The sequence below is a fragment of the Gopherus flavomarginatus genome, chromosome 2 (genome assembly GCF_025201925.1).
Source record: "Gopherus flavomarginatus isolate rGopFla2 chromosome 2, rGopFla2.mat.asm, whole genome shotgun sequence".
NCBI classification, from domain to species: Eukaryota; Metazoa; Chordata; order Testudines; family Testudinidae; genus Gopherus; species Gopherus flavomarginatus.
Window position 1 is genome coordinate 62494173 of NC_066618.1, and position 64733 is coordinate 62558905.

The following is a 64733-nucleotide window of genomic DNA, read 5'->3' on the forward strand; positions in this document are numbered from 1 at the left end:
AAATATTGACTGATACACATACACCTGTAAGAGGTGGGTGCCCCAAAGGAAGTATGACTGCCTCAAAATCAAGACGGCACAAACAAACTGAAGTTTATAAAGCACTAAACACCTGGGGAATTTAGGAAAAATGCATTTTATATAGAAATGAATCAGTGTGTGGGCAGCAAAGGGAAGCTGCAACTTTGAATGCAGTAGATCCAGTGAAAATGCTCACGAGTGAAATCACAGTGCTTAGAGGTGTCTGTGAATGCACATATTTCTAAGCTCTTTATGTTCTTTTTGATTTGAATAAGCTCTTTGGGGAAAGAGAGCTTGGCCTTTTGTAAAGTGCCACTCACATGTAAAGTGTTATATAAACTATACATAATAAAAAATACTAATTGTCTTCTCAATAAAAAATGCTTACTGTTCTGAGAACTTCTGTATCATCCGCATTTATGTTGATTGCCTTGCTTTGTTTTGCTTTCATATCAACATTTGCCCTCCCAACTTCTCTTTGTCACAAATTTTCAGAACACTTTACGTTTGCAAAGCAATCCCAAGAAGAAACTGAAAAGTTTCTCAAAGACAAGTGAAACTTGAAGTCAGAGTATTTTAAACGGAGTTGTTTCTTTGGAAACGATGGGCTTACTTCCTACAGAAACTAGACAAATCACAATTCATACGCAATTCTCAAAAAATGGGGCCTTTTGACAAACAAGCCCTATGACTCAGTGCCTGATCTTATAGTCATTATCAATAAGCCAAAAATATCAATACTGAATACTAGGGTATAAAGCAGATACCCAGATAGCAAATATAAAAGAGTTATAATAACACTGCATCGTAGAGGCAGGCATTTAAGAAGTGTGTTAATTTCATAATCTTGAAAAAGATTGACAGCCCTGGAGATTGCTATGCTGCTCAGCCAATGTGCACAAATATTATCCTGGAATGACCACCTGCATAGGTGGGGAGATTAAATTCTCTCTATTGCCCATCCCAATGTTAGCCTCTGTCAAGGTCACCAATTACTATTATACTTTGACTATGTGGATACCTATCACTAAGAATTAGACAGCAACCATTAACTCATTTTCATATCGTAAATCACTTAACAGCCATTGGATGTTATCAGCTTCTGTCAGTACTGACCTAGACTGAATTTGAACCAGTTACCTAATGAATGGAGCTATGCCTATCTGCATCAGCTAAGGCTCTGCCCATTGAATTTCTTCTGCCATCATGTTGCCTGATTGCTTAGTTTTCTCAGGTCTCTCTAGCGTTCTTCATAGATGCATGATGTGTAATTGTAACCATCAGGCCAAGTCTACCTTAAAAATTGTTGCTGGCTGTGGCAGGACAGGGGTAAAACCACCTTTAAAGCCCTGCCAAAATTCTGGCTGCGGTCTGCTCTCTGGCTAGGAGGCCAGGGTAGAGACACAGGTATTCAGCAAGGAGCCCAGCTGACTCAGAGGAACATGCTGAGCTGAGTGCTGACAGCTGGGCTGAGACACAGGAGGGCTATAAAACCCCTGAACGAACCTCAGAGAGAAGGCTAGATGGGGAGGAGACAGGAGGGTAGTATTGCTGTATCCTTACCAAAGGAGGAAGCCTCAAAGGCTGGAGATCCTGGGGAGGGTCTGTGGGACACTAGTTGTTGGGAGACTGGGGAACTGCACGAATGCTGTAAAAGACCCTTGGGTGATCCAGGAAAAGGTGTGGAAGTCTCTTTATTATACCAGCCTAAACACAGGGTGCAGGTGGAAAAGAAGCAGAGCCAGCACCGACCCTGTGACACTGGCATAGCTAGATCGGACAGGGGGTGCGAAGAGGTGTGAGCCTTGACCTTTGCTGGGCAAAGCCCTAGTGTAGATATAACTGTGCTGCCAAAACTTGCTCCCACTGTGCACCTAGCCTCCGTGACAAGTGGTTCAATAGTGAAAATGACTGTAACACACCGATTACCAGTTGATCAGCCTGGCACTAGAAAGCACTTTGTGGCCTGAGAGTCTACAGAAAGGTACCTATCATCCCTTACACACTCTCCTTCTCTGATTTTGTGATAACTTTGATTTGAGAGACATATCCATTACAAAGCTCCGTCTGTTTAAATTGCTGAGTATTCCAACATTCCTTGAGAGTTGCCTCTATGACCTTTTTTCATCTACAGCAGCCTACAAAACAAGATTGGCTCATGGGGAACATAGAGCTTGTCCAGAAGAGCGAGTGACATAAATTCTCCTCTTGAGTAAGCGGGCAAATCTGAAAAACCAATGCACAAACTTTAAGATGACCAAAGACTTCTCTCCCAAACTAAAGCCTTCTCTCATAACACCACCATTCAGACATAGACAAGCAAGGGAATCTGAGCTCTTTGCACATGGAGCTGGTTGAGGTGCTCAGAGAGTAAATTTCTGACTGCCTTTCACTGGGCCTGTGGTTTTAAAATGATGAGAATGTGTCACCAGGGCAGAAAACTGTTCTCTCCCCAGTGCTTTTCATGCAAAAATCCCAAATGTCTCTGCAGTTCCCCCGAGAGCTGGCAAATAACCAACAAGTAAATTGCAATGCAGCAAAATGACTTCTCTTAATGAAAAGGAATCCTTTGGTGTACATTTTCAAACGAAGAAATCCCTCTGGCTATGAACTGTGCTAATACAGGACAGTAAAGGACCTGTTTACTTCAGCTGTGTCACAAGGCACCTTGGTTTAATGCTGCCTCATTTAACAGCACCCAACAGAGCCAATGGAGATTTATTTGGAAATACTTGGGAGTGGAAATTCTCTCAGTTCTTGAAGCTCGGGTGTTTTTTGTTTTGTTTTGTAATGGAGGCAGATTCTGGCTGAGGTTATCATATTTAGCTTCCATGGATCCTCAGAAGAATGAGGAAGAGAATCCGCTCTGAGCACCAACAGGACCTGCAACTTCAGGGACTGTAAGCACAAAGGCTCCTCAATAGAAACAAGTTTGTCTTGTTGAGGGTGCAAGGACCCCCTAATTCAATATTCACAGGAGTCCTGTATAAATGCTGGGGAAACCATTGGAGAATATAAACCAAAACTATGTCCATGAAATTGGCTTAAATTCCTTCTCAAGAGACGGTCAGTCACGTAGATGCCATTTGCTCATTCTTTATTCTGATCCCAATTTTAATGGGTTACAAATGATGGAGGTTCTCTTCCACTCTCTGAACAGATTTCTGTATAGAAGCACAAAATTACATGCTTACTAGCATTCCTACTTTTATTAAAAGTACTATTGTATCATATAGTAATAGTCTCAAATACTGCAATAAGCACATCTCAAACTGTAGTGGTTTGGATCATTACTGTAGAATACTGGAGATTTTTAAAAACAAGAATGTAAATAAAGCAGAGCGGAATATATAGCAGCTCTAGCAGTAGTTATTCAAATCTTTATTTGAACATTTCTTTTCTATATAGAAATGCCAGTTATTTAACTCATTTAGCAGACCCCCTTCTTTTGCTGACATTAGCATTGTTTTCCTTCTCCACCCTTGTTTGAGCTTCTTCTATGCATGCATCTGACATGCTCTGATTCCTACACCTGACCATTCTTTAGAATTTTCCAGTGGTATTACCATTTTCTCTGAGGGTAGCAACCTTGGGAGTAACCCATACTTCCCCTCATCCTTATGAAAAAAACATTTGTATTTAGAGTTACCTTTGTGAACATCAATAGTTAAAAAGGGCAGGGGGATTAAGGTATGGTTTTTAAAAGCTTTTAGTATTGGCCTACCTCTGCAGCCATTTAAATTAATCATAGAACTCCCAGTGATTGCACCAGAGTTGAATAAGACCAACAATGAGTACTTTTGAAAATCCCACCCTTATGGAGTTTTTATCATATAAACATGTAGGTGCTATAGGTGTTATGTTCTACTGTACAGATAACAGATGGCCTCCATTTCACCTGGACTGGTCCCTTGAAATATGTGTTAACTATTTACACCAAACAATATTTTCCACCCTGTATTTAGCCGTGACATTCTGAGGCCATGTCTACACTACAGATCTATGCTGGTATAACTATGTCACTCAGGAGTATGAAAAATCCACACCCCTGAGCAATATAGTTATATCAACTTAATCCCCCATGTAAACAGCGCTATGTTGATGGGAGAAACTCTCCCGCCTCCTGGGGAGGTGTATTAACTATGCTGACATGAGAATTTCTCCCATCAGCGTAGTAGCTCTTCACTAAAGCACTGCAGTGGCACAGCTGCACTTCTGTAGCATAGTACATGAAGACAAACCCCAAGTTTCCTGGATCTAAAACTTGCCTCTCTCACCAAGAGAAGTTGGTCCAATAACAGATACTACCTCACCTATCCTGTCTCTCTTCAATAACCATGAGGTCTCTGGAACCGACATGGTTACAACAACACTGCAAACAATGATCATATTATACAAAATTAATCTGCGAAACTCCTTGCCGTAAGATAGTAATGAAGAAAAATGCTTAAAATAATTCTAAAAAAAATTAGATTTCTATATGAATAATAAGAATACCTGCAATTTCACTAGGTAGGACAAAATATATATATAAGAGATCTCAACTTCCAGGCTTCAGGTCAACCACTTACTGTCTCTTAGGCATAACTGTCCACACCTGTGGCTGTGTGTGTTTTATGCCTTCCTCTGATTTGGCCATTCTCAGAGGGAGAATACCAAACTAGATGGCCATTAGTCTGATCTGGTTCTAATGTTTTGATATATTAGATTAGATTATCTAATGTCAGTGTTACATTTAAATATATGCATTGATCATATGAAATTAATGCTCTGATATGCATAAAGGGGATATCGGAGGGCTTTGTGCTACAGAAGGTCATTGCTGTGGCTTCTCATCTACAGCGTTCAAATGGCTCCAATCAGATTTATGGTCAAGCAAAAATGGGTTTGGTGGTCTCTGCACTTTGTCACAAGAGGGTTGTTGACCACATTTCCACACTGTAGCAAATTACATACAATCACTACAATGCACTTTCCTATAAATTGCCAGTATAACACATTATTGTAGCACTTTTTGTAAGAACAGCTGAATGTGTTTGGAAGAAAAGGGAAGCATTGTCCCTCCTTAACACTCACTTCTCCCATGATACATATAGAAAGTAAATTAATATTTTATTAGGGCTGTCAAGCAATTATAAAAATCAGTCATGATTAATCTCATGATGAATCACACTGTTAAAGAATAATAGAATATCATTCATTTAAATATTTTTAGATATTTTCTACATTTTCAAATATATTGATTTCAGTTACAACACAGAATACAAAGTGTACAGTGCTCACTTTATATTATTTTTATTACAAATATTTGCACTGTAAGAAACAAAAGAAATAGTATTTTTCAATTCACTTTATATAAGTACTCCAGTGAAATATCTTTATAATGAAAGTTGAACTTACAAATGTAAAATTATGAACAAAAAATAACTGCACTCAAAAATAAAACAATGTAAAACTTTAGAGCCTACAAATTCATTCAGTCCATTCAGTCCTCCTCCTTGTTCAAATTGCTAAGACAAACAAGTTTGTTTACATTTACAGGAGATAATGCTGCCCTCTTCTTTACAATGTCTCCTGAAAGTGAGAACAGATGTTTGTATGGCATTGTTGTAGCCAACGTTACAAGATATTTACATGCCTGATGTGCTAAAGATTCATATGACTTCAACCACCATTCCAGAGGACATAAATCCATACTGATGACAGGTTCTGCTCATTAATGATCTAAAGCAGTGCACACTGATGCATGTTCACTTTCATTATCTGAGTCAGATGCCATCAGCAGAAGGTTGATTTTATTTTTTGGTGGTTCAGATTCTGAAGTTTCCGCATTGGAGTGTTGCTCTTTTAACTCTTCTGAAAGCATGTTCCACACCTCATCCCTCTCAGAATTTGGAAGACACTTCAGATTCTTAAACCTTGGGTCAAGTGCTATAGCTACCTTTAGAAATCTTCAGGGGTGAAAGTGAGCCAGTACAGGCCGGTACTCTGTACCAGTAAGAACCCGCACCAGGCCATACCCGGTTCACATTAAAGCTTAGCTGCAGCAGCACTTTAATGTACCTGCCCCTTGTGCTGCCCCTGTCGGGGGCCCTGACGGTAGGGTCCGTACCGGCAGGGCCGCCAATGGGAGGGTGAGGGGAAGGGGAAGCAATGTTAAAGCGCTGCTGCGGCAGTGCTTTAAGGACGGTCCTTTGCTGCGGCAGCACTTTAATGTTGCTTCCCCCCCCCATTGTGAGGCCACCAACATGGGGGACACAGCTGCTGCAGCAAAGGACCCTGCAGCTGGGGGGGAGCGGAAGGGAGCAGCTGCCCTGGGGCCAGCGATTTAAAAGGGCCTGGGGCTCTGGATACCACTACTGCTACTGCAGAAGTGGCATCCAGAGCTCCTGCCCCTTTAAATCAACATGGGAGCCCTGGGTAGCATGGGCCAAAGGCTGGCTGAGGAATGCTGACCCCTCAGCCCTGCCCCACCTCCCCGAGGCCCCAGTCCTTCCAAGGGCCAGAGCCGCCCCACCCTTCCCCGTACTGGTAAGTGTCCTCAGTTACTTTCACCCCTGGAAATCTCACAGTGGTACCTTCTTTGTCTTTTGTCAAATATGCATTGAAAGTGTTCTTAAAACGAAAAACATGTGCAGGAAGGGCCAGCTCCAGGAACCAGCTTAGCAAGCAAGTGCTTGGGGCGGCCACTCCGGAGAGTGGCGACACATCCAGGTATTCAGCGGCAATTCGGCGGAGGGTCCCTCACTCCTGGTCGGAGAGAAGGACCTCCCGCTGAATTGCAGCAGATCACGATCGCAATCACAGCTTTTTGTTGTTGTTGTTGTTGTTTTGGTTGCTTGGGGTGGCAGAACCCCTGGAGCCGGCCCTGTGTGCAGCATCATTATCTGAGACTGCTATAACATGAAATATATGGCAGAATGCAGGTAAAACAGCAGGAGACATGCAATTCTCCCCCAAGAGTTCAGTCACAAATTTAATTAACACATTTTTTTTTTTAACAAGCATCATCAGAATGGAAGTATGTCCTCTGGAATGGTGGCTGAAGCATGAAGGGACATACAAATGTTTAGCATATCTGGCACATAAATACATTGCAATACCGGCTGCAAAACTGCCATGCAAATGCCTGTTCTCACTTTCAGGTGACATTGTAAACAATAAACGGGCAGCATTATCTCCCACAAATGTAAACAAACTTGTTTTTCTGAGCGATTGGCTGAACAAGAAGTAGGACTCAGTGGATTTGTAGGCTCTAAAGATTTACATTGTTTTGTTTTTGAGTTCAGGTATGTAAAAAAAAATCTACATTTGTAAGTTACACTTTCATAATAAAAAGATTGCACTACAGTACTTGTATGAGGTAAATTGAAAAAATATTTTTGTTTATCAAAAATAATCATATAAAGTGAGCACTGTACACTTTGTATTCTATGTTGTAATAGAAATCAATATATTTGAAAATGTAGAAAAACATCCAAAGATATTTAATAAATTTAAATTGGTATTGTATTGTTTAACAGTGCGATTAAAAGTGTGATTAATTTAGATTAATTTTTTTAATCTCAATTAATTATTTTTAGTTAATCGCATGAATTAACTGTGATTAATCGACAGCCCTATATTTTACTAATAATATATTGATAATCTGCACAAGCTGTGCAGACATCCAAACTCATTAACCATGTAATCTTACTGCTGTCACCTTGCTCCTTCCTTACCACATACTCTTCTCCCCCGTTCTTCATCTTGTCATATCATGACTAGAATAAGAATGCAAGTCTTTAGTGAAGAAAAGGTGTTTTTATGGTCTTGTCCACATGAAAAAACCATATACTTTTCAACAAATCTATTTAGAAACTGATTTAGCTAAAATCAGTTTATTATAAGGCACTCTTTAACCCAAATAAGAGTATCCACACACTAAGCTGAACCAACTTAAATCAATTTATCAAGTCGTTTAGTTAAACTAGCACAATTTTCTCATTTATACAAGGCCTAACTGTACTTTGATGTGCCTACAACACTACTGGATTCTGTGAAAATAATTAACAATAACTGATACTCACTGATGTCCATCATCTACCATCCAATTCACCCTTTTGCCAATTAGTCTTTTTTTTTGTATATTTTTATGAGTTGTAATTTTTTCTGAATGGTCTACCAATTATTTAGGGAATTAAATTATGTTTCCTTTTCCTCATAAGGGCTCTCCTAATGACTGCTTCTGCTGCACATGACATAATAATTATTAAATGTCTGTTTTCTCTCAAGAACGTATTGGTTTCTTGGGATAGCTGCACCCTTGGTTTAATGCCAAGATGGTGTGAAAGGAATATCCGGGTGGCAACCTTCTGCTTGAGTCATTTACTGTAGTCCAGAACAAACTGCAGGGGGGGGTCTGTCCTATTACTATTTTTCCATCCTTAATTCGCTATTATAGTGAGCTCAGTTTCCTGAAGTGTTTCACAATAGTACCTCCCTTTCATTAGAAACCAAATAACACTTTTCATTACAACAAAAGACAAAAAAAAATGTTTCTAATACTGGATTTTCCCAGCGACCAGTGGCAATGAATATAAATATGCCCAAAATCAGGGATTCCTGCATCTCATTCTGCTCTCCAGCCCTCTGGCCAACAAGTATTTTGAGAGAGCAAAGAGGGGGGGAAAGAGAAGGAAATGAATTATCTTCGGGGAAGTAAGTAACACAAACGCTGAGCAGCGGGGTGCGCTAGTCTCTCCCGCTGTCTTTTTGACAGAGCGTGTGCAATGTAACTGGCAGGATTTCACTCCACTCCCTTGTCTGTTTCCTCTTCTCAGGCTTTCTCTTGGCAGCGGCAGCCCTGACATTGCTCCTCGGGACCAGAGCTGTCCCCCTCCCGGATTCCTCCGGGGAAGAGGAACTTCTTGATCCCCCGGACTCGCTTGCCAGAAGCCGCTTGCTGCCCGATTGCGAGTCTCTGGCGTGGCTGCTGCACAGCAAAGCGGCCAAGCTGAAGGACGAGGTGGGTAATACACCGAGGCAGCTGGGTCTGGGTTCCCAACCTGAGTTGGTCGGTTCTTTGCTGCACTTGGCAGGTTTTAACAGCAAACGGGACTATCTGGTGTTTTTTGCCTCCAGCTGTTTTATCTGGGCTCATGTTGTCATTTGTCTTGAGCTTGGCCATGGAATTGGCCACCTCTCTCTGTCTGATTGGGCTGCGGGGTGGCTTATGCTGGTTTCCCATGGGCAAGGCCTAATGTAGCATGGAAGTGAATTCCTTTTAGTCCTGAAAAACTCGTGGGGCCCTGAGAATATTTGTCAAAAGTGTAGTGAGTGTAGGAAGGCACAATCCACAGCCTCCCAGGGCATGTTTATTTACAGGACATGCAGCTTCTTGACCTTCTAAAGGAGCAAATATTTGAGACATGCATCTTAGAAAACATACCAATCTGTGTATCAGACAGACTAGAGCAAGTTGTTTCTGAGGGGAGATTATGAAAAGCATAGAAAATGTAACAAATAATGCCCAAATTATGCCCAAATAAATCTGTCTTTAAGTGCCACCGGACTCCTTGTTGTTTTTGTGGATACAAACACAGCTACCCCCTGATACTTGAGAAAATGTAACAGTGATTTCTAATTAGTTAGGACAACATATTCAACTAGGGTGACCAGATGTCCCGATTTTATAGGGACAGTCCCAATTTTTGGAGCTTTTTCTTATGTAAGTACCTATTACCCCCCACCCCCATCCCGATTTTTCACACTTGCTCTCTGGTCACCCTGTATTTGACTATTCTGCCAAATAATTTTTAAAAGCTGATTAAAAAAAACATGTTTGTGGAGATTTCAGTAATGCACAAGGACTTTCTACTGACATAGGTATACAGTGCCTTTTGCCTGGAAAACGGTAATGTGATAAAGGTGTAATAAAATCTCTTTGTGTCTATTTCCAGATGTGTGAGAAATTTACTGTGTGTGACAACAGTATGGAGATGCTTGCCCAAAACAATCTGAACCTCCCCAAGATCACAGAGGAAGATGGATGTCTACTCTCTGGATTCAATGAGGCAAGGAATCAATAACTTTTATAATACATTAATGGCCCAACACGTAGGGCCTTAGTTGAAGCTCACTGAAGCACTGTATAAACATAGCTAGTTAACTGATACATGGAAACAATAGTCATCAAATAATTTTTTCTGCAATAAGTAATTTCCTTACCCTTCTCTCATTTTAGGAAAAATGCTTGAGAGGAATCTCTAGTGGACTTTTTGCATTTCAGACATACCTGGAATATGTCCGAGAGACATTTATTAGTGAAAAGCAAAAAGTGGAATCCATATGTTATGGTACAAAGCATCTGGCAAATACTATGAGGCAGATGGTGAGTTATTTTTATGTTTACCCATACATAATTGTTTTGACTTTGATTTGAAAAGGAATCAGAAATATAATGCTCTGAAAAATAACATAAGACACACAGTGATCCCATTGGTTACAATGGAAGCAAACTGGCTCCACAAATCCATGCTCTCAATATTTATCAGAAAGGATATCAATGGTAAATTACAGATTTTACAAATATTTTCTGACAATTAGATTGTTAATTCTACAGCTTATTGTTATCTCTAATTTGCACACCAGCTCTAGCAAGTAAATGTGCCAAATTATTTTGCAAATTAAACAAAAAAGTAGATGCTGGGTTGGTGACAAAGAAAATCTGCTTTCTGGTATTTTTTTTCCTAGTAGTCGTAGAATTAGGACTCAATCATGCAGTCTTTTCACACCCAAAACTCCCACTGAAGTAAAAAACAAATACTCTGAAAGTGACTCAGAGAAAGACTAGAGAATACCTTTAATAAACAATATAAATATTTAAAATCTCATAAACGCAAGCTTTCATGCAGGATTGTATGTTATGATTAAACATTTTCAGTTTAAAATCAAATGTCCAAGTTATAGAATTGCTGATAAACACAACCTATAGGTTAATGATTTGGGCTGAATAACAAGTGCCACCTACAGAGAAACACTTGCTTTTTGCATCACAGTTGATAATGCCTTAACATTTTACAAAAGCCTGAATATTTTTGGACTCAGAAAATTAAATGCTATTCAGCTCTAATAGCTGTTCTGGATGTTTTGCAATACCTTGAAAGGATACACTAGCTGTGCTTGTATGTTTTGCAATTCTTTGAAATGGAACTCTTTAAAATTCACTCCATTCCTGCAATTCTTACTTGCACTAATAGCTCTTCCTGTGAATAGATTCTTTGTAGTCCATGGAACTACGGGGTGAAGAAGAACTACTTAGGTGAATGAGGGTTGCAGGATCAAGAATTATGGAAACTATAGGCCATTATTTCCTACAAGGTGTTTTTCAATGCCTTCAAAAGCCATTTGTATATATAAAATACATTTTGTATTATATTTATTTTCATCATTTTTAGATGAACAGGAGCTGAACTTTTTCCACACAGTGATAATCTAGAATAATAGTCCTGTTGTGAAAAGATAATGGACCATTGATTTCACCTGTATATATTGCAAACACTGATTTGTGGCAATTGTCTGTGTTGCTCTATAACTGGATGAACTCAGTGAGACTTTAGCCTTCATGAAAGTGAGAAACTGATTGAACTGGCTGGAACTAAACATAATGCGTAATAAAAAGCTCACAAGTAAAACTTGTGCCTGTGGGAACAATGAGAGATCCTGAGGAGTAGAAATAGAGTCTTCCTTCCCAGTTAGGAAGTGAGGCCTGGGACACCCATACAGCCAAACTGCCCTAGTTGCTACTGAGTATGGGGAGGACTTTGGGACATAACCTATTGCTCACCTGTTGTTAGTTTGTGGTCAAGTAGACCCACAGAATCATTGCCATATCAGCATGCTCATATTCCCTTGTGGTTCTGCAGAGATCCTCCACACAGAACTCTGCAGCAAGGAATCAGAGATGCACTCACAGAGGTGTGTGCTCAGAATCCACCCCTTCAAGTTATTTTAATGAAAAGGACATGCATTTTTTACATAATTCAAGTAAAATTTAAAAAGAGATGTTCCAGCTTACAGTACACTGCTTTCAGCATTTCTTAGATGGTAGCCTGGATCCTGAGAGAAGGCTGCAAGGATTTGTACTTTATTAACCACCTAGAACTCAGGTAAAACTTTCAAAAGCACCAGAGTCTCATTTTCATAAGTGTCTTAGGCACTTAAGAGCTTCATTCTCATTGAAAGTCAATAGGACTTAGGTTGTTAAGTGTCCAAGTACTTTTGAAAACAGGATTCAACCTATGTCTACACTACAGCTTATTATGCTGGCATAATTAATGTCCCTCTGACATGTGAATAAACCATCCCCGACTGACATAAGTTACATCGACATAAGTGCCGGTGAGGACAGCACTTTGTCAGTGGGATTGCTTCTCCAGCTGACATAGCTACTGCCACTCACGGGGGTTGGAGTAGTTAAGCTGACAGGAGAACGCTTTCCCATTGGCTTAGTGCAGCTACACAGTTTGCAGCTGCTCCACTGTAAAATCCAGAGCGTAGACATGCCCCTTTTGAAAATTTTACCCTATCTCTACTATAGAATTTGACTGTGAACAGCAAAGTTAGATGACGTGAGGCTTAGTGATCAGTATGGATCAGAACAAATCTTGTCAGCTAACCACACAGTTGGTGGATATATTGATTGTCCTTGGACCATTCAGCATCACATGTCTAACTCAACTGCCTACAATTACATTCAAACCCCATTTTATTTTTTGGTGTAGATGAGGCCATATAGTCAGATTCCAAAAAAGATTCCCTAGCACAAGTAGTATCAGCTACAAATGAAACTCAAGTACCATAGATTACAGTGGGGATAAATAATGCTTTCTTGTAAGCATCTTTTGCATATTTCACATGCATAAAGGCAGATCCTTTCCATCAACAGCATTTTATAGTATTGTAACCAATGTATTTTCATTTTCTTTGTCATAGATGAAAAATCCTGATGCAGTGATCGTGCCAGACCCAGCTACCCAGAGCACACTTTTTGAAAAACTGAAGTCAAATAAAAAATGGATAGAGAAAATCAGCACCCATCTCATCCTCCGGGACTTTACTTCATTCATGGAGAAAACTGTGAGAGCTGTTCGATATCTGAAAAACACCAGGAATCTCAGTGTTTGAATGTTTTAATTCAGGCACATTCCTTCATCACAAAATCTGTCATGTGGCAGATGACAATGTTGTTCTATTTTAAGAACCAGAAGTAATCAGAATAGTTTATATTTTATTAAGATTTCCTTTTACAAATGTATTTATTATTTTTTTAAATATTTATTTTTAAAAAATATTACCTATTTATTTTTACAGGATTTAGAGATAATTTAAACAGAGTCTAGTTTATTTACTACCACTACCAGTATTTATTACCAATATTTACAATACAAGCTGATTTCATTTAATATTAATGAAAAAATATTCACTTGAAATGGTTGTATGTAGAATGAAAAGACAGACTAATTTATGCTTTGAAAATGTGTGAGAAGTATTTAACATCTATTTATATTTAAAGAAAAATAAAAGCAGATTAAAAAACAGACTAGCTTGTATGTATTTAAATAAAAGTATGGAATTCTGATATCCCTAATCTTCACACCTAGAATTACTTATGTTCTACATTGCCTTCATTCAACAGCCATTCTGGAATAATATTATTTTTTGGGTAACTACATCAAAGTTTCTAAAAACAGCTATAGTAAGAGTCAATTATTAAAAAGAATGATAAAAACCAGCCTAACAGGAGCAAACTCTAATTCAGTGGTTCTCCACCTGCAACCCACGGGCCACTTGTGGCCCAATCAGCACACACCTGCAGCCCATGTGACATCCTCAGGGCCATACAGATAGCATACATATTCTGTAGATGTGGCCAGCATAACCATAGAGAGCTACTTATGTGGTCCACAATGGTAATTAGGTTGCGAACCACTACTGTAATCCCACATTGTTAGACTAAAGCTGAAAACCATTAACAAAAACACCTATGGCAACTTGCCTCAAATGATCCACATGCAGATATTAGAAAAATATATCCCCCTGCCAGCAAACAATCTACAGCAGCACATATAAAGGAAACAGGAGTCTTGACCCTTGCCCTAATGGAGGACACACACAGTCCAGGGTAACAGATCTGATGTATAAAGTTCTTTTCTGGAGTCTACATAAAACATTCTAATGAGCACTTCCAACGCTATACTTAAAACGTCTCTGGGCCGGGGGGAGAAGGAACAGATGGAAATTTCTTTGCTCTTCAAGGTAAGGGACTGCCTCTTCCCATGTTCTTATAGTATCTAACAAAGCATTTTACAATTTTATTTTTTATTTATTTTATAAGTAATATAAAAGATTTTCACTGTGTAAAATGCTCAGATACCACAGTAACAGCCTTAATCTACAACCTACAGGCTGATTATTAGATTTCTAGAAGGCGTTCAAAAGAGTTTCTTGAACTTCAGCAAAGCCCCTTTCAACAGACCGAATATTTTACAGGAGAAAGTATATGGATTTTTTCCTTGCACAGTGTTCATCTGTAATGAGTTGATCAATAGACTTTTTATTTTTATTGACTTGAGACGGTAGATGGGAAAAAAAATCAGGAAACATGATTTACCATATCATGCTTAATTCTGATTGTTCCTAGATAATGCAGTACAGACAGCCCAATCCTGCTCCCATTAAAGTCAGTGCCAAGATTCCCATTGGCTTCAAGCAAGTCCACATTTGATTGCTAGAGGGATCTATGTTACTGAAAAAATATTTAACGAAGACTCTATATGCTGTACCATATATAAAAAAGGGATCAATTTCATGTACAAATATTTTATTTGCCATTTGTATTGTCCAGTGTAAAGTAGGTAATTTGAAGACCGAATGTGAGATGCTTTCCTTCCAGGTTCAGCTTTACGTGCAATTTCAAGGTGACCAGCAATAAGCCTGCAACAGATGTCCCATGTTTTCTTTCATGCCTGAAGCCAGAAGGGGCTTTCTGTACATGAAGTGCAATTTGGTGGCTGCACTGGAAGAAAAGATTCTTGGATTGGAAGGTCAAGTGGAAGCACTATGGAGAATCAGAGAAGCTGAGGAGTTCCTAGACAGCCAGGTTTGAGAAACACCTGTATCTCAGGTTCAAGGACGGCAACCAAAAAGTCAGAGTGAGCAAGAGAGATAGTAAGTCAGAGAAGAGGCTTGGCAATGTATAACCACCGGAGGCAAAAGGAAAGGGCAGCATTCTACATGACTGGAAACAGACAAGGCCACCAGAGAGAAGAGAGCCAGGAGGAATTCCACAGAGCCAGACATTTCCAACCAATGCCAGGTCCTCAGTATGGAAACTGGAAGCTCTCTCTCAAAATCCAACTGGCCTGAGAGACTAGAGAGATGTTTGGGTCATTCCTGTGGATGGCTGCTCAGCCCAAATTTTAAGAAAATCAAGCAGGCACAAAAAGAGATCTCCAACTGCTCTGGGAAATGGATGATCCTTGGTGGGCATTTAGTACTCAGAACAATCAAAAACAAATTCTTTAAAGACAGGCAGGCAACGGGACAGTATTCTGTCTTCCTGGAGCCAAGACATGAGATGTCAGTCTTGACTGGACAGGCTTCTGAAGTCAATGGACAAGGATCCGGTGGGGAGAGTTCATAGTGGTAATAATGATGCTATGTCATAGGATATCTCACAGATGAGAGAGAACTTCAGGGAACTCAGAAGCATGCTAAAGGAGAATATCCAAGCAATCATCTCAAAGATCCTTCCTGTTCTACAAGCAAAGGAACACAGAAGTTTCTGAAAGTGAACTGCAGGCTAGGTAGGTGGCAGAACGTAGAAGGTTTGGGTTTTGTACAACATTGGTCCATCTCCTATGAGGAGAAGGAGCTGTACTGTTTGGATGGCATCCATCTCACTGAAGGAGAACCAACCTCCTCAGGGGAAGACTGGCTAGTATATTCAGGAGTGATAATAATAAAAGGGAGGAGTAAAAAGAGAGAAAACATGAGCACTCATTTAGCAAAAAATCAAGATGTCAAGAGAACAAAATTAATCAAAGGACAAGAAAAGAAGAAATTCTTTAATTGCCTCTACATCAATGCCAGGGAACCTATTTAACAATCAAGAGGAGTTGGCATTGCTTTATGAGCACATATTTGATCCAGTTGGTTTTACTGAAACCTGGTGGGATGATTCATATGGTTGGACTATTAAAATCAATGGTTATAACCTAGTTATGAGGGATCAACAGAGCAAAATGTCAAAAATGGCATTACCTCTTTCTGAGTTGCTGACAACTCAGGAGAAAATGATCTTGAATGCTTACATATCAGTGCCCTAACAGAAAGCACAAGATGGGGTATTAGTGTCTGTTACAGACCACCAAATCACACTAGGTGCTTAAGGGGCTCTAATACTATCTATAATGTTTAGGAAAACAAGCTATGTGATCATAAGGGACTTTGATTTGAGTAACAGTGCTGGAAGTCTCATACTCCACTCCTAAAACATCCTCAGAATTTCTTACTACAGACAACAATTTCCTAACAGAAAAAGCTTTGCATCCCACACAGGGAAATTCTAATTTAGATCTCATCTTGAGAAATAAAGAGGAACTGATCACAGAATGAAAAATCAATGGTAGATTAAGTACAAGTAATCATGACTTGATCACATTTACAATGTGCAAACAGAATAAAGTCCAAAGCAGTAATGTATGTACTTGTTACTTTAAAATGACCAATTTCACAAAACTGAAAACAATTATGAGCCAAATCAGCTGGATGGAAGAATTTAATCAGAAAAATGTGAATGACTGGGAATTGTTTCAGAATACTTCATTAGATGCCCTGAAAGCCACTATCTTACAATTGAGAAAGAAAGCTGTGCTAGTTAAAAAATTGACCTGGTTTAGAGAAGTGAAGGCAGCTATAAATAGTAATATATAACAAAGGGAAGAAAGGGGAAGTCAATAGTAATTAATATAAAACTGAAGCTAGGAATTTTATAAAATTGGTAAGAGAAGCAAAGGGACACAAAGAAAAATCTATCACCAGCAGAGTTAAGGACAATAAGGAATTTTTTAAACCTACATTATGAACAAAGAATCCTAACAATAGTACCGGTCCATGACAAGATGCAAATGGTAGAATTATCAATAATAATAATAATGAAGAAAAAGAAGTGTTCAATAAATATTTCTGTTCTGTATTCCCCCTATTCTGGGAGAAAATATGATGTAGTCGTGTCATATGAAAATATTCTTTCCATTCCACTAGTATCTCAGAAGGATGTTAAAGAGCAGCTACTAAAATTAGACATTTATAACTCAGCAGGTCCAGATAACTTATATCCAAGAGTTTTAAAACAGCTGGCTGAGAAGCACAGATTGTTAATGTTAATGAAGAACATTGTTAATATAAATTTTCAATAAGTCTTGGAACAGTGGAGAAATTCCAGAAGACTGGAGGAAAGCTAACGTTGTACCAATAAATAGGATGAGTTCAGTAATTATAGGCCAGTCAGTTTGACATCAATCCTGGGCAAAATATTGGAGCGGCTGATATGGGACTTAATTAATCAAAAATTAAAGGAAGGTAATATAATTAATGCCAATCAATATGGGTCTATGGAAAATAGAGCCTTTCAAACTAACTTGATTTTTTATGAGGTTACAAGTTTGGTCAATAAAGGTAACAGCATTGACATAATATACTTAGCCTTCTTGTAAGACATTTGACTTGGTACTGAATGACATTTTGATTAAAAAACTACAATGATTTAAAATTAACACAGCGCACATTAAATGAATTAAAAGTTAATTAACTGATAAGTCTCAGAATGTCATTGTAAATGGGAAATCATCTTTGAGAGGGTGTTTCTCTTGGGGTCCTCAGGGATTAGTTCTTGGCTCTACGCTATTTTAACATTTTTATCAATGAACTGGAAGAAAACATAAAAATCCGTTATAAAGTTTGCAGATGACACAAAAATTCGGATTGGTAAATAATGAAGAAAACAGGTCACTGATATAGAGAGATCTGATTTCTTAGTAAGATGGGCACAAACAAACAATATGTGTTTTAATAAATGGTGACCAAGATTTTGCTGTCATAGTAGATAATTAGCTGGACATGAACTCCCAGTACAACACTGGGGCCACCAAGGATAATACAATCCTTCGACGTATAACAAGGGAATCTCAGATCTCTGCATTTGGCACTGGTGTAACTGCAGCTGAACACTGTCCAGTACTGGTGTCTCCAATTCAAAAAGGATGTTGATAAATAGAATAAGGTTCAGAAACCATGAGAATAATTAAAGGATTTGAAAATATGCTTTACAGCAGAAGTTTTCAAACTTTTTAGGCTGTGTACCCCTTTCCAAATAATGTAGTCCTACTGCATACCCCAATCTGAGAGAGTCATAATAGACCTATGATTAGATTGCCAAGTCTTACTAAATAGAGTTGTTCACCATTGCGGGATTTTTCTCATGTACCCCCTGACAAGGGCTCACGTAGCCCTACAGGTACATGTACCCCAGTTTGAAAACCACTGCCTTATAGTGACAGAGTCAAGGAGCTCAATATATTAGGTTTAACAAAGAGAAGGTTAATACTTACAGAGGGGAAAATATTTGATAATGGATTCTTCAATCTATCAGAGAAAAGTAGAACATGATCCAATGACTGGAAGTTGAAGCTAGCCAAATTCAGGCTGGGAATAAAGTGTAATTTTTTAAAAGTGAGGACATTTAACCACTGGAACAATGTACCAAAAGTTATGGTCGATTCTCCATCACTGGCAACTTTTAATTCAAGATTGAAGTTTTTCTAAAAGATATGAGTAAGGATGCAAGTTTGTTATGAAGGTCACAGATTCCATGACTTTCTGGGACCTCCGTGACTTCTGCAGGGGCCAGTGTGGCTTGGGCAGCCTCTGGGCCAGCCCCACTGACCGCTGCTGGGGCAGTCTCAGGCCACCATCCTCCCCTCTTAGCTCCCCCTCCTCCCCAGCAGCAGCAAAACTTTGTGTGGGTGAATGGATTCAGGGCTGGGGGTTGGGGTACAGGAGGGGTGAGGGCTCTGGGCAGCCCTTACCTTGGGGGGGGGTTCCCCGGAAGCGGCAACATGTCCCTACCTCCGTGAACTGCCTCTGCCCGCAGGTACTGCCCCTGCAGGTCCCACTGGCTGTGGTTCCTGGCCAAAAGGAGCTGCGGAGCTAGTGCTTGGTGCAGGGCGCGGAGCTGAGGGACAAGTCGCTGCTTCCAGGGAGCCACAAGGAGCCAGGTAGGGAGCCTCCCAGTCCCCTCTCCCAAAGCCTTCCCCCCCCAAGTTCCCGTAGCTCAAACTCCAGCATCCCCCCAGGCCACCCCAAGATTTAGTCAGGTGTATATAGTACAAGTCATGGACAGGTCATGGGCCATGAATTTTTGTTTTCTGCTAGTAAGCTGTCCATGACTCTTATTAAAAATACCCTTGACTAAAACGTAGCCTTCGATATGAGGAAGCATTTGAGGGAAGTTCCACTGACTATGGCATACAGGAAGTCAGACTAGATGATCACAGTTGTTCCTTCTGGCCTTGGAATCTTACGCCATAGGAGGAAGAACATTTACTTCTCTCCGTATCCTTCTGAAAAGACTGCAACCAAGTACAGAGGGTTAAGTATGATCCTGTTTGGGAATCTTCTTTAATAATCCAACTCTCAGAACAGGGATTTAAATTGAACTAGAGTCTGGACTTTGACATCTGCTCACCAGCTGAACACAGCTTTTAACTCAAAAAAACCCTTTTGAACAGTTAATTTCATGCCCAAAAGAAAGTACATGTCCTTGTTCCTCTAAGCAATGACCTCTTGCTCTGTATATCCATCTCCTAAATGGAAAATATTATATTAATGTAAGTAGAACCTAGAAATAATGTATGCAAGTTCATACTTAACCAATTTAAGGGCTGGCCATTGCACAGCACAAAAGGGCCCTTAGAAATTTATTAACTAGTTACTTGTAAAAATTAAATTAGTCATGCATCTTATCAGGATGTGGTCTTGAATCCTGTGGTGAGGGGGGAAAATAAGAACTTATTTCTAACTTTGTTTGTTTGTTTAAGATAGCAGCAGCGTTAGTTCCAACTCTCCAGTAGGGTATTTCCAAAACTACTCAAAGCTTGATTACATAACCAGAGAGCAAGTGTGAAAAAAAACTGGGACGGGGTAGGGAGTAAATAAGAAAAAGACCCACAAATCAGGATTGTCCCTATAAAATTGGGACATCTGGGCACCCTAGTCACAAAGAATGTGTAATAATGTTTTAACTACAATACTGCATTAGAAATACATGTTTTGTGCACTCATCCAGAGTTTTGAGTATGGATGTTTTAACAGAAGACATCCATGCAAGACATGTAATTTTGTATGTTATACATTTCCACAAAGGTACTCTTCTTATTTTAATATATACTAAGAACTTGTACTTGCTGAGACCGAACATTACTTAAACATGTATTTTAAACAGTTTTAGTTTACAACATTTTAAATTTAAACACTATTGGCTGTAAGGCTAGTAAGGTTTTTGCTGATAAGAGTGGATAAAGACTAAAAAAAACAAACACTATGTTTTATAGTGAAATGCAAGGTACAGTATAGATGCGCTTCATATCTTTAATTTCATTGTGGGGTTTGCAAATAATGGAGAAATTCAAGGAATATCTGATTGGCAAAAAAATTCCTAGATTCATTTTTCTAAAAGAGCAATTATTTTGTATTTTTAAACTTCCATGGGCCAAATGTTCTGCATATCTATTCACAGTAATGGCAATAACATACATGGACTAAGTAAGGTAGATTAAATAAGGTCTTATGGTTGGTATGATTAAGAAGCAATCTTTAGAAAGGTACTTTCTGCAAAGCAGATATGAAAAGTGCTTTTATGGTCCAGTTCAGACTTTAATCGAGGTGTATACTGTTCAGGTAACCTGTGGAAACGGTCTTAATTTTCACTACATTACATTCACTAACTTCAAGTTCAGACATCATTTACTGCTATAATTCTAGCAAACATATCCAGTATACTTAGGTTTCTTAGAAGACAATACTAGAAAAAACAGCAGTTACAGGTGCTTTAACAACATCCAGCCAACACAGCTCTGAAGAAAATAAGAGCTATCAACATAAGGCTCACTGATATCCTACTCAAAGTCTGAGGACAATTCTCAGAGTGGCAGCCGTGTTAGTCTATCAGCAAAAACAACGAGGAGTCCTTGTGGTACTTTAGAGACTAACATTTATTTGGGCATATGGTTTCGTGGGCTAAAACCCACTTCATCAGATGCATGGAGTGAGGACATACAGTAGGGAGGTATAAATACACAGAATATGAAAAGATGGGAGTTGCCCTACCAAGTGTGTGTGGGGGTTAGTGCTAACAAGTCCATTTAATTTAAGTTGGAAGTAGGCAATTCTCAACAGTTGACAAGGAGGAGTGGAAATCACTTTTGTAGTGTTAATGAGGCCAATGTAAACAAGGTGGCCCATTTGAAACAGTTGACAAGGTGTGAGTATTTAGGAAGGGAAAATTAGTTTTTATAAAAATAAACGAGGAGTACTTGCGGCACCTTAGAGACGAACAAACTGATTTGGTATCTGTAGTGACCCATCCACTCTCAGGCCTTATTTGATGGTGATGTTTGCAAATTAATTCCAGTTCTGCAGTTTCTCACTGGAGTCTGGTTTTGAAGTTTTTTTTGTTGAAGAACTGCCACTTTTTAGTCTGTTATTGAATGACCAGGGAGATTGAAGTGTTCTTCTACTAAACTGTTTTCCTAATAAATATATTAGTCTCTAAAGTGCCACAAGGACTCCTCGATTTTGAGGACAATTCTGACACTTAGGGCAGGTCTACACTACAGCTGAGATTGACGCTCTGAGATCAATCCACCAGGTCTACTGAAGACCCACCAAATAGACAGCAGATCGCTCTCCAGTCGACCCCTGTACTCTACCCCCAACAAGAAGAGTAAGGTAAATCAATGGAAGATTTTCTCCCATCGACCCCCCCCCCCCAGCGGTAACTCAACCTAAGGTACATGGACTCCAGCTACGTTATTCAGATAGCTGGAGTTGCATAGCTTAGGTCAATTTACCACGGTAGTATAGACATAGCCTTAGATTACAAAAGTAAGATAATTACAGCTTTACACTTCATAACACTCAAAGTACTAATCTTAAGTGATGGATGGTAGAGTAGCCTGTGCTAGGAAGATCACATTAAGCAAGAATTAAGTAGAAAGGTTGAATGATGAAGTGCCTTATAAGACAGCAACAGGTTAGACACATACTAACAGTAATTTAGTCAAATTAGTTTGTTATTTTATAGTGAACTTGTATTCTGAAACTTCAAGACACACTCAGGTGTTAAGGACAACATCATAGATTAAAAGGATCAATACACTTGCACTAAAAAGTGTGACACTGAATTTAAAAATAATTACTTTTTAAACTCAAAAAAGCAAGATTTCCCCCATTATATTAACCTTAAAGGATTAGAGCCTATACACATGGATTCAAACTGTGTTTATTTAATTTCACTGTAAACCAAATAAATTAGGTCAACATATATTCCACTTTGTTGTATGTACATCTATGCCATCAGGAAGCTGTTCAGGCCAGCTAGTGTAATGTGATAAAATGTACTCCTTCTTTAGCCTTGTGAAGGTTCACATCTTCATTTTCTCTGTCCATCAAATGGTTCCTGTACAGTATGGCCAATCTTTCATCCCCAAAGTAGACTAAAATAGACAGAAAATTAAAGTTAGATTTGTAATATATATTTTAAAGTAATAAAGAAATAACATGGGTCTTTCTAAACACAAGACAGGATGTACAACTCTGGCTCAAAACACATTACTACACTTGGGGGAAAACTGCACCACTGTGCAATGAAGAATTTTGCAGAAATTCATGTCGTGTACATAGCATTTCTCCCCCCACTCCTCAATAGAAATGGGCTGCAGTGCTATTGGCCACCACTCTGCAGAGACCAGCTCACACACAGAAGACACTGTGGCGGCAAGGGAATGGAGCTAGACAGCTCCCGGCAGCTGCAGGTCCCAGCATGAACTGAGGGAAGGAGATGGAGGCATGCAGGAAACTCCACACAAGTTGGGATGGAGCATCAGGCTGTTTCTGCTACTCTCTGGGCTCTGAGGCGTAGAGGGGGTGCGTGTCTGGGCTGTGGGGTCCAAGGCTGGGCTCTGGGAAGAAGGAGGGGGATGCACAAATGTCTGGGCTCTGGGGGGACGGGAGGGATTGTGGGTATCTGGCCACCGGCTGGGCTCAATAGTATCTTACTATACTATCCCTTTATATTAATCAGTTTCAGTGCAGTATTACTAAGTTACTGGCACTGCAACAAAGACATTTGTCAAGATTTTTCACTTTTTATTCAGTACTTAAAAAAAAAAAAAAAAAAAAAGGCAGCAGCATTGGCCTCCTTCCATGAATGTCTTTTTTAATAAACAGAAGAGTTACAATGAAGCATTTGTCTAACAATCATCACCAAATCACTTAACTTCTCTGCTCTACACAAATTTCCTCATCTATAAAGCAGGTATAGAATGTCCCTATCTCAAGGATGTTGTGAGGCTTACTCTTCTTAAACTGTGTGAAGATCCTCAGATAAAACCCAATATTTACATGTGACACATTAATATTTCCTCAAAACACAGTATCTAGAGAATATTAAGTTGAATTAAGAGTAATCAAAGGTAGGAATGAAACAATGTTAACTCTTTCCCCTTGTGTACATACATAGATACAATCTTTTACATCATCATCTACTGTTTCTCAAATACAATATTATGCCTCATATAACTTACAGGATATCCCTTAAATGAGGCAGGCACCTTTTCTCATTCCCTGCGTGCTTTATAAACATATTACATTATATTTTTATGCGCTCATGTAATTTAATCTATCATAATGCATACTCACAGGGGTCTAACCTTAACTTCCATTTCCAGAGTTTTGCATGCCTAACGTAACAAATTAATTCTATTTATGTAGCTTTTTAAATGGAATTTTCTACATTTTATTTTTTAGAAAGAATTGCTCCCCTCTCAAGTTAACATATTTGCTTGGACAACACTAGAACACCATTCCAAATGAACAGAAGTGAAAAGGATCCCTCTCTTAAAGGGCTTTGCAAATATTACCGCATAACACCAAGAGTATACCACAGAGATCTGAGTCAGTCACTACTAAACTTCATTCCTAAATTAGCGGTGAAGCACAACCTTCTTCAGCTGCATAACTACAAGCTTTGCAAAGTACTGTATGTACATAAGACGCTATTTGTCAAAAGGTCGTAACTCCATCAATCAAAAAAAGTTTTCTTTAGACTGTTCAAAGGCACTTCCTAGTAAGGCCCGCAAAGTATCAACCATCTCCCAGTCATATCAATTCTAGAGCTGCTTGGATTAAAAAAAAAAAAAAAAAGAAAGGTAGTGAAAGTGTTATGCCAGCTGATTGTTAGAGTGGCTCTCATTTATCTCATTCAAAAAAAAAAAGAAAATAATACACATCAATGCACTATTTGTAGTTCTAGTAACAAGACACTTTCACATAAATGATTCTCTCCTAGAGTTTTAATAATATACAATTACCCAGTCTTCTAGTCTTGGTATGTAATGGAGGACTTGGAAAGCTGCTCGTGTAGCTGGCCTATCTATTCAGAAGCACAGGCAAGTTTGCAGTACATGGCACTATCTCCACTCCAGAATGTGTCTGGGTGTGGGTGTTTTTTTTTTTTTTTAATTTACAATACAAAGCAGTGGAGCTGTTCAGAGGTGCAGGAGGAAGAGCTTGCATAAAAAGAATGAACGACAGAGGAGTTATGAAAACTCTAAATGAGCAGTAAACTCACAGGGTATGGCTACACTGACATTTGTGCAGCACTGGGACTTACAGCTGTGTTCGTACAGCTGTGTAGGGACAGCGCTGCAGTGTGGCCACACTGACAGCTACCAGCGCTGCAGTGTGGCCACATTTGCAGCATTAGCAGAACTGTTGAGAGTGGTGCATTGTGGGCAGCTATCCCACAGAGCACCTCGTCCCATTTTGGTGCTGTGGGTTGTGGAAAGGGAACGAAAGGGTGTGGGTCATTCCGCTTCCTGTCCCAATGCCCCGTGGTGCATCGCTACACACTCCAAGCAGTTTGGCACCATTGTGAGTCTGCAGCGCGATTTCTGTTACAAATGGAGCCCGAGCTGCTGAGGACCTTGCTGACGAATGTTGCCAGCACATCACGTTTGGCAGCTGAGCTATTCCTTCAGCTCCAAAGTGACAGTGAGGAGTCAGACGATGATATTGATTCGCCTGACGCGCAAGACACTAACTTGCTTTTGGCAGTAACGGACGTGCTCAGCACCATGGAACGCCGCCTTTGGGCTCGGGAAACAAGCACTGAGTGGTGGGATCACATCGTCCTGCAAGCCTGGGATGACGAGCAGTGGCTGCAGAACTTTCGGATGAGAAAAGCCACTTCCATGGGACTGTGTGCTGAGCTCGCCCCTACCCTGCAGCGCAAGGACACGAGATTGAGAGCTGCCCTGCCAGTGGAGAAGCGGGTGGCTATTGCAATCTGGAAGCTGGCAACTCCAGACGGCTACCGATCGGTCGCGAACTAGTTTGGAGTGAGAAAGTCCACCGTTGGAATAGTGCTGATGCAAGTTTGCACAGCCATTAATTGCACACTGCTAAGAAGAACCGTGACTCTGGGGAATGTGCAGGACATTGTGGATGGCTTTGCACAAATGGGTTTCCCTAACTGTGGAGGGTTGATAGATGGGACACATATTCCTATTCTGGCACCACCCCACCTGGCATCCGAGTACGTTAATCGCAAGGGGTATTTCTCTGTGGTTCTCCAAGCGCTTGTGGATCACCATGGGCGTTTCACTGACATTTACTCAGGATGGCCTGGAAAGGTGCATGATGCACGCATCTTTCAGAACAGTGCCCTGTTCAGGAAGCTGCAGGCCGGGACTTTTTTTCCAGACCACAAGATCACAGTAGAGGACGTCGAAATGCCCATTGTGATCCTTGGAGACCCCGCTTACCCCTTAATGCCATGGCTCATGAAACCGTATACAGGGAAGCTTGACAGGAGCAAGGACCGGTTCAACTACAGGCTGAGCCACTGCAGAATGACTGTGGAGTGTGCTTTTGGCTGTTTAAAAGGGCGCTGGAGGTGTCTTTATGGGAAGCTAGACTTGGGGGAAAGCAGCATCCCCGCTGTTATATCTGCGTGCTGTATCCTCCATAATATTTGTGAAGGGAAGGGTGAAACATTCAGTGAGGAATGGACCTCCGAGGTTCGATGCCTAGAGGCTGAATTTGCACAGCCAGAGAGCAGGGCTACTAGAGAGGCCCAGCAGAGGGCTTCAAGGATTAGGGATGCCTTAAGGGAGCAATTTGAGGATGAAAGCCAACAGTAATGTTTGGTGCCTTGCATGGGTGTGAAGTGCAGTGGTTACAATGATTTGCTGTGCCTGTTTTTCCCTTGGGGTACAGTATTTCTCACTTTCTGCAATAATAAAAAATGTTTTAAAAGCCAAGAAATCATTTATTCAAAATACAGTACATAAAAGAGCAGGGGGGTAGGATGGTGGACCGTACATTCAGAGATTTGAATATGTCCTGCCTAGATTGCTGTTCAATGCCTGCTGCACTTCAGGATTAATATGCTGGATGGTGATGGGGGTTGAGTGCATAGGGTAAGGGTTGTAGTTCTCAGGGCTGGTAGGTGAACGTACAGGTGTTGGGGGCAGCTGGTGGTGGTAAGAACCAGGCTGCTGGAGAAAGGTGTTTTGAGTAAACACTGGGGAACAAGGGAGAGAGCTCTGGGGGGCGGGGGTTAGCACGGTACTGATCTGCCTGCATGGCTACGAGAGATTGCATACAGTCCGTCTGGCGCGCCAGGAGGCTTATCAGCTGCTTTGTGCTTTTCTTGGTAGCCAATTCCTTTCTCCTGCTCTGTGTTTCCCTCCACTCATGCATTTTCTCTCTCCAGTCCTGCAGCCTCTTACTCTCTCTGGCATACTGATTCATAACTGCTTTGACCAAATCTTCTTTGTTTTTCCTTGGCTTCTTCCTCAAGTTCTGTAGTCTTTGAGCAGGCTGTGATAGGGCTGGAGGATTCAAGGACACTGAAAAAAACAGAAATAGAAACATTTAATACAGAGGCTACATTGTTTATTATCACAGTGAAGGAGTTTGTAGACTATTTGTAGCATCATTTACACATAGCAAATATAGCACAGAGAGGCCATAGCAGTGAAGACATGGCGAGTATTGGGGTGAGTGTTTCTGCCGCGACTCACCTGGGAAGGGGAACTGCTTGAGTCAGGGCTCACTGGGGTTTCCGTGCATTGGGGAAAGCAGAGAGCAGCTGGGGGGGAACTGCACTGAACACCACCCCCACAATTGCCACAGCAGTGACTCCTCTGGGAAGGGGAACTGCTTGAGTCAGGGCTCACTGGGGTTTTTGTGCATTGGGGAAAGCAGAGAGCAGCTGGGGGGGGGGGGACCTGCACTGAACACTATCCCTACATTTTCAACAGGATTTTCTACTGCCAGATATATCACTGCTGCGTGTTACCTGGGAAGAGAGGGAGGGTCTTCTACAGCAATGTGGATTCCGCCCTGGTCCCTATGCAGCTTGCCTGTGTGCGGCAATGGTCCCCCCACCCCTCGCAGCACAGTGACGTGGATGCGTTAGCCTGACTGGGACAAGGATCACGGTTGCTCTCCCTATAAACTTGAGCAAGCACATTTTCAGCCAGAGCATGGGCACTTTTGAAGAGATTACCGAGGCTGATTACAGAGACGTGATAGACCAAATCAATGGGCTTTTCCACATCTAGGCATGCATGCATGCAGCCAGCCATAACCCCTACCCTCCTCTCCCAAAACAGTTCCATCCTAAAAATAAAATCTGCTTACCGGGAACCCGCTCCTCTGCTTCTTCTTCACCAACAAGTTCCAGCTGCTGCGACTGGCTAGCTTCCTCCTGGCTTGAGAAGAGCTCCTGGCTGCATGCCTCCTGGACTCCGGGGTGTTTCCCTCCACCCCAGTAGCCTCACTCTCTGCTTCATCTACACCCTCCTCCACTTCTCCCTGCTCTGAACTCTCCATCGTGGTCCTCAGATTGGCAGTGGGGTCACACTCAAGTATGGCATCCAACTCCTTGTAAAAACGGCAGGTCGTGGGGGCAGCTCCTGAGCGGCAGTTTCCCTCACAGGCTCTGCAATAGGCACTATGCAGCTCCTTTACTTTTACCCTGCACTGCAACGCGTCCCGTTCATGGCCCCTTAGCAGCAAGGACTTTGATATCTGCCCATAGGTATCATAATTTCTACGGCTAGAGCGCAGCTGTGACTGCACAGCTTCCTTTCCCCAAACACTGATGAGGTCCTGCAGCTCGGAAGTGTTCCATGCTGGGGCTCGTTTGGGGCGTGGAGGCATGGTCACTGATTGATTGATTGCACTCCACACCTGGCTGAGCAAACAGGAAGGGGATTTTTAAAATTCCTGGGGCATTTAAAGGGTGAGTCACCTGAGCCCAGGGCAGTAGAGTGTGAAACGATGGGCAGAGTGGCTGAAAAGGTATGCTGGGATACCTCCTAATACCCTGGAGGCCAAGAAAAGCGCTTTTGGTGTCCACACTTGATGACCAGCGCTGCATCACCAGCGCTGGAATCGCTACACCCCAAGCAGACCAGGTGTACAGCCAGTGCTGCAACTAGGGAGTTGCAGCGCTGGCCGTGCTTTGCAAGTGTGGACACGGAGTGAGTTGCAGTGCTGTACCCCATCACCAGCGCTGCAACTCTCCAGTGTAGCCAAGCCCACAGGCTTAAGAGGGGAAATGCGAAGTGTCCCAAATCACTGTTGTATTTAAAAAAAAAAAAAAATTCAGTTGGAGAACTTCGCATGTGTGGAGAGAGACACTCTCCCACCATTTGCAATGCACATACAGAGGCACTCTCCCACCATTTGTGGCTGCAGACGACAAGATATGGGGCTCCTTCCTATCAGAAGAGAAATAAATACCCTCCTATAGCAGCACATCCTGCCTTCCCACTGTACAAACTTCATTTCAGACATGTTGGAGCACAGTGGTGGTGCTTTAAATAATTTTCACGTTCTTTCATGACTTACTAGTTCTCCCTTTGACTATCAATCTTAATGACTAACAGGCTAAGTAAAAATTCAGTTTTGACAAGAAGCCCATAATGAAGGAAGTTCTCAAACTATGATGACAATGATCAATGAAGATGGCATTTCCTGGCAGTTAATGCCTAGATGGGGGGAGGGGGGAGGGACGATGACATGGGACATCTGAGCCTAAAGTTTTGTTTTCTTTCCTAGCTTTCTGCATTATTTTTGCATGTGTATTTACAGATGTATACGTACCTCAAAATAGTTGGCTCAGGCATTCCAGGATCTGCACCTCTCTTAAAACCTGAAATAACAAATGTATACCTATATCAGCAGCTAACCAAAACAAGGTTGGGGTTCTTTTCCCACTCTCAAATTAAGTAAAGTTAAAAAATCTGTCAAAAAACAATTATATATGCACACAAATCATACCCTAACAAGTATAGAAATCTCACATTCTTCTCAATATTTTAAGATTAGCACATCTTGTTAGCAGTATTTTAATGGACTGTCTTGCTCTAAAATTTCGTAGTGACTAACCTTTATCACCCATGCTAAAGCTACATCTTTTGTTATCTTGTTCAGAAAGCAACATAACATTTAGAGGAAGACACTTAGATTACTTCCAGCTAATATACGCATCCCCAGCTGTTAATCATAACGTGAATTGTGCAGGGAACAGAAACAATGGGTAAAGTTAATTAAATGAAACAAGAAAGAAATGGGAAAACCCATTTAAGGTCCCTCTGAAACTCTTTCATTAATATGTCATGAAACAAGATTTTCCTTTCTTATCTTTTAAGCAAACAGGAGGGAACAGAAAATCCACTCAAGACGAGGAAAGTATAAGACAAGCCTATATTTTCTCTCTCCCCTCCTCCTCCGCCACCCCCCGTACTTCCAAAAATTTAAACTGGTATGCACAGGTTTATTCAGTTTTCGCAAGTTACATAACTCTCCAAATAGCCAATTACATCATATATTTTTTCACAATATTTTTAAACACATTACCTTCGTACTTTAACAAGCAATGTTTATCAGATGCAAGATTTATATAGCACTTAAAGTATATTTGAATATAAATTAGGGCTGTCAATGAATCACAGTTAACTCACGCGATTAGCTGAAAAAAATTAATCACAATTAATCACACTGTTTTAGAATACTAACTGAAAATTTATCAAATATTTTAGATGTTTTTCTACATTTTCATACATATTGTATTCTGTTGTAATTGAAACCAAAGTGTGTATTATTTGATTATAGATATTTGCACTGTAGAAATGATAAAGAAATAGCATTTTTCAATTCACCTCATACGAGTACTGTACTGCAATCTTTTTATCGTGAAAGTGCAACTTACAAATGTAGATTGTTTTTCTTACATAATTGCACTTAACAACAAAACAATGTAAAACTTCAAAGCCTACAAGTCCACTCAGTCCTACTTCTTGTTCAGCCAATTGCTAAGACAAACAAGTTTGTTTACATTTACAGGAAATAATGCTGCCCTCTTCTTATTTACAATGTCACCTGAAAGTGAGAACAGGCATTTGCATGGTATTTTTGTAGCCAGCAGTGCAAGGTATTTACGTGCCAGATATGCTAAACAAGCACATGCCCCTTTATGCTTCAACCACCATTCCAAAGGACATGCTTCCCTGCTGATGACACTTGTTAAAAAAATAATGCATTAATTTAATTTGTGACTGAACTCTTTGGGGGAGAATTGTATGTCCCCTGCTCTGTTTTACCTGTATTCTGCCATATATTTCATGTTATCACAGTCTCGGATGATGACCCAGCACATGTTGTTCATTTTAAAAACACTTTCAGTGCAGATTTCACAAAATTCAAAGAAAATATCAATGTGCGATTTCTAAAGATAGCTATAGCACTCAACCCAAAGTTTAAGAATCTGAAGTGCCTTCTAAAATCTGAGAGGGACGAGGTGTGCAGCATGCTTTCAGAAGACTTAAAGCGGAAACTGCAGAACCCGAACCACCAAAAAAGAAATATCAACTTTCTGCCGGTGGGATCTGACTGAGATAATTAACATGAACATGTGTCGCTCTGCACTGCTTTGGATTGTTACCAAGCAGAACCCATCATCAGCATAGACTCATGTCCTCTGGAATGGTGGTTGAAGATGAAGGGACATATGAATCTTTAGTGCATCCGGTACATAGATATCTTGCGATGCCGGCTACAACAGTGCCATGAGAACACCTGTTCTCACTTTCAGTTGACATTGTAAACAAGAAGCAGGCAGCATTATCTCCTGAAAATGAAAACAAACTTCTTTGTCTGAGTGATTGCCTGAACAAGAAATAGGACTGATTGGACTTCCAGGCTCTAAGATTTTACAGTGTTTTATTTTTGAATGCAGTTTTTTTTGCACATAATTCTGCTTTTGTAAGTTCGACTTCCATGATAAAGAGATTGTGCTACAATACTTGAATTAGGTAAAAAAAAAAATACTATTTTTTGTTTTTTTACAGCGCAAAAACTTTTAATCAAAAATATAAAGTGAGCACGGTACACTTGGTATTTTGTGTTGTAATTCAAATATATTTTAAAATATATCCAAAAATATTTAAATAAATGGTATTCTACTATTGTTTAATCGCGTGATTAATTGCCATTCATTTTTTAATCACTTGACAGCCCTACTTTAAATGAATTAAAATTGTTAGCACCATTCATAACAATTAAAAATGATTGTGCCAGCACTAAAAATAAACTCTTCAAATCCTACATTAGTACTAGTGCTATTTAAAAGGTTACACAAAACAGTGATTGTCAAGAAAATAAGATACTTGACAATCTGCTAATGCACAGTTTTAAAAATAAAAGCAATTTGTATTGAGGATTAACGCTTTCAATTAGAATTCAAAAAAAATCTAATTTATTAAAGTAAGCTTATGGTACAAAAAAGCATGATTTTTGCTTCAAAGGCACTGAATATATTGACCGTATTACAAATTTATAGTAAAGTTTGGAAAAGTGAAGCACATGCAATGTTCAAAATATATTTTACCACTCTGTACCATTTCTATAAAGAAAGGTCTCTCCCCTCCGATATATAATTGCTAAGGGCCTATGTGATTCACAGGCCATTGAAGGCAATGGGAAGACCTCCACTGATTTCAGCGGGCTTTAGATCAGGCCTTGAACAAACAGCCAAAGTATGATTTGAGAATGCAAGGAAGAATCTGACCCATTAACTTTCAAATGCTGTATTTTCCACTTTGGACTGCTGACAGTTATTAAAGGGAAAACTTGTAGAACTGATTCGCTAATACAAGCTGCAACTTAAAACAACATTTAAGTCAGCAAGCAGAAAACTTTGATCAAAATCATTATTTTAGTTTAATTTCATATTTGTCCTTTTTATTCCCCTCTAGAGAAAAATTGATTCTCACTGGTTGGTAAACATGTTGATTTTCAACTAAATATAGCCTTTACACTAAATATGCTACTGTTTGCTAACCAGGAAAATACGTTATTATTTATACATGTTTTTTTAAAGCAAATGTATTGCTTAACAAACATTTATTCAGATTCTTTAATTTTCATATTTTCCTTATGTCAGAAAATGGTGAATGATGCATTTTTTTATTTATTAGGTTACTAATTTTTTTACTCATGATGTGTGTCAAGCTGCATTTGGATAGAAACTGGAATTGAATTATAAAAAGGTACAAAACAACATTTTCAAATTTGCTTTTAATTAGCTAACTAAAGCGATCTTAAATGTATTGGATACATAAGGGAAAATAGCTTAATCAAACGTGCATTTAAAACTAAGTAATTTATTTTAAAAGGCAAGTAGTTTAGTTAGGGAATTGAACTGATTCTTTCCATCACCATGTCTTTTGAGATTTTAGAACTAACAAATCTCATCTCGCACCTTTTTTTTAATTCATTTGAAAGAAGAAAACAAGCTTTCCTGCTTTAACTTCCAATAAGTTTCTCAACTCTGAATAATCAAGCTGGATAAATTGAAATGAAGAAAATAGTCTCTTCACACCTGCCAGAGGCTACTGCTGTCAGAAACTAGTTTAGCACTTTAACAAATTCTAGTTCCAGTTGCTTAGCCAGCGACTTCCACCAATTCAGTGGTTTAATTTCCTTAAAACTTTGGTGGCAAACATGTACTACCTGAACATTATTTTTTGTTCAATTCAAATGACAATAACAGATTATAGTAAGTTTGGGCTTAATGAAGGTTGTCAGTTTCAAATTTTAAACAGATTTATTCTTTTAAAAATAACTAAGGCCTTGTCTACACTGCCACTTACAGCACTGAAACTTTCTTCGCTCATGGGTGTGAAAAAACACCCGAGTGATGCAAGTTTGAGCACTGTAAAGTGGCAGTATAGATAATTATTCCCCTCACATAGGTGGTTTTATTACATTTTTTTACAGGGCCAGCAGAGTTCTCTTCTAGTGCTAGAACCATGACTACACAGCCACGTTAATGCGTTTCTGCAGCAGCGCTTTAACGTCAGCTGTGTAGACATATTCTAATTTTTTAATTTAAAAATATCATTTAATTTTATCCATTGTGATCCTATATTTGGTTCAGGGCAATAATATTTAATTTGCTTTTGATTTTATCAGAAACAGAAATAATAGGTTTATTTAAATGTTAATTCAGATGTTATTTTCCTTTGTGTCTTGTGGGATTTTAACAATATTCTAAGATGAAGTCTGTACTTCAACTTCTCATTTTGAACTACTATACTTTATAACAGCATTAAGAATATTTCCTTCAGAAAACTTAATGCCAGTCTATTAAATTTCTTAAAACAAAAAATATGCCTCTAGCAACAAAAGGACAATCACATTACAGCAGGAACATGACAATTGTAGTAAAGGTGCATATGCATCTCCTTTCTAACCCTGTTTTCAGTAGCTTACAACTTTTGAAACTTTCACTTTTCATGCTGAAGTTTCCTAGTCCTGTTCATTACCTGACAAAAGATTTACTTTGGTTTTAACAAAACATTCAGCTGCTTTAGGGCAAAACATTTGTTTACTACTGTAAAAAATATATATATATAAAAAGTTGTAACACTGATTTTGCCTTATTAGAAAGTTAAAATTGTGCAAGTAGTCTAGGGAGCGAGCCTTCCAGTGATAACTGTTTTTAAATTAACAGATTCACAGGAATGAGGGGAAAGGTGCATTTTATGCATACACAGTATGTGTGGAATTATTTAAAAAAATACTTTTCACCAATTATCTAAGCAAAGGAAGGCTATGTGCAAAGGTACTGAACTAATAGTGTATGACTCTCCCTACACTAACACCGGAACAAATCAACATAGCCTTACAGCCCCGACCAGGGTCATTCTATCCACTACCCAAGATCCACAAACCCGGAAATCCTAGACGCCCCATCATCTCGGGCATTGGCACTCTCACTGAAGGACTGTCTGGATATGTGGACTCTCTACTCACACCCTATGCCACCAGCACTCCCAGCTATCTCCGTGACACCACTGATTTCCTGAGGAAACTACAATGCATTGGTGACCTTCCAGAAAACACCATCCTAGCCACCATGGATGTAGAGGCTCTCTGCCTGAACATCCCACACACAGATGGAATACAAGCTGTCAGGAACAGTATCCCTGATGATGCCACAGCACAACTGGCTGCTGAGCTCTGTGCCTTTATCCTCACACACAACTATTTCAAATTTGATGACAATATATATCTCCAGATCAGTAGCACCGCTATGGGCACTCACAATATGCCAATATTTTTATGGCCGACCTGGAACAACGCTTCCTCAGCTCTCGTCCACTCACGCCCCTTCTCTACCTACGCTACATTGATGACATCTTCATCATCTGGACCCATGGGAAGGAGACTCTGGAAAAATTCCACCACGATTTCAACAGCTTCCACCCCACCATCAACCTCAGCCTGGACCAATCTACACGGGAGGTCCACTTCCTAGACACCACGGTGCAAATAAGTGATGGTCACATTACCACCACCCTATACTGAAAACCTACCGACCACTATGCCTACCTTCATGCCTCCAGCTTCTATCCCGGGCACATCACACGATCCATTGTCTACAGCCAAGCACTGAGGTACAACCGCATCTGCTCTAACCCCTCAGACAGAGACAAACACCTATAAAATCTCCACCAAGCATTCTCAAAACTACAATACCCGCACGAGGAAATAAGGAAACAGATCAACAGAGCCAGACGTCTACCCAGATGCCTCCTACTGCAAGACAAACTCAAGAAAGAAGCCAACAGGACTCCACTAGCCATCACATACAGTCCCCAGCTAAAACCTCTCCAACGCATCATCAGGGATCTACAACCCATCCTGGACAATGATCCCACACTTTCACAGGTCTTGGGTGGCAGGCCAGTCCTCGCCAACAGGCAACCTGCCAACCTGAAACATATTCTCACCAGTAACTGCACACCGCACCATAGTAACTCTAGCTCAGGAACCAATCCATGCAACAAATCTCAATGCCAACTCTGCCCACATATCTACACCAGCGACACCATCACAGGACCTAACCCAGATCAGCCACACCACCACCGGTTCATTCACCTGCACGTACACCAATGTAATATACACCATCATATGCCAGCAATGCCCCTCTGCTATGTACATCGGCCAAACTGGACAGTCGCTACGGAAAAGGATAAACGGACACAAATCAGATATTAGGAATGGCAATATAAAAAAACCTGTAGGAGAACACTTCAACCTCCCTGGCCACATTATAGCAGACCTTAAGGTGGCCATCCTGCAGCAAAAAAACTTCAGGACCAGACTTCAAAGAGAAACTGCTGAGCTTCAGTTCATCTGCAAATTTGACACCATCAGCTCAGGATTAAACAAAGACTCTGAATGGCTTGCCAACTACAAAACCAGTTTCTCCTCCCTTGGTTTTTACACCTCAACTGCTAGAACAGAGCCTGATCCTCCCTGATTGAACTTACCTCATTATCTCTAGCTTGCCTGCATATATATACCTGCCCCTGGAAATTTCCACCACATGCATCTGACAAAGTGGGTATTCACCCACGAAAGCTCATGCTCCAAAACGTCTGTTAGTCTAGAAGTTGCTACAGGATTCTTTGCTGCTTTTACAGATCCAGACTAACACGGCTACCCCTCTGATACTGAACTAATTTAGTTACTTAGTATGCCGAAGAAAGCTGCCACCTCAAACATGTTGCAGTTTAAGTATGAAAAGAGTGAGGCACGAGACTTCCTTCATTATAACCTATTCAATATGTTGTTTACGAGGCAGAACTCCAGGGGAGTGCACACTGTGCGAGGAACAAAGAATTCTCGTGTTTCAGCAAAGGAATTCCAGATTATGGACTTAAAAAAAAAAAAAAAAAAGTCTAAGCAGTTCTGTCAGATAAAGTAGAATAAGGTTACACAATTAAGGCCTCCCAAGTAAAGACATACCAAAGTTACATGCAATCTCAACTGTGCTCTTTTTTTGTGAATACATTCCTATCATTTAATCCAGGGATGAGCAAACTTTTTGACCCAAGGGCCACATCTGGGTGGGGAAACTGCAAGCAGGGCCATGAATGTAGGGCTTGGGGAGGGGGTTAAGGTGCAAGAGGGAGTATGGGGTGTGTGCGGTGTGCAGAAAGGGGCTCAAGGCAGGGAGTTGGGATGCAGGAGGGATGCAGAGTACAGCTGGGGGCTCAAGGCGGGGGGTTGGACTGCAGGGTGCAGGAGGGGTTCGAGGTGTGGGCTCCAGCCTGCCACCACTTACCTTGAGCGGCTGCAGGGTGGTGGTGGCGCGCAGTGGAGCTAAGGCAAGATCCCTGCCTGCTCTGGCCCCATGCCGCTCCTGGAAGCGAACGGCACCATGTCCCTGTGGCCTCTGGGGTGGGAAGCTCTGTGTGCTGCCCTCACCTGCGGGTACCTCCTCTGAAGCTCCCACTGGCCATGGTTCCCAGTTCCCAGCCAATGTGAGCTGTGGGGGGCGGTGCCTGCAGGCGAGAGCAGTACCCAGAGCCTTCTGTCTCCTCCCACCCGGGGCTGCAGGGACATGGTGCCAGCTGCTTCTGGGAGCGGCACAGGACCAGGGCAAGCAGGAAGCCTGCCTTAGCCCAGCTGCACCACAGGGCTGGCAATTCCACAGGCCAGATCCAAAGCCCTGATGAGCCAGATCCGGCCCACAGGCCATGGTTTCCCACCCCTGATTTATTCACATAACCACATTCTAGGTCCAAAAAAGTACACTATACTATTTTTTCCTAACTTTACTTACATATATATACCTTTTATGTTCATCAGACAACAGCAAGTAAGAATAATTTTTGAAAGTAAGAAGTCATATTTTAACATGCTAAAAACCAAGTATACAAAATACACTACAGAAATGCAAGCATGATTTACTATGTTTTTTGCATAAACAACTGCCATACACTGTTTGTCTGGAATACAAACAGTATTAAAGTCTGATCCTCAGGTGCTGTGTGAACACTTTGCACTGCACCGTTGAAGGATTCCAATCACAAATCCTTCATTTGCTGGTGCAAGAGGGATCCTCCAACACTACAGAACTAACACTGCCATCCCTGGTACTACTGCCAGAATAGGCAGCATGGTCAGAGGAAAGGAACATGGCCAAGATGCTCCTAAACGGCACTAATTCCCACCGATAGCTTCGGTCCTCAGAGATCACTGGAGCAGCTCTCATCTACCCAGCACTGATGGCCTCAAGATCAGGGAAGTGCAAAAGTAAGTTTTATGCTACCTTTGTACTCTGCCTTTTACTTGTACTTTTTGTTCCTCGGCTCCCAATGAAAAAAAATTGTACTTTTTTTTTTTTGTTCTTTAAGAATGTGATCAGGGCACCCTTATTTGATTTTCCTGAGTGCTTAGCCATGCAATCTTAATTTTTTCAAATAGGTTTAGCATACATTTATTGTTTCCTGTTTCTGAATAATCAAACCACTTGTCATTGGTAGGCTTTCAGTGATATTCTGTTTTCAGATATGATACATGCTGTTTCCCACATTACGATTTTAGTTATTGTGAAGCTAAAGATAACAAAAATCACACCAGGTGTAAGGTAGTGTGTTATTTTGATGGCTAAGATTCCAAAAGATGGAGAGTTGTGTGCATTTTTTATTTTCCAGCACACCATAGGATAACAGTTCCAACTCTTCACCTAATATTGCTCAGTGGAACTCAACATTTTCCGCAAAAGTTTACAGGCAATTAAGAAACAATTGCACAATAACTATTACCGTATATACTCGATCATAAGCCAGTTTGTTTATAAGCCAACCCACCACAAGATGGATACATAAAAATGGAAATTTTTTATAACCTGTTCATAAGCCGACCTTTTAATTCAGAGGTCAGCAAACTTTGGCTCCCAGATCATCAGGCTAACCCGTTAGTGGGCCGAGATAGTTTGTTTACCTTGAGCATCCGCAGGAGGTAAACCTAAGTTAACAAAGTGTCCCGGCACACCAGCTGCTTACCCTGACGGGCCAGGACGGCAACTGGTAGGGATTTGGGGGGGGAGGGGAGAAAGGGGGGGTAGAAGGGAAGAAGCTGGGAGTCAGGGGAGTAACCCCTCTGACCACCCCTCACATGATCTCACCCCTAACCCGGGACCCCCATACTCTCCCCATTTCATCCCTTCCTAACTTTTAAATTAATGAGTTGGGATAAATCTGTTTCAATAATTTACTTGTGACATGTATATATAAGAATAAAAACATAAAGCTGCTATGGAAATATGGCATGTTGCTTGTCAACATATTTATTCACTGCTTTCTTGACATATTTAATGTATACAACAGTCCAAAGATTTGGGCACTACCATGGGAATTGGGAGCCCTGGGTTCAGTTCCCAGCCCCGTGACAAACTTCCATGGGATCATAGGCATGTCACTCAAGCCACCTGGTCTACATGCGCATTTTACACTGGCATAACTATTTCTGTTAGAAATGTGATTCTTTTGTAAAAATCCGTTCGTCTGATACAACTTATGGAGTGGATGCAGCTACATCAATTATTCTCCTCCTTATACAGACAGTATATTGGTGTAGCTAACGCAGTACAACCTATTTGTGTAGACAGACCAATGTTGAGTGATTTTGAGTAATTTCCTAGGATGGGATTTTCAATGTCAATTTAGGTGATTTACATATAGAATTTTGAATATTAAGTTTTTTAATTTAAACTGATCATAAAGGTGTTTTATCCACAAAATTGTAATAGGTTTAACATATGCAATTAAAGAGTACATGGGGGACACAGAAGACCTAATTTTTCCAGTTATTTATTAATTGGAAAACAAAAGCCTTTTAATCAGACTTTCATGCTACATTTCAACCACAACAACACAAACTCACTCTTTTTTTCTAAGGCTAAGCTCCTTAGGGCAGAGACTTTGCCTCATTTGTTTTTAAAGTTTGACCAGCATACCTTGGTGCTATGCAAACAAAACTCTTGCGCTGGGCATCTTTTCTCTATGACCATGTCTACATGACAGCAACACAGCTACGACACTGCACCTATGTCACCATAGTGTAGACACTTCACATGTTCACAGAAGGGTTTTTTCCATCACCATAGTAGATCTACTGCTTCCAGAGGTGGCAGATGGTTGATCGAAGGATTATTCTGTCAACCTAAGCTATGACTACAGTGAGGGGTTAGGCTGGCCTCACTCGAATTCTCAGACTAGGGGTTGGGACTCCTCAGGGGGTCACAAGCTTTCAACTTCCACCCCAAACTCCGCTTTGCTTCCAGCATTTATAATAGTGTTAAATACATCAAAAATGGTTTTAATTTATATGGCGGGGGGGGGGGGGTGTCACACTCAGAGGCTTCCTATGTGAAAGGGGTCACCAGTACAAAAGTTTGAGAACCACTGGCCTAACTACATTGCATAGGGCGTAATATTTTTCAAAGCCAAGAGTGACATAGCTAGGTCGATCTAATTTTTAAGAGTAGACTAGTCTAAGCCTGTAGCTGGCAGCCAGAACCTAAGGCCTTGTTTTTACTAACTAAAACTTAATATATAAAAATCACACACTCCCCTCCATAACACAGCCATGCCCTAAAGCAGTGGTTCTCAACCAGGGATACACAGAAGTCTTCAAGAGGGTCATCAACTCATCTAGATAGTTGCCTAGTTTTACAACAGGCTACATAAAAAGCACTTGCAAAGTCAGTATAAACTAAAATTTTATACAGACAAAATGAGAAAACAAGCAATTTTCAGTAATCGTGGGATGCGACAAGTGTATTTTCCTGTCCGGTTTTGTAAGTAAGCAGGTTTTTAAGTCAGGTGACACTTGGGAGTGGGGGCGGGGGGTGCACAAGACAAGTCAGACTCCTGGAAGGGGTACACTAGTCTGGGAAGGTTGCGAGCACAGGCCTAGGTGAAGTCAGATAACTTAAGAGCCACACTCCACGCCGCGGCCTGCAGCTATTGGAACAGGCAGCTCCGGAGCACATGGGGCCTTGTCTCCCTCCCTGCAGCCACTGGAAGGGGCGGGTCTCCCCGGCAACAACAGCCCTTGGAAGGGGCGGCTCTGCCCCCGCGGGTTAAGGTCGAACAAGGCTCCGCGCGCTCACGAGCCCCCTCGTCCAACGGCCGCCAGAAGGAAGGAGTCTGGCGAGGCCCCCGGCCCGAACGCGCCAGCCCCTCCGCCCAACCGGCACCAACGGCTGAGGGTGCGGGACTGGCCCCCGCGTGACCCGGAATCTCCCGGGGAGGGGCTCCCCCGCGTGCCCCAGCCCGCGCCCCAGCTGGGGGGGGGCGCAGTGTTCCCTCCGCAGGCCCCGTGACCAGGCAGGCCCCCTGAGCGGGGACTGCGCGGCTCCGCCCCCGGGCACTGACCTAGATAGAGCACGACGGGGATGAAGCCCCAGCGGATGGCGAACTGGCCGCCCTTGAAGAGCTGCTGCAGCCGCTGCTTGGCCTCTTTGCTCAGCTTCGGCATCCCGGCAACGCGAGACAGGGCACGGTGCGCGCGGCCTCAGGGCTTGTAACTGCGCAGGCGCGGCGGCCGCGGGACAGCCAGGACGTAGCGACCCGCTCAGGCCCTTCCACATCGCGCTGCGCGGGGGTGGCGGGGCGCGCGGACACACTCGGGAGGGGCGGGGCGTTGGGACTCTGTTGACGAGCGCGGGGGAGTAGAAAGTGTCCGCGTCTCGTTCCCGCCCTTAGGCCTTTGTCCGTACGGAGTGAGATCTGGCCGCACTGCCTGTAGGCGCCTGCCTGGCCCTCGCAGTCACCCCCTGAACGCGCTGCCGCAAACGCACGCGCGGGCTGCCTCTGCCTCAGCGCCGTGGGAGCAATTACTGGCACTGCCTGTTGGGCCCAGCCGTGGGGCCTGTCGTCCACGTTACCAGCCACAAGCCTGCCAAACCCACATCGGGTCGCATTGTCAGGCAGTCGTCTGCCATCATAGAAACATAGGGCTGCAGGGACCTCCAGAGGTCATTTATTCCAGCTCCCTCATCCGGGGCAGGGCCAAGTACACCTGGACAGTACCTGACTGATGTTTGTTCAACCTGTTCTTAAAACCTCCCTTGATGGGTGTTCGATTGAAATTCACCACTCAGCAGATGGGTCTAACATCTCTATTAAGGCAAAATATTACCACACTGTATCAGTTACTTACAAGTGGGAAGCATATCAAGAGAGTCTCACCACTACCATGTCCCTTCCAATACTGGACTATTCACAGCTTCATCTTCCCTTTGTTGCACAAATTATGTATAATGTTTTGATATCTTTTCTTATACATATGTATTTGGGCATGTCTCCGTGTGCAGTGATGTAGTGCATCTGGTGAAAAGGCTCTATGCAGACAGGAAAGAGCTCTGCCATTGGCATAATAAAAGTACTTCAACGAGTGGCAGAGCTGCCGATATAGTGCTGTCCACACCAGTGCTTATGTCGGAGTAACTCCTATCACTTGGGAGGGGCGAGGGGTATTCATTCCCCTGAGCAACATAGTTTCTGCTGACATAAACAGTAGTGTAGATAGCTAAAGTCTCTTGTTTTCTTATAAACTCTCCTCTCCTGCCAGTACAGGCTTTATGCTCACTCAAACCAGTTTCTTCTAGTTTTGTGATTACTTTATCTTTTCTTTTTCCCCACAGACATGAGGTGGTGGATGAGTCACTTCTAGGAAGAAATAGCCAAAACAGCAGACGTGGTAGTAATGGAGGACTTTACCTAGCCAGACATCTGTTGGAGAAATAATAAGCAAAACACAAAATTTCCAGAAAGTGCTTGGAAAGTATTGGGGACAACTTTTCACCCCAGAAAGTTTAGGAACTAACCAAGGGGATCCCCATTTTAAACTTGATTCTGACTGATGGAGAAATTGGTAACATCTGAAGGCAGAAGGAAATCTGGGTGAAAGTGATCATGAAATGACAGGTTTCATGATTCTAGGGAAAGAAAGGAGCAAGAATCACAAAATAATTACACTTCAAAAAAGCAGACTTTAACAAACTTAGAGATCTGGTAGGTGAGATCCCATGGGAAGAAAAATCTAAGGGAAAACGAGTTAAAGAGAGCTGGCAGTTTCTCAAGGAGACAGTATTAAAGGGACAACTGCAAACTATCCTGGTATGAAAGATAGGAAGAGCAGTAAAAGGCCAATATGGCTCCATCAGGAGTTCATTAATGACCTGAAATTCAAAAAGGAATCCTACAAGAAGTGAAAATATGGACAAATTGCTAAGGAGGAGTACAAAAGAATAATACTAGCATGGGGGATGGGGGGAGAATCATAAAGGCACATGAGTTCATAGAACCATAGAAGATTAGGGTTGGAAGAGACCTCAGGAGGTCATCTAGGCCAACCCTCTGCTCAAAGCAGGACCAACCTCAACTAAATCATCCTAGCCAGGCCTTTGTCAAACGAGGCCTTAAAACCTCTAAGGATGGAGATTCTACCACCTCCCTAGGTAGCCTAGTCCAGTGCTTTACCACCTTTCTACTGCAATCGTTTTGAAATAGTTCCATGCCCTTTGGAGGCCAGGATTAGAATTCAAAACAACCTTGACAAATTGGAGAATTTGGTCTGAATTCAAAAAGATGAAATTCAATAAAGACAAGTGCAAAGTACTTCACTTAAGGAAAAATTAAATGCACAACTACAAAACGGGGAATAACTGGCAAAGTGGTAGAACTACCAGAAAGTATCTGGGGATTATAGGGTATCACAGATTGAATGAGAGTCAACAATATAATGCAACTGCAAAAAAGGCTCGGATGTTTTAACAGGAGTGTTGTGTGTTAGACTCTAGAGGTAATTGTCCTGCTGTATTTGGCACTGGTTAGGCCTCAGCTAGAGTACTGTGTCCAATTGTGGACACTTTAGGAAAGATCTGGACAAACTGGAGAGAATTCAGAGGAGAACAACAAAAATAATAACAGATTTAGAAAACCTGACCTATGAGCAAAGGTTAAAAAAAATTGGGCATGTTTAGTGTTCAGAACAGAAGACTGAGCGGAGATCTGATAACAGTCTTCAGATATGTTAAGAGCTGTTTGAAAGAACATTGTGATCAGTTGTTCTCCATGTCCACCGAAGGTAAAACAAGAAGTAATGGTCTTAATCTGCAGCAAGGGAGATTTTGTTTAGATATTAGAAAAGAGTTTAACTGTTAGGGTAGTTAAATTCTGGAATAAGCTTTCAAGAGGTCATGGAATCCCCATCATTGGAAGTTTTAAAAAACAGGTTGTCAACAAAAACCTGTCAGGTCTAGGTTTACGTGGTCCTACCATAGTTCAGGGAGTTGGACCTGAGGATTTGTTGAGGTCTTTTCAGCCTATGATTACTCTAGATTTTCTTATACATATGCAGTTCTACTTATACTATGCTATTAGACCAAAGCAAGCTCTGTCAAGCCTGTACACATCTTTGCTTCCAACAATGGGGATTCAACAATCTCCTTTGGAAGCCTACTCCATAGGTTAACTAGTCTTATAGTTAGAAAGATGTTCTTAATGTCTAACCTAAATCTCCCATGCTACAGAGTAAGTCTATGCCTTCTTGTCATAATTAACCTTTTTAATGAAAATTGAAGCAATATAAGTATTAAACACCTCAGCTTTATTGTTGTCATCTATTATTAGGTCTCCTTCCCTGCTAAGCAGTGGACCTATACTTTCTTTCATCTTTTTCTTGCTCCTAATGTATTCACAAGTCCTCTTCTTACTGTCTATTATATCCCTTGCTAGGTGTAACTCATTTTCTGCCTGAGTTTTTCTGATTTTGTCCCTACGTGCTTGTGCTATTCTTTTGTATTTATCCATAGAAATTTGTCCATATTTCCACTTTTTGTAGGATTTCTTTTTGATACCACTGAGAGCAAACCCCCCTGCCAGACAAAGCTTCCATCCACTCCAGTCTTGCTGAGCTAGACACTCCTGTCGGATACAGCACAGACCAAGAGGTTGGGCCATGCCCCCTTGCAGTTCACAGAAACTAAGGTTCACTTAGCCCAGGAGTTTCTCAGTTAACAGGGACTTTCCTCACACCCAGTATTCAGTTTTTATGGGACCCTAAACCCCAAATGAATCCATTTTACTCTGTATAAAGCTTATACAGGGTAAACTCATAAATTGTCCACCCTCTATAACACTGATAGAAAGAGATGCACAGCTGTTTGCTCCCCCAGGTACTAATTACTTACTTTGGGTTAATTAATAAGCAAAAGTGATTTTATTAAGTATGAAAAGTAGGATTTAAGTGGTTCCAAGTAATAACAGGCAGAACAAAGTAAGTTACCAAGCAAAATAAAACAAAACACACAAGTCTAAGCCTAATACAGTAGGAAACTGAATACAGGTAAATCTCACGCTCAGAGATGTTCCAATAACCTTCTTTCACAGACTAGACTCCTTCCTAGTCTAGGCCCAATCCTTTTCAGACAAACATGGTTTATGGCCTGGGTCCAGCAATCATTCACACCCTCGTAGTTACAGTCTTTTGTTCCAGTTTCCTTTAGGCATCTGTAAGGGGGCAGCGACTCACCTCTGTGGCGCCTCCTGTCGGTCATCCTGGGAATTAGCTCTTCAACTCAGGAGTGCCCTCTGCAGGCCAGTATCCTGCTTCCCACTGGGTCCCAAGTCCCTTTTGCACCCTAATGCCTCTTTCAGACTGGGGTGCTGCCCCCTGCAGCACCCCAGAGCCTTACTGGGTCTCCCCTCCCCAGGGAGCACCCACCCCCTATCCCCACCTCACATCAGTCATAGGCTACTGCCAGTCACCAACTAGCCCCCACTGTCTGGGGCAGACTGCAGTATAAGTCACTTATCACAGGTAAGGAGGGGTTTGGACCTGCTGCCTTGGCCTAGCCTTGGGCAGTCCCCTACAATCCCAGTACCTATTTGGCCTTATACTAGGCCACAGCCTGGGGGATTACCCAGCCAGAACTCCCCAGCTCCCTTGACCTTCCCCCAGCCTTGCTCCACTCCAGGTACCTTATCTAGCTCCCCAGCAGTCAAGCCTGTCTACCTTCACAGCTAGAGGAGACTGTCAACTCTTGGCTACACTGGCCTTTATAGGGCCAGCTGGATCCTGATTGGGGTGTGGCCCCCATCTGAGGCTGCTTCCCCCAATCAGCCCAGCTTTTCCCCTTCACAGCCCTCTCCCAGGGCTGGTTTTAACCCCTCTGCGCAGGAGCAGGGTAACCATCCTACAACAGCATCTCTTTGGGGTGGAGAGGCCATCTCTTGAGCCAGCTGAAGATAAAATGGAGAGGCTTCCAGGGCCTTTTATATTCTCTCTCCCTTGCGGACGGAAACCCGTTTGTTCTTCCGTGCAAAATCACAGCAACAAGATGGAGTTTGTAGCCACCTGGGCAAGTCACATGTTCATGAATGATTCGGCTTTTTGCAGGCCAATGCCATTGTTTACATGTTAGTTTGAACATTCCCAGGAAAGCTCAGATGTGGATTGGCATCTCCCAAAGTCCATTGTCTGTTAAGTATTTCTTGATTGGGCACTTACTCAGAATAATCCTTTCTCAAGAAGCTGACCAAATGTTTCACTGATGCTACTTAGAATCAAACACATTGAAATACCAGTACGTAGCCAATATTTAGAACTTCAAATACAAAAATAATACACACATACATACAGCATAATCATAACTATCAAATAACAACCTTTGCATAGACACTGGACTTGATCTCCTTTGTACAAGATGTGGTGCAACTATAGGACCTTGGTTGCAACAATGATCTGTACGGTCACAGTTCATGTCAATAATATCACAGTCTCTTCCAATGTGCGTTTCCTTGACCTACATGATATGGTGATATGTTAAATCCTTTGTTATTACTTCCCCACCCTTTGTTATTACTTCTGGGCCTTTGTTGCTGAGTGTTAACAACCAGGTAGTTAACTGTTTATCTTGTTATACTTGTGGTGGGGGTCCTTGTTAAATAAATCTTGTTGTTTGTTTTGTACTTATCCCTGTCTACTGGTTTTGTGTCACTAAATCATACATCCAGTTTCTCCCCCATCTGATGAGGAGAAGGGATTTAAACATGGGGTTCTCACCTCCTGGATGTATGCCCTAACCACTGGGCCGTAGAGTCATTGCCATTCTTTGTATGGCCCAATTCATATTTAATTCTTTAATACAAAGTGGAACAGCTTAACAAGAGAGATTGAGTGAGACCCACATCAGAACATCCCATAAACTGGTGGTTAGGGCCCTCATTTGGGATGTGGGGAACCCCTTTGCTTCATCAAGTAGGGGGAGGAACTGAGCCAGGGTCTCCCACATCCCAGGTTAGTACCCTAGCCAGTGGACTAAAGGAGGCCTCACCCACCTGTAGGGCCATTTTGTATTGAGATAGGCAGACACGTATTCTGTTCTCATTGAGAAAAGCTTAAGCACCTAAACTATGTGACTCCAGGAGAGGGTTCCTGGCAATGGCGAATTAGCCACTAGGCTAATGGGCCTGTGCCCAGGGGCCTCGGTAAAATGGGCACCCCTATGCCCCAACCTGTTCCGTCTGCCTGGCTCTCCTGTCGAGGGGCAGGGTAGGTGGGCTTTCCCTGCTCCACTCGCCCACCTGGCTCTTCTGCTAGGGAGCTTGTTCCGGTCTGCTGCTGGGCGGGCAGGCACAGCAGGGCAACTCCCTGTGCCCCGACCCCACTCCCCAGCAGGAGCATCTGGGGAAAGGAACTGCAGGCAGAAGGAGTAGGGAGGGGGGCCCACTTGTTTTGGCTCAGGGTCCCACAAAACTGTAATCTGCCTCTGGCCAGGCTGTGTGTACTGCAAGCAGAGTTATGTCTTTCCCTGCAGCCTGGATTTAGGCACTGAACTCCATGGGAGGGATGGGGCTTAAGACCCACCTGTCTTGTTGGCATTTTCCATTAACTAGTTTAGACAACTCCCCGCCTAAGGTGCTGGCTTTTGTAGATCCCATTCACAGGTGCCTATCTCTTTCCCCATCCATTGTATAGGGAGAGTAGGCACCTAGTTCAGGCTTTGTGGAGCCCAGTGATTTTTAAGGCTCCTAAAAGTTAGACATTCTGAAATTCAGCATCACAATGCCTTTATGGATCCAACCTTTTTATTTTTTTTTTTAACGAAAGCTGAGAATCGCATGTAGTCACTTGACTCGAGGAGATGAAACTTTAAGAAAAATGCCATATAATGCAAGACTCATAATGAAATTTGAAGAATAGCCATGTCATAGGTTTCAGACCTCATGACAGACTAAGGGTATGTCTACACTACGAAATTAGGTCATATTTATTTAAGTCAACATTTAGCCTCCAATTTTACAAAGTCAATGCTGCATGTCCCCACTATGCACATTCCATTAGCAGAATGCATCCTCACTACCATGGCTAGCATTGACTTATGGAGCGATGCACCGTGGGCAGCTATCCCACAGTTCCTGCTGCCAATTGGAATTCTGGGTTAGGCTCCCAATGCCTGATGGAACAAAAACTTTTTCACGGGTTGTTTTGGGTACATGTCGTCAGCCTCCCGCGACGCACTTGCCTCCTCCCTCCATCCCTCCATCCCTGAAAGCAATGGCAAACAACCATTTTCATGCCTAAGTATGGGTTACCCATGCAGACGCCGTAGCAAAGCAAGTATGGACCCCGCTCAGCTGAACACTGTTGTAAGCGGTCGTCCTGTAGTATTTGCAGAGCCTAGCCAGGAGCCGTGGAAGAATGTGATGCCATGCAAATTGCCGTGCTGGAAGCCATGGAATGGAACAATTCACACATGCTGTTGGTAGCAGCCAGGCTTGTTGACACGGTGGAAACTGCTTCTGGGCCTGGAAAACAAGCACAGACTGGTGGGACTGCATAGTTATGCAGGTACGGAATGAGAAACAGTGGCTGCATAACTTTTGAATGCGTAAGGCCACTTTCATGGAACTTTGTGAAGTGCTTTCCCCAGCAGAAATACCAAAATGAGAATTGCTCTGACAGTTGAGAAGCAAGTGGCGATAGTCCTGCGGATGCTTGCAATACCAGATTGCTGCCAGTCAGTTGGGAATCACTTTGGAGTGGATAAATTACCATGGGGGCTGTTGTGATCCAAGTAGCCAGGGCAATCAATTCACTTCTGCTAAGAAGGGTAGTGACTCTGGGAAATGTGCAGGATATAGTGGATGGCTTTGCAGCGATGGGGTTTCCTAACTGTGGTGGGGTGATAGACGGAACGCACATCCCTATCTTGGTACCAGACCACCTTGCTAAAGAGTACATAAACTGCAAGGGGTACTTCTCAATGGTGTTGCAAGCACTAGTGGATCAAAAGGGCTGTTTCACCACCATCAGTGTGGGATGGTCGGGAAAGGTACATGACGCACACATCTTTAGGAAGTCCGATGTCTTCAGAAAGCTGCAAGAAGGAACTTTCTTCCTAGACTGGAAAATTACTGTTGGTGACATTGAAATGCCAATAGTTATCCTTGGAGACCCAGCCTACCCCTTGCTCCCATGGGTCATGAAGCTGTACACAGGCAGCCTGGACAGCAGTAAGGAGCAGTTCAACCATAGGCTGAGCAAGTGCAGAATGGTGGTAGAATGTGCTGTTGGACATTTAAAGGGGCGCTGGCACAGTTTACTCACTAGGTTAGATCTTAGTAAAAGCAATATTCCCATTGTTGTTGCTGCTTCCTGTGTGTTCCATAATATCTGTGAGAATAAGGGGGGAAAGTTTCTGGTGGGGTGGGGGGTTGAGGCAGATGGCCTGGCTGCCAATTATGAGCAGCCAGACACCAGGGCAATAAGAAGAGCACATTGAGGTGCACTTCATCTCCAAGACACTTTGAAAACCAGTTTCATGAATGACCCAACACTGATGTGACAGTTCTGTGTGTTGTTCCTTACCAACCTGCCCCCTTTTGTGCAGGTACTGCCCTGTAAACTAAACCCCAACAACCACAGTGTGCACAGTGAATAAAGAGCCTCTTGTTCTCAATCCATGCATTTTTATTTTTCTAACAAACACCGAACAGAGACAGCAATGAATAGCAAAGATAACCTGGGTCTAAGGGCCTGATAACATGGGAGGGAGGGGCAAGGACACTTAGCTTATTACAATTGCACTGTTTAGCAATCAAAGCTGTGGAAATGAGAGCCTTCTGCTCCATGAACCATCCGCTGGAGTTGTGTTCAAGGGATAATGAAGCTTCCCCCTTCCCTCCCCTCCCTGCATTCTAGGATGTCTGGGAGAGGAGGATATGGAACTTGGTGAGGAGGGCAGCTGGTTCATCATTGGGTGCAGCAGGTCTCTAAGGTCTAGCTGCCTTTCCTGCACCTCAGCCAGATGCCTCAACATATCTGTTTGCTCCTCCATAAGCTGCAACATCTCCTCTTGCGTGTTATGCTTTTCTTCCCTGCATGCTTTCCTGCCCTCTTGGTTGGTGTGCATACTCTCTGACAGTGTAAGCCTCCATGCATTCAGCTGGGCCCTGTCAGTCTCAGAGGAACACAGCAAATCACAGAGCATGTCTTCCCTTGTCCGCTTTTTTCGCCTTTTAATCTGGGGCAGCCTTTGTGCTGGTGTGGAGGAAGCACCCACAGACAAGGTTGCAGCCGCAAGGGGAAAAAACCCACATGGGTATCCTTACAGAACATACACTGTTGAAAACAGAAGGTTAACTCTGCAATGAATGAAACACGTCACAGCAGTAAATACACTCCCTGAGGTATATGGACACGTTTTGTCTTCTCAAAGAAGCGCCTACCAATAAGGTACAACACACGGCAGAGCACTGGGCAGCAGATTTCGGTTTGCAGGCAGGCATGATAAGCACAACAAAGGGTAGGAGATGTCAGGGCCACCCGGGGAAATTTTTTGGTGGGGGGAACTCTTGGCTCATAAACAGGCTTCTCCGGGGAGCATCCTTTGTGTAGCTGGTCTAGCCACCACTGTATCCCAATTGTTTACCTTAGATTAAACATTAAACACAATTGCATGTAACCTCTGTAGTGTGATTACAAGTGTGCACTCACCAGAGGTGCCTTCTTCACCATCACGGTCCTGCAACAATAGGCCCTGGCAAGGGATTGGCTCCAGAGTTACGAAAAGGTCCTGGCTGTCGGTGAGAATGGATCCTCCGCTTGCCTGCTGCACATTCTTCTCCTCCTCTTCCTCATCAACAATGTCCCCCTCGTTGTTGCCCGAAGCTGCCTGGGGCCCCTGGCAGGTATCTATGGAAAGTGTTGGGGTACTGGTGGGGTCCCTGCCTAGAATCACATGCAGCTGCTCATAGAAGCGACATGTCTGCTGCTCAGAACCAGAGCGACTGTTTGTCTCCCTTGTCTTCTGGTATGTTTGCCTGAGCTCCTTTATTTTCACATGGCACTGCCATGTGTCCCTGGTGTAGTCTTTGTCCCCCATGCCCTGTGCGATTTTGGCATAGATGTCATGTCAGTGTTTCTTCTGCTGCTTTGGAGCTCTGCCTGCATAGACTCTTCTCCCCACACAGCAATCAGATCCACTCCTGTGTGCTCCATGCTGGAGCATGTTTGCAGCCCTGGGCAGGCATGGTCAGCTGTGCTGGTGAGCTCTCCACGCTGATCAAACAGGAAATGAAATTCAAAAGTTCCCAGGGCTTTTCCTATGTACCTGGCTGAAGTGCAGTGGAGTTGAAAATGCTGTTCAGAGGGTCACATTGGAGCACTCTGGGACACCTCCTGGACGCCAATTCCATCAAATAACACAGCGTTGTGCCTACGCTATCCGTAATTTCACCCAGGAAGGTCGACTCTAGCGCCATGCCTCTTGCCGAGGTGGAGTACAGGCATAGATCTTAGAAGCCCTTTAGGTTGGCGGAAAGGGCTCAGTAGTGTAGATATGCACATTATAAATTCTACTAACGCGTCATATATTGACCTAATGCCATAGTGTAGACCAGGCCTCAGTCAATGGAAACATTTAGTTTTGGAACTCTTGACCCATTGAAGTCAAAACGCTTATAGATAGTCTCATAAATAGTTTTTACCAAAATGAGCTGAATATGCTTTATCCTAGTTCATATTGCCCAGTCACAGTGCAAACAACCTGTGTTAAGCCAAACTCATTATTAAACATGGATTCAGTTAATATATCTTTTCAGAAATACAGAAGGAGTGACAGCATCAGTAAGTTTCAGTATCATTTGTGAGGGAAAGTTAATGATTTTGCTGGATTATGGTTCGTTTAATCCTTTTTTTGTATATTAATATCAGCTAACATTCTTCTTTGAGTAATTGCACAAGTCCATTCCACAGTAGGTACATGTGCACTCAGTAAACAGTTGTCAGAGATTTTTCCCTCAGAAAAACATGGAACACAGGAAGTTAGGCTGGAAGCAATGCGGTCCCACAGACAGAGCAGCGCAGAGGATTAATAAAATTCTACTTGTTCATCTGAACCTGCATTCAGCTTCACTCCTTGCAAATGAAAGAGCATCCAAGCCATCCTAAAATGGGTCACAACTCTATTGAAATTGGATTCTCAACTGGGTGCCCTCAACATTTTTGTAATGTTAGTGTATAAGGGATCTTAAAAAAGCAAATACAATCCAGCAGTTGATCCAGTAGGCAGAAGAGGTGTTATGCCCACTGAGACAGAATTTATTTTAACTGTAGCAATATCTTATGCAATATCTTAACTGTGGGTTTTAATGTTAGTGGGGGAGGGTACGCACAAGAGAGTGCCACATGTGCAGCAGCAGCTTCCCTCTGTTTTTACTTACCCCTCTGAATTCAAAGAATGACCAAGAGACTTGCCCACTGTGTCTTATCGCCTCCACTTGTGTATCATTTAACTAAAAGCTGCTGTGAGGCTTGTGTCACATACCTCTAAAGTCGCAGACTAGCTGGTGTAATACATGCCTCTCATTTAGCTTGCTAGGGGTGTGTGGCAAAGAATTGATATTTATACTGCAGCATGCAGTGGTGTTGAAACAATTGTTATAGTGGAGGGGTGGGTGCTAAAAATCGTTGAACAAAACTGTAAATCCTGGATATGATGGAAACAACTTCAAGCCCCAGGGGTGCTGCCATCCCCCCATCATCCCTAGTTCCAGCACCCCTGATGGCACATGCACTTTTCAGGCAAATAAGAGAAATCCTAGTCTGAATAGCTAATCATCTACATTTAGGCAGATATCTTAAACTGATCATGGGGGAGGTGAAGAGATAGCTGTAAAGTAGAGGAAAGGGGAAAAGTTGCTTTCCATCTCTGTCAAGACTCAAGATCTAATACTATATTATATGTTTTTCTTATCCTTTAGCGCTTGTCGTTGATCTCATTGATTAGGGTAACAATGAGAAGCTGACCTAGTAAGACATTTGAGTGGTAAAGAGTGTTCTATAGGAATAACTTGTGCTGGTGAGGTTGTGCAAACTAGAAAAAACAGGGTGTGCCTAATGTAAAAGTATCTACTTCCTCCAGCAGTTACATCTTCCCATATATGGCTACTGTTATACCTCACACGCCAGACAGACAAGCGACTTTACAATTTGTTATTGAGAGGATAGCCTTGAGGATAGGAGAGAGAATCATGAGTCACCTTCCAAACAGGTTTGACCTGGTGTGAGATACTAGTACAAACATCTTTTAGAAACTGGTCTAAACTAGCCCATAAGAAAGAGTGGTAGGCGTGGATTCAACAAAATACCCTCACATGCTAACGAGAAAGTGAGCTGAACTAACAAGAAACTGTGGCTGCAACTGCCTGCGAAACAAATACCATGAGGATTTGCTATGGAGGCAGCTTTGCCCAAAGAAGAAGATCAGAGACAGAACTTTGCAGCCATGCTGTAGGTATTATTTCATATTTATAGCTTAAAGCTCTATCCCTCTTAGTGATATGTTAGTCTGGGGAGTAGTTATATTTACTTAACTTTATTTGCTTATTTTTTCTCTCTGTTTTTAATGAAGGCAAACTGACTTTCCAATGAGTGACAAGTATGGTGCAGTAAATAATTGATGGAATATTTATGAGAAGGAAAACTGACTTCTGACCATAAGGATGGCAGAAGCAGTGCAGAAGCAATAACCTAGACCCTGGCTGAAAGGCAGAGAGAAATCCTGAAGATGAGGCAAAGGACTAGATTTGGTGACAAAAACAACTTTGAATTTCTCTTCCCTTTCAATAACTTGCAGTTCATACAGTCAGTGATGACTGCTGTATTTGAGCGGAGAGTTCGTTTCCTGTATTGATGGCCAAAGGATTTAACTGAGACTACAAGACCAAGAAATTATGCTAAGTAAAAATGCATTAGCAACTCTTGTGTACGGCAAATGGTTCTGGAAGCAACACATTTTTCAGGGTGAGGGAATAATTCAGGTCACTCATAGAAACTGACTGCAGGACTCTGAGTTGCCTAAAAGATGAGGGAGTGGATTTATGTTTGTCTAGGTATAGCTGAATGACTTGAATCCCACTCATTGCCTCAAGGAAGAAAGGTTATTCTGCAGAATGGCTCATCCTGGCAGGAGGGATAGAACCAATAATTTTATTTATTCTGGGTCTATAGTGCCCTTCATCCCAAAGAATTCCAGAGCCTTCAGATAAACTCTACAAAGGAATCCCAGCCTTTGTAAAAGCACTGTGGCATGAGCCCAAAGCACTAGCTTTTACAGTAGTGTTACTGCAGCAAGGAGGAATTTTAGCCCCGGACTAACTCATCAGGGGCACTGTAAAAATTACATAGAAAGTGTCCAGAGAGCTCTGCTGTCCCTGTGAGATGCCTGGTTTTGAGGTTTCCCTTTCAAACCATTATCAAGAAAATGGCATGAAACTCATCTGCTTTGAAAAAACAAAGGTCTGAGCTGATTTGAACTCATGATTTAAGGGAATCTGTTGTAAGTACTTCATACTTGATGCTTAGACCACAAAATTACTATAAATAGTAAAGAACGAGGAGGCAATAGAAACATACACTTCTGTAATACTCTGCTTCTTTGGGCTTGGCAATAGGAACTGGGACAAGAAAAGGAGCTTATCCCTTTCTAAGCAAAGCTGCCATTTCTCTGTGCCTAACCCAACTCCAATTTAGCACTCCCCTAGTCATACAATCCAGTAGAGTCCCCCAGTGCTCGGTGCTGCACCATGAGCTGTGGAATCCGGGCTGCTGGTTTGCAGAGATCACACTTCTCAAAACAGCTAAGTGAGGGGTGAGGTGCTGTTATCTCCCCAGAGACTTCTTAGGTAGGGATCAAAATGGGCAGAGCTCGTGTTGTGTGGGAAGTGTCATCTTGATGCTGCATTTCCTGTTTTTCTCATGTAACGCTACATATCTTGTAAGAGGACCTTAGCACTGCATTTCTTGGTTTCTCAGATGTTTTGGGAATTATCACATTCTGAAAGGGTACGAGGAGCACAGGCAGTGCTGAGTTACTACAACCTTAACTCCATGTTAAAGATTTTTGCTTATGAAATTGTGTTTGGTGCCCACTGGATGCTGGCTGTCACATTTGCTATTGCACACTTCTGAAAAAGTGATACTGTGAAATGCCTGATAAAAAGTTACTGACATGATCAGGGAAGAGGAAAAATAAGCAGAATGTTTGGCTGCCTATTTAATAAAATATGAGAACCCAATTAAACTAGCTAGGTATTAGCAATAAAAAATGAAGCTGACAGTTAAGTTAAGTTTGCATTTAAATCCATTAAGAGAATGAAGCTATTCTTTACAGTCACTGAAACCAGTGACAGAAACACCTGTTTGAGGAAAGCCGGTGCTCAGTGATACTTCACAGTGATCTTATGAGAAAAGCTGCTGTCTTAATTGATTATTAACTAATAAATTCCTGCACAAAGTGTTCTAATGCAAAACTCAACTTTCTCTCTCTTCCCCCTCTCCTCCAGATTCAGTAATGAAGATGCAAATTGTTGTTTAATATTCAACTGCTGCTTCCTGTGAAGGTATATCTCATGAGAATTTACGTACCTTTTATATGCAACACTTTATTAAATATTGTAGATTTATGGTACAGTGAGTGGAATTTCTGGCCAAGGATGAAAACCATAATCTGATTGCATACCTGTTTAAAATGATATGCACAAGTCTGATGGGTTAAAGGATTTACCTGAGGCCAGACTGACATCCATAAGATATTTAAGTATTTTTGGTTTTAAATTAAACCTTTTATTATTAGTATTTGCACTTCTGCTAGTGAAAGCATAACAGATTTATGTTGCTTTGCATTGGTTTAAAAGATTTTTCTGTTAGACTGCCTAGTTGTAAACTGTTATTTGCGTGCAAGACTAGCAAATGGATCTTCTGGATCTGAAAAATAAATTGCAATAACAGCCGGTGTAAAGATTGTACAGGATTAAGTAGAGAACATTTATTTTCAGCTGTGTTTTTGCTATGAACTAGAAAAGTGCAGACAAACCTTGACTACCCTGTAGGCCTAAAGATAACTTTGCTAGTTAGTGTTTATATACCAACCCCCCTCTCGGTATAGTGTATTGACATAACGCACTTTAAAAATAATGGTGTAAATAAAGCACTGCAATTGATTTGCTTTTATATGTGTTGGCTACATTTCAATATTGCACACAAAATATGACTCATTTATGGCCTACTTGTGCCTTGATATCATAAGGATATGGAATTGGAGCGCTTGAAAAACAAAAATTGTATTTAAAAATGCACATTCAATTTCTTTATTTCAACACACTCTTACTGTAATTGTCATTCTCTAGCCTTTGTGAATAACAAACAAGATGATGCTGAAGAGAGAAAACTCTGACAGTGATAAGGCATTTTTAAGTCAGGGAACTGATAGCTACATGAAAGTATTTGCACTCCAGTTGCATCATTGTTTTAAAAGTGTTCTTATGTACAGGCTTTTTGAGCTCCTCAGGGGAGGGACTTCTAAAAAATCCCACAGTAACTAGAAAATGGAACAAGAAGTTCTGGGAGGGAAGGTATTGTGCTGAGGAGGAGAAGGAAGAGTGAAAAAATGACTGCAAAGATTTGCAACATCTCAAAAGCAACAGGAATGGGCATTACTGGATGGTTTTCTGCTATGGCTTGAATTTGGTTATTTTTAAAAGGACACTATCAGCTTTAAAACTAGTCAATGTTAAAAAAAAAAGTTAGGCATAGTTATGACAAATATTCCTGAGTCCCCCTGCGAAGGAAGCATGTGTTGTTAAAATGAGGCATGTGTTATTCAGAATTAAGACTGAGAGTTTGTCACAGAGGTCATGGATTCTGTGACTTTCCATGACCTCTGTGACTTCTGCAGCCTGACCATGTGCTTGGTCTGGGGGCAACTCAGGCAGCCTCTGCACCATGCACACTGGCTGCTGCTGGGGCAGTCTCAGGGCCAGATCAACTTTTAGGCTAATAAGGCGATAGCCTTAGGCCCTCCTCTTTTTAAGGCCCTACTGGTCAGGCAGGGGGCACGATCAGGGCTGGGGGGGGAGGTTGCTCACACAGCCCTGCTGGAGTGCTCCTGCCAGCAGGAAAGGCAAAGTAGCCACCTGTGGCTTGGAAGGAGCTCAGCCGTAGCCTGTTGCTTCTGCTCCCTCCCGTCCGTGTCTCGCCCACACTGCAGGAACACGCTGCCAGGTATCCAGTTACCACTGGTGACCAGACACTAAAACTCTGGTTACCACGGGAACTCGTGCCAGCCGGGGGTGTAGTTTGAGCAAGCAGTCTGTGTCCCCCCTGCTCCCCACCCCGATTTCTCTGGAGCTCTGCTTAGCTGTCAGGGAGGGAAGAGGCTCCCTCTGTCCCCCTCCTCAGCTGAGGCTGGCGGGCAGCTCCAGGATGCTGCCTCCTGGGTCCTAATGCGCATCCTTATCATCTTCTATGTGTGCCGGGTCCCATTTCTGGGCAACTGGCGAGTGTCTGGGGGAGCAGGGACATATGGTGAGGGAGAGGCTCCCAGAGTGGTGGGGTGGGAAGTTTGCATAGAACCTGCACACACTCTAGCCAGCTCCAGCCAGAACTGTTGCCCTTCCCATGTATAAGGAATGAATTCCCACACATTTGTAGGAAAAACAACAAAACATCCCATTCTGGATACCAGTACTTTAACTTTTAGAGTACCTACAATCAAGGGGCTTCAGATTGATGATGCAGTGTGTTCAATATTGTATTGAACTGTACAAAAAATCAAAAAATCTAAAATCTGTACTGGGATGCCCAGGCAACCAAGTTCTTTCCTTATGCTCAGCCTAGTTCTACAGGCCAACGCATCTTTGTACTTTTAAGAGGTTGCAAAATCACTGGAGGAAGCTCAACACACAATATTGTAGGTTTCTCCCTCTCATCTCCCTCAAGGATTTTAAATCCACTTCTTAGCAGGCTATGATAGAATGACTGGCTGAATAGGCTAAAGGTAGGTTCTGTCCATTTGCTGGTTCTCCAGCCGTTCAATCCATCATAAAAGTACCTCACATTTGATTTCTTTTGAGTTTCATTCCAAAAACTTAAAGCTAAATAAACCTAAAGTTAGTCCTCATTTTTCTACCCAAACTCAAACTAACTTCTTTCCCAAGTGGAAAATGTTGGATAAGCCTGGAATGTGATTTGAGAAGGGAATGAGAACACAGGCCAATTCCACATCCCTGTAGCCTTATTGACTTCAGGGAGGACAGATTTTTGCACAAAAATAGATTTTGGTCCCTTATGCATTTTCACACCTGGTATAAGCAGAAGCTCATTCACTTTTCTCCCCTAAACTTTGAGCACCTTAAGGGAAAAAAATAAACAAGATCTGCTTGATTTACACATGCAAATAAAACTCTCCTGTCATTCCACACCAGCCTTAAACAAACACCAGACCTGATGTAACAAGCAAGGGTGTCACTAGAGCAGCCTTGGTTGTACTGTTCTTTTGAAAGATCCTTAATGGCTCTTTTAAGATGCAGATTTTCCTTGAAGTCTTTTTGTTCAGGGGGGCAGAGAACACAACAGGGAATAGCTCTGTTTTGTCAACTCCTAGTCATTCAAAAGCTGAAAGGCTTTAGATTAAGTTTGTTTAATGTTTGTCCAGTGATTTTAAAGAGCTAACATAGTACTGAAGTGCTAAATATTATGACTGGGTAACCATCTAAAGATCTGTGGGCTTGTCTACATCACAAAGTTGCAGCGCTGGTGAGGGGGTTACAGCGCTGCAACTTAGGAGGTGTACACATCTGCAGGGCATCACCAGCGCTGCAACTCCCTGTTTGCAGCGCTGGCCGTACTCCCGTTTTGTCTCGGGTGTAGAGGATCCAGCGCTGGTAATCAAGTGTAGACACTTACCAGCGCTTTTCTTGACCTCCGTGGAATAAGCAGGTATCCCAGCATACCTGAGGATACCTCTCTGGTAATCAAGCAGGTCTCCTTCCCCGCGGTTTGCTCCGGTGTTCTCCGAATCCCCCCCCAAGTGGGTCTCCTTCCCCGCGGTTTGCAGGGGGATTCTGGGAACGCGAGAGCAAACCGCGGGGAAGGAGACCTGCTTGCACGGGGGTTCGGGGAACGCGAGAGCAAACCGCGGGGAAGGAGACCTGCTTGCGGGAAGGGGGTTCGGGGAATGCGAGAGCAAACCACGGGGAAGGAGACCTGCTTGCACGGGGGTTCGGGGAACGCGAGAGCAAACCCCGGGGAAGGAGACCTGCTTGCACGGGGGTTCGGGGAACGCGAGAGCAAACCGCGGGGAAGGAGATCTGCTTGCAGGGGGGTTCGGGGAACACTGGAGCAAACCGGGGAAGGAGACCTGCTTCCCCGCGGTTTGCTCTCGCGTTCCCCGACCCCCCCTTGAAGCCGCCCAACAGCGCTGCAGTGTGGCCACATCTAACACCACTTGCAGCGCTGGTTGCTGTAAGTGTGGCCACTCTGCAGCGCTGGCCCTATACAGCTATACTAATACAGCTGTAACAACCAGCGCTGCAAAATTGTAGATGTAGACATACCCTGTGTCACTTCTAGCTGTTACCCTTTTCTTAAAAAAAGCTTAAAACAAACAAATGCAAACTGTAAGGGGTTGGTGCACACAGAACTTATGCTTAAAAAACCTCATGTCAGAGCTGCTGATCATACATTCTAGAATAGATAATACTTAGTCCTGCCATGAGTGCGGGGGCTGGACTAGATGATCTCTCAAGGTCCCCTCCACTCCTATGATTTTATTCTATGATTCTATAAAAAAAAATCAAGCACTTTCAAGAGAGTACAAGCAATAATTTTAAGAGATCTTTAAACTTGGCGTAGCCCGTTTTACCAGTGCAATGAGCACAATTATCTTATAGGACGCTATCCAGCTGTGTTCCAATATGGCAATGTATCCCCTAGCTGTATAAAGATTAAAAAACACTAGTTAGAGGCACTGGGACGGTAGTTGTTTTTAGATGCTATTTTGGTTTCAATCCATTAGAGAGCAGCACGAAAGATGGTGTTTCTAAAGTAAAAAAATAGTACACTGGAAATCTGATTTCAATAGCTTACATAAAAGAAGCCTACATAAAAAGACAGCAGCAGCTAGGGTCACACGTGCTTTCCACTGCTTCCTGTAAAATGCTGTGTTGACTCCTAAACCAAAGCTTTTTGCATGAGACGGCCATATTAACTAGCATATTGAGATCAAGCTTAATCTGGGAAAATGTTATATATTACATGTGCTTGCATGGCCTTTTGGAAAAAATATTTAGAACTACAGAGCTTGGGCAGATAAATGTATTCAAAATGATTCATTTATATATCACGGATGAGGTCAGATGGTCAGATCCTCAGCTTCTGTGAATTGTCATAGCTCCATTGACACTGGCAGAAGCTCTGTCCCCAGCTCATAGAGATCTTCAGGTATTTGAAAGGTCAAAACGAGCCACTCTTCTTACTACTTTGTCACAAAGGGATAAAAAGCATGAAATAATAATTTATAATTAATTGCAAACTGAAGCCATCACATTTTTCATCTTCATTTTAGGTCTGAACAAGTGACAGTGGCAATGTTAGGATTTCCTCAGAGATCTTTTCCACTCGGCTTAGCCAGAACACCTCTCCAGTTCTGGGGATAATACTTTATCCAGCTCTCTCGAATCCAAGAAATCAGCTCAACTCTGGACTCATCACTGATGTTTCATTAGTGGCAGACAATCAAACTACACTTGAGTTGATCAGGCTCAAGTGGAGCAGGTGGGTACAGGGTGTACCCAGGGGTGAAAGTAACTGAAAGGACTTACTGGTACGCCGAAGTCCTGAGTGGAGGTGTGACCTCAACTGGAAGAGGTGGCTGGGGCTGGGAGCCCCAGGGCCTTTAAATCACCCCAGAGCTACCAACTGCAGAGGCGGCTGGGAGCCCGGGGAATTTTGGGGAAAAATAAAGGGCCCGGGGCCCTTTAAAGCGCCTGAGCCCTGCTGCTGGAGCTCTGGCAGTGATTTAAAGAGCTGGGGCTCCCCGCAGCGGCTGGAGCCCTGGGCCCTTTAAATCACTGCTGGGGAAGCCAGTCCAGTCTGGCACAGCGTACCAGCTCTTGCCGGTACGCCGTACCAGACCATTCCAGCTTACTTTCACCTCTGCGTATACCACACTTTTAATGTAAATAATCATGAGTTAGCTTATATACCAGGGGTCAGCAACCTTTCAGAAGGTGTGCCGAGTCTTCACTTATTTACTCTAATTTAAGGGTTCGCGTGCCGGTAATACATTTTAATGTTTTTAGAAGGTCTCGCTCTCTCTATAGTCTATAAACTATTGTTGTATGTAAAGTAAACAAGTTTTTTAAAATGTTTAAGAAGTTTCATTTAAAATTAAATTAAAATGCAGATCTTATCAGTTTAGTGCAGTGGTTCTTAACCTGGGATGCATGCACTCCTTGGGGCAGGGCCGGTGCAAGGATATTTTGCACCCTAGGTGAAACTTCCACCTTGCGCCCCCCATACATTGGTTCATTGAGGGGCAAATCCCAATGAACCTTTATAGATCCCAGGAGCCAACCTGCCCGGGGCTGCTCCCCAGACCAGGTTCCACCTTCCCTGCCCCCTGAACTCCCCTGGAGGGTGCACAGCCCCCCCACGAGCCCTCCCCTCTCCACCCCACCCCAGTGGCCCCCGCCCCGAGTCCACTCACTGGCTTTGCCAGGCTTGGGCCGCAGCAGCAGCTCGGCAGGGAGGAGCTGCCTTCCACAGGCACCGGAGAGCCAGAGCGTCCCACTTGCGGCAGCAGCAAGCCCCAGCCATGAAGGAGCCGGCGCGGTGCAGGGGGGCAGCAGCCCTTCAAAGGCGGCGGTGCCGCTAGTGGGGAGAAGCCATGCCCCCCCCACCCCTCCTGCCGAAGCTGCTGCCCAGCATCCCTCCCCCCTACAGGGGCTCCTACAGGCTGCAGTGGATGTATGCGGGCGCCAACCCCCAGATTCCTCCTCACCTAGGATTACCATATTTCAACAATCAAAAAAGAGGGCAGAGCCCTGCCCCCATCCACTCTCTCCCACTTCCCACCCTGACTGCCCTTGTCAGAACCCCCGACCCCCGCCGCTCCTTGTCCCCTGACTGCTCCCTCCTAACTGCCCCCCTAGGAACCTACTCCCTACCTGTCCCCTGACTGCCCCAACCCTTATCCACACTCCCACACCCCATCCAACCACTCCCCACCCCCTGACAGGATCCCCAGAACTCCCAACCCATCCAACCCTCCCCCTGCTCCCTGACTGCCCGCCGGGACTCCACTTACCATACCCATGCTGGTCAGATGCTGGCTCCATGTGAAGGCAAAACTCCACATGGAGTGCTGAGGCAGTGGGAGTGGGGAAGCTGCGGGAGGGGCAGCGGCAGTGGCAGCTCACACTTCCCGGAGCCGCGGAACCCAAGCGCGGTGAGGGGGGAACCGTGGGGGTAGCCTGCCCGGGGTGCGGCCTGGTGCCCCCCTGGGGGGCTTCTGCAGCAAATACATGTGGGCAGAGGTCCCCATGCGCCCCCCAGCTTCCCCATTGCCACACTTGGGCTCTGCGGCTCCTGGCCACCGCTGCCCCTCCAGCAGCAGGCTCAGGGCCCCACGCCCCGGCGGCTCACACTCCTGGGAGCCACAGAATCTGAGCGTGGTGAGGGGGCAGCCAGGGGGCATACCTGCTGCCAGTTTGGGGTCCCGGCTACTAGCCCCACTCAGCCTCCTGCCAGCCTCGGGTTCTATTCACTCAGCTGAGCGTGGCCAGCGGCCGGGACTCTGGCTGGCAGCCGCGTGCCAGGCAAAATCAGCTCACGTGCCAAAGGTGGCATGCGTGCCATAGGTTGCCAACCTGTTATATACACTCTTTTACTTAATAATATTGGTTAATGTCACTTTATGATTGGTCTACTAATTTTTGTACCACTCTCTGTACAGATCATGAACTGTCCACAAGCTACAACGTATGCTAGTAAGCAAAGCTGCAGCTGCAAGTTTATCACACATTAACTCTTCTTACTATTTCTTTATCTACTAAGAACATATTATTTACAAGGCCACTTGTGACTTTATGCTTTGTCTAGTGTTTACCTCTGTTTTCTTGCTTCTGTTCTGTTTTATTGTTCATGCAAGGCTTATAGACAGGAGAGTAGATGGGGAGATAGATGCACCAGGTAGCTTTCAGCTGGATGACATCTGCATGCAGGGGTAGCCTTTGCATTCCTAAAGCAAATATTACCCTGGGATTTAAATAGTGGCTAGATAGATGTATATATCAGTAAGTCTAGCCTAGACAGCATCTAAATTAAGAGGTTAATTAAAAAATGAAGAAAGGAAAAGACCCTCATGCTTTGGGGTAAAAGCTAATTTACTGTGGGAGTTGAGAAGGAATTTTCTTTCCTTTAAAGTAAGTTTAAATATAATAATAAAGGTTTTTATACTGTCCATTCAGGCATCAGGTGTCAGACTACTGCTGGAGAAAGGATGCTAAACTAGATTGATACCAGTCTGTTTTAACATGGCAGTATCTGAAGTATATATGTAGCTATAATATTACCCTAATGTACTATGGTTCCATAATAATATGTAACACACCTTAGAAACAATAGCTGCATTCTTGCAAAACAGTTTCCCCTCACTTCTCCTGCCTCCAGTCTATTCAGATGGAGTAGGTGGATGCATAGAGCGATTACTTTCAATTCTGTTTGTTAGGTTAAGGAATAAAATACTAGCATGACTGAAGCTCATAATGTGCCAGAGAGTCTATTCGAGACTTGAATACCCATGACCTACAGGGAAAGCAGAGATTCTCAGAAAGCAAATTGCCACAGTAAAAAGTGAAACACTGAATACTAATAAACCTTGTTAATTAACAAGTCATATCAACTTCCTTCAAGTTAGTTCTTCTCACCCTCAAGATAACACTTCACCAAGATTTATTAGCAATGTTCCTTTAAAACCATTGGAGGGCAGACTTGAACTGGAAGCTATTTTTATTACTTTCAGTTACAGGAATTTAAAATACCAGTTAGTCCCTTGTGTTGATAGCTGACAGTACTTTCACCCATTCTCCACTACTCTAATTACTCTGGTGCTCGATAAACCCCACTTTACAACTGCTGCTTTGACAAAGGGAGAATGTTGTGCTGTGTGAGTTTAAATAAAGATGTTAACGGGGGAGTGGGTGACTCACTGTATTAGCAGCCACATATTATTCACAAAAGAGAATCCACATGGTTTACTTATTTTTTGATAGATAGATAGCTAGATCTATATCTATGCATTTTACAAAGCAGGTCTAGATCATTATCCCCATTTTACAGCTGGGGAAATGGGCACAGAGAGGTGATGTGACTTGCCGGTTACCCAGAATGCAACTGGCAGAGCCGGGAATACGGACGAGATCATCCAATTCCCATATGCTCTCTCCACTAAGATGCTCTGTGCTTCTTTCTCAAGGAGTGAAAACTCCATGTCATGATCAAGTCTTTATAGGAAACCATACTTATAGCCTCTGTTTTATGCTCACGTTACCCAATAGTAATTTGACCAACATACACAGCCACATATTTAAACTTTG

The 64733-nt window shown here is 42.6% G+C and overlaps 2 protein-coding genes, 1 long non-coding RNA gene and 1 other non-coding gene across 4 annotated transcripts; 3 read left to right on the top strand and 1 right to left on the bottom strand.

Moving 5' to 3' along the window:
• The first annotated feature begins 8661 nt into the window (after nt 1–8661).
• IL6 (interleukin 6) lies at nt 8662–13275 on the top strand. The gene is made up of 5 exons (XM_050938750.1): nt 8662–8721; nt 8844–9028; nt 9963–10076; nt 10247–10393; nt 12997–13275. The coding sequence occupies exons 1-5, from the start codon at nt 8703–8705 to the stop codon at nt 13186–13188; spliced, it is 657 nt and encodes a 218-aa protein (XP_050794707.1). The 5' UTR covers nt 8662–8702; the 3' UTR covers nt 13189–13275.
• A 13685-nt stretch (nt 13276–26960) lies between these two features.
• TOMM7 (translocase of outer mitochondrial membrane 7) lies at nt 26961–41393 on the bottom strand. The gene is made up of 3 exons (XM_050938785.1): nt 41160–41393; nt 29524–29572; nt 26961–27257 (listed from the first exon to the last, which is right to left on the bottom strand). The coding sequence occupies exons 1-3, from the start codon at nt 41260–41262 to the stop codon at nt 27134–27136; spliced, it is 276 nt and encodes a 91-aa protein (XP_050794742.1). The 5' UTR covers nt 41263–41393; the 3' UTR covers nt 26961–27133.
• Nucleotides 41394–53273: 11880 nt separating this feature from the next.
• Nucleotides 53274–61546, top strand: LOC127044212 (uncharacterized). Its single transcript, XR_007772418.1, has 3 exons — nt 53274–53586; nt 55641–55697; nt 60701–61546. It is a non-coding gene; the product is annotated as an uncharacterized LOC127044212 (long non-coding RNA).
• LOC127046079 (small nucleolar RNA SNORD93) lies at nt 55782–55870 on the top strand. Its single transcript, XR_007772942.1, has one exon. It is a non-coding gene; the product is annotated as a small nucleolar RNA SNORD93 (small nucleolar RNA).
• Nucleotides 61547–64733: the final 3187 nt, after the last annotated feature.

Excerpts from the sequence above, each read along its gene's own strand:
- IL6 (XM_050938750.1), top strand. Across the intron at positions 9,029-9,962 it reads CGGCCAAGCTGAAGGACGAG|ATGTGTGAGAAATTTACTGT; the intron begins GTGGGTAATACA and ends GTCTATTTCCAG. Across the intron at positions 10,077-10,246 it reads TACTCTCTGGATTCAATGAG|GAAAAATGCTTGAGAGGAAT; the intron begins GCAAGGAATCAA and ends CTCTCATTTTAG.
- TOMM7 (XM_050938785.1), bottom strand. The coding sequence starts at position 41,262 with ATGCCGAAGCTGAGCAAAGAGGCCAAGCAGCGGCTGCAGCAGCTCTTC. Across the intron at positions 29,573-41,159 it reads CCCCGTCGTGCTCTATCTAG|GTTTTAAGAGAGGTGCAGAT; the intron begins GTCAGTGCCCGG and ends TTGTTATTTCAG. Across the intron at positions 27,258-29,523 it reads CCTGAGCCAACTATTTTGAG|TGTCCTTGAATCCTCCAGCC; the intron begins GTACGTATACAT and ends TGTTTTTTTCAG.